This window comes from Crotalus tigris, unplaced genomic scaffold, assembly GCF_016545835.1.
Source record: "Crotalus tigris isolate CLP2741 ecotype Arizona unplaced genomic scaffold, ASM1654583v1 scf7180000018306.2785112, whole genome shotgun sequence".
Taxonomy (NCBI): Eukaryota; Metazoa; Chordata; class Lepidosauria; order Squamata; family Viperidae; genus Crotalus; species Crotalus tigris.
Genome location: NW_024096934.1, coordinates 2684056 through 2756144, shown reverse-complemented (window position 1 = coordinate 2756144; position 72089 = coordinate 2684056). Strand labels below are relative to the sequence as shown.

Genomic DNA, 72089 nt, shown 5'->3' with positions numbered 1-72089 from the left:
GTCCTCGGCTCCTTCATTCAAATTATTATGTGTGTGGTGTGGTTGATCATATCTCCTCCCTTCCCAGAATTAGACAAGCATTCACAGGTTGAGGAAATTATTGTGCAGTGTAACGAAGGTTCAGATAACATGTTCTATATTGTCCTGAGTTATTTGGGATTGCTGGCCACTATCAGTTTCATTGTGGCTTTCTTTGCAAGGAAATTACCAGATACTTTCAATGAAGCCAAGCTAATCACTTTCAGCATGCTTGTATTTTGCAGCATTTGGGTGTCCTTCATCCCAGCCTATCTTAGCACCAAGGGGAAATACATGGTGGCTGTGGAGATCTTCTCCATCTTGGCTTCTGCTGCAGGTCTTTTGGGTTGCATCTTTCTCCCCAAGTGCTATATCATAATCTTAAAACCACATCTTAACACAAAGCAACATTTGACCAGAAGATAATTTAATGGTCGAATTCAATTTGAATCCATGTTCTATTTTCAGCATTTTCCTGATGACCCAGGGTGTCCATGGGGACAACCTGAATATTCAAGATATTCAGTCATAACTCTGTAATTGTACCTTGTTTTGCATGAGTAATTGGTTTATATTATGGACTTCTATTACTGATTTCTCACTACCTTTCCCATCAGTCATACTGTCCCAGAAATCTGGTTGTGTGGCCCCTTTCATTTTTCAGATATATTTTGATATCCTACAAATTTTAGCATGGCAATACAAGAAAATTGACAGACATACTCATGTAGGTGAATCTTAATCTGAACATGAAAAACATCAAATTTCACATTTGAGTTATAATCTTAGCTAAGGTCCTCCTCCAAGCATGTTAACCTCCAAGAACATACTTCAGTTGTGGGCAATCCTGACTTCCATTTAACCTGATCATTTGCTTTCCAATTAAGTTGATTTTAGGAGTCAACCTGATAAGCAGTGAATTCACACATGATGCATTCAATGGACGCCTTTTCAATTCAAAAAAATGAATAAGAAGATAGTTTACAAAGGCTTGACAGACTATTGCAGCTGTTAAAACACTATTAATGCTTGTATCAACTGATATCCCCAGTTTTCACTCTCTTCTGGGAGTTAATGAGCTAGCTGGAACTCAATGGAGTTCCTTCCTGACTGTAGGAGTGAGTCAATTACAGGTAAAGTCAAGGTTCTTGTGATCCTCAAAGCACTTTTCCAGAGAGGATAATTCCCAACTTGCCAAGACTTCTTCTATTTGGCATTGTCTTCTAATATGGACAATTCTGTTGAGTCATCAAAGTCTGATAATGTCAAATTTAAGCCCAAAGTGGACACAATTCAATCAAGTCCAATTCTTTATGTGCTTGCACCTAATGGACAAAATCTTCCCATACCAAAGCGATTTCCTTTTAAACTAATAGATATACCCTGAGAGATTCTAGGGTGTAATAATTCTGAATCTTTTTATCCCTCCTCTCTCCAGTTCAGGACTCTGTAGTCTTTAAATTTTGGCTTTTCTCTTTTGACTCCCAAAAGGATAAATAGCTGAAAGCAAACCTCACTCCTTACCAGCATTGATGATGTTACCTAGTTGGGTAATGGACCATCTGCAAGAAAATAGTTAACTCAGAGAGCACGAAGAACCCCATAATATCCTATATATTAAGAAATGACAAAGTTGTCTTCATCTATTTCAGATGCAGACCAATGTGAGAGATGCCTAGGGAATCACTATTCTAATGCAGAAAAGAACCAATGCCTTCCCAAATATTTCATCTAGTTATACTTTGATGAAAACTTGGGAATCATTCTGACTTCCTTTGTTCTTTTCTTTTTGGCAATTCTCATTTTAGTGGCAGTGACTTTCTGTCTGACACCCCCACTGTCAAAGCCAACAGTAAAAATATAACATGTATCTTTCTTTCCTCTCTCCTGCTTTGTCTTCTTTTCTGCCTGCTTTTTATTGATTGATCTTGGGAGATGATTTTCTTTCTTAGGCAAACTGTGTTTGACCTTACTTTGTCTATCTCATTTTCTATGTCTTGGTAAGAACCATCAACATCATTATGGCCTTCCCAGCTACTAAGCCAAGAAACCAGATCAGGAAATGACTAGGAAAAAGATTGGCATGAACTATCATTCTTCTCTGCTTCTGTATTCAAGCTGTTATCTATGTGGTATGGTTAGTCACGTCTCCTCCCTTGCCAAATTTGGATATGCATACCCATTAATGAGATTATTGTGCAATGTAACAAAGGCTCAGATTCCATGTTCCATATTGTCCTGGACTACTAGGGGCTGCTGGCCACCATCAGTTTAACTGTGGTTTTCTTTGCCCAAAAATTGCCAGATATTTTTAATGAAGCCAAGATGATCATCTTCAGCATGCTTGGGTTTTAGAGCATTTGGATATCCTTCATCCCACCCTATCTGAGCACCAAGGGAAAATATATGGTGTCTATGAAGATCGTCTCCATCTTAGCTTCTACTGCAGGCCTTCTAGGCTGCATCTTTCTGCCCAACTACTATATCATTCTCTTGAAGCCACATCTCACACAAAAGAACATCTGACCAGGAAGCCTATTTAATGGTCAAATTGAATTTGAATGCATTTCTATTTTTCAGTGTTTTCCTGGTAATCCAGCACATCCATGGGAGATATACTGAATATCCAATATGACAGCCATATCCCTACAATCCAATCCAATGCTTTCCATTTTTCTGTTCTTCATATGTGTAATGAGGTCCTAATTGTAAGGGAGATTAAAAGACATTCTGTCTTTCAGTTGGAGAAAATGTTTGAAGTGAAACTGTATCTGGTTTTTCCAAGGAAAGACAGACAATCTGGTGAGATTCTTGTAAACTAGTGATCAACAATAAAGAAACCTATCTGATCCATTCTCAGAGCAATTCTGGTTACTTGTTTCTGATACCTTGTCTCTTTTGGTAATTAAATCTTGGTGACAGATTGCTTTCTTTATTGATATTCAGACTGATATTCTAGTATATGCATTTTTCTCTAATTTTATTGAGAGATTAGTGTTAACATTTCAGAATTGTTCTAAAAGTATGTTCCTGATATTTTATTCTATAATATCTAAACATTTGTAAAGATTTATATAATCATGTTTTATACAGTACCCTCTTTTGCACTGGATCTTTTAGCATTTTGGGGAGAGTACAAATGTTGTTTGGACAAAACATTGTTTTTCTAGAGAGGTCAGAATCATTCCACCAGAAAATGTGCTTATATATATCTACCGTGTCCATTCAAAATCATCTTCCCATAATTCCCATACAACCTTTATTTTCTGTCATTCTGTCAGAGCCCCTTTGTGAATATGCTGACTTTTAGATTTTTAAAATATAATTTTATTAAAAGTTTTAAACAGGAAGATAAAACAGAATATAAAGGAATCTAAAGTATGAAGAAAGAAAGAAAGAAAGAAAGAAAGAAAGAAAGAAAGAAAGAAAGAAAGAAAGAAAGAAAGAGGAAGGAAGGAAGGTAAAAATACAAAAAAGGAAAAAATAGAAAAGAAAGAAAAAGGATACTGGTAGTCCTCAACTTATGATTGGTAGCCTAGCAACCATTTGAAGTTATGATAGATTTACCTTAGGACTACTTATCACTCATATTGGAAGTTCTGATGGGTGTTGGGCATTCATCAACAGAACTGCATTTACATCTGTTTGCAGCATCCCATAGTAATGTGATTACATTTTATAACAGTTCTGCCAAAAATTGGCAATTACATCTAGTTTTTGGCAAAACTGTGCCCATAGCAAACCACAAGTTTGCTTAACAACCATTGTGTTTCACTTAACAACTGCTACAAAATAGGACATAAAATAATGTCAGTCACATGCCCAACCCATTTTATGACTGTCACAACTTACATCCATGATAGGCAAGCACCATAACGGTCATAATTTGAAGCCTACCTGTAGAAAAAAGTCTTTCCGATCTTCTTTATAGCAGTTATAAGTACAATTCTAAATTTGCCTCTTACATGAGCATTACAACAACATGACTCACATCTTTCTATATGTAACAAATTTCAATTTAGCTTTTGTTCCTGGGTACAAAGTGTGTTTTCCTAATTCCTTGTGCCTGAAATAAATAGAAAATAGCTATTGTTCCATAAAAACTTTGCATTTGTGGTCAGAAAATTATATTTTGAAATTTATCTTTTTTCAAGTACAATCTTGATTCATATTCAATGCTGTGTAGACTTCCAGAATATTCTGGAATTGTGAGAATTGTCCAGAAATTTCTAGAATTGGCCAGAATTCTCTAGAACTTCCTGGACTCTTTTAGAACTTTCTGGGACTATCCAGTAATATTCATAGAAGTATAAAAGTACAGGTGCTTTAAATTTTAGCTTATCTAATTTCTGAGTAAGAGAATAGCAATATTTGATTTAAATGGCATTAAGAGATTGCTTGCAACCAGTAGATGCATTTTGCTACATGTGTGGACAATTTATCAAGGCAACAGCAAAAAAGGACTCCATAAAAGCATCTTTTAAGATGTGTGAGGCCTGCAAAGCATACTTTGGCATGCCTCTCGGGGATCAAAACAAGTCCTGGGCACCTCAGTTCACATGCAAACACTACAAAAAAAAAAAAACCTCTTGAAAGTAAGGTGAACAATTACTGCTCGCAATTATTTCAGTGATTTATTACAGTTTGAAAGAATTTCAATTCAGAAAATTTTCTCTATTTTCAACACAGTGCTGGGCTGCATTAACAGAGGGATAGAATCAAGATCACATGAACTATTAATACCACTTTACAATGCCTTGGTAAGGCCACACTTGGAATACTGCATCCAGTTTTGGTCACCATGATGTAAAAAAGATGTTGAGGGTCTAGAAAGAGTACAGAGAAGAGCAACAAAGATGATTAGGGGACTGGAGGCTAAAACATATATGGAACGGTTGCTGGAATTGGGTTTGTCTAGTTTAATGAAGAGAAGGACGAGGGGGGACATGATAGCAGTGTTCCAATATCTCAGGGGCTGCCACAAAGAAGAGTGAGTCAAGCTATTTTCCAAAGCGCCTGAAGGCAGGACAAGAAGCAATGGATGGAAACTAATCAAGGAGAGAAGCAGCCTAGAACTAAGGAGAAACTTCATGACAGTTAGAACAATTAACCAGTGGAACAACCTGCCTCCAGAAGCAGTGAATGTTCCAACACTGGAAGTTTTCAAGAAGAGACTGGACAGCCATTTGTCCAAAATGGCATAGGGTTTCCTGCCTGAGCAGGTGATTGGACTAGATGACCTCCAAGGTCCCTTCCAACTTTATTAATATTGCTATTATTATTGCTATTATTATTATTATTATTATTAATGTTCTAGAAAAATACAGTCTACAATTTATATTTTATGCCCTATGGTAATTTATTGCACAATATTAGGTATTGTGTGAAATATCATTATTTTAATTTATATAATTTTGCTATGTTTATATGGCGATACAAGGGAGCAAAGACAGCCATGAAGTTTGCTATTCAAGAATTTGGCGGAAACTGACTGACCAGTCAAGCAAGTGCTAATTCTGCCTGGTGAACTCTTCCAAACATTGAACTAGTAAGAGTGCACCTTCTATCATGTATCATCAGACATTCCTTCATCCTTTGGTACCACAATGCCCTGAGCTCCCCATTCCCACCACCACCCAGAGTGGGATCAACCATCTTCAGAAGATAGAAGCAAGTCAGACAACGAGGAAGATGTTGCAGATACAGATTATAATTTCACAGATGTGGCTGAGGAGAGAGTAAGAGTCGCCGAGCTGAGAAGAAAAAAAAATAGATTCCAAAGAGTTCACTGTAGGACATTTTAAGAAACATTTTGGAGATGTATTCATAGGGGTAGTAATCTTCAGGGCATGTCCCACATTGGTCATCAAGGCATCTTTTACATGGCAAAACTCAGTAAAATATATGCAATGGATAAAAAATTATGATGAAATCCAAATAGTTGTAAGATCCTTGACTCAATCTGCATGAAGTCAGGGTAAATGATGGAGAAGGAGGGCTACTGAATATAATACAAATGAATATTTGTATTATACAGTATAATCCCCTCATATTGTAAATTATCATTTAGAACCATGCAGAAAAAAGAAAGAGAAGTGAGTTTTATCATTTAGAATTGAATTAAATGAGGGACAATTGAGCTAATTTTTTTTTAAAAATGCTAAAACCAGAAAAGGGCATCTTTTCAGCTTGTATAAGAATACCACATACTGCTTTATTTTATTGTTACAATTAAATGAGAAGCAATCACAGAATACAATCAAGTTTAACATAGAAGAATTAGATCCGCCCAGTGAAAAATTCCAAACATTCAAAGGGAAAATGTCTTCCAGAGGATGAATTCCTTTCATTCTTGACCATCACAGATAATGGAGAAATCTGAACAAGACGTATGGGAAAATTGAAAATAACTAAAGATCTTTCCCTTTAATGCTGAATTATTAAAACTCCAAAAGATAGGTTTTCTCTCTCCCCTAAAGGTTTCCTTCCTTCCCTCCCTCCCTCCCTCCCTCCCTCCCTCCTTCCTTCCTTCCTTCCTCCCTCCCTCCTTCCCTCCCTTCCTTCTCACTTAAGTAACCTGCAAACTTGCAGTGACACATGGTGAAGTATATGGACTCTTTAAAAACTTGGTACAGAGCTAGCTACTGTTTCTGATTTGTGTAGCTTTGATACTTCCAAAGAAACAGAGGTGAAACTTAGTTGGTTTGATGACTGTGGGACAAATAACAGTTTTCCCTGAAGTCTTCCAGGAATTGCCCAAAGAATAGCTGGATGGCAGAGACATTGCTAAAGATGGAATCACAATTAGGTAGTGTACCTGGTTCTGTGGAGCTTCTTGAAAAAAGGGGAAACCAAAAAGTCTTGTATTTTGGGCAGCTGCTTCTCACAAAAACGCCTGCAGGGACTATAAAAGACTTTATAAACACCATGTGATGAAGGGCACTGAGAACCAAGGAAGAAAAATTGGACTTGCAGGTGCAGCAGGAAGGAAACAGGGTATGACCAAACCAAAATCATTTTGGATTTTAGTTTATGTTCCTGGAAATTAAATAAATAAATTGCATATAGATTCATAAGATGGTCTAGCGTTTAGGGTCCTTAAGGAAAATGTCTGGTGAAATAATAATCAAGCAATAATCAAAACATGGAGACAGGGATTTAGTGGTATATCCATTTCAACATTAAAAGAGGAACAATCGAATAGTGTGCTTTCAGTGAAGTTTATTCACCAGCAGAGGCATTTATTTATTTATTTATTTATTGCTTTAAAAAAAATGAAGATAGAAGTTGTGACTGAGCATTCAAAGTCCTGTATTTTATTACATGCATCATACATATGAAGCACAAAATAAAGGGAAAAACTTTTATTGCATTCTTGTAGTTGCCATATTGATTTTTTTGGATTTTCCCTATGGATGATTCAGGAAAATGCTATCTAGGGGAATGTGCATATAGCAATTAAACTGTTCTCTTGGACAAATGTTCTTTTGTGTTTAGATGTGGCTTCAGGAGAATAATGTAGCACTTCGGGAGAAAGATGCAACCTAGTAGGCCTGCAGTAGAGGCCAAGATGGAGAAGATCTCCACAGACACTATGTATTTCCCCCTGGTGCTAAGATAAGCTGGGATGAAGGACACCCAAACACTGCAAAACACAAGCATGCTGAAGGTGATTAGCTTGGCTTCATTAAAGGTATCGGGCAATTTTCTTGCAAAGAAAGCCACAGTGAAACTGATACTGGCCAGAAGTCCCAAATAACTCAGGACAATATAAAACATGAAATTGGAGCCTTCATTACATTGCACAATGATCTTATCCATCTGAGAGTGCATGTCAAATTCAGGGAAGGGAGGAAATGTGATCCACCACACTACACAGATAATACCTTGAATGAAGGAGCAGATGACAATAATGGATCCTGCCAGTCTTTTCCCTAGCCACTTCCTCATCTGGTTTCCTGGCTTAGAGGCCACAAAGGCCAGAACTACCAGGATGGTTTTGGCCAAGATACAGGAAATAGAAATGGAGAAAACAGTGCCAAATATTGTTTGCCTGAGAAAGCAAGTCATCTCCCCAGGCCAGCCAATAAACAGCAATGAGCAGAGAAAACAAAGCAGTAGAGAGGAAAGAAGGATGCAGGTGATGTTCCTGTTGTTGGCTTTGACAATGGGGGTCTCCCAGTGCAGGATGAAAGTCACTGACACTAAAATGAGGGTTCCCGAAAAGAAAAGAATCAAGGAAGTCAAAGTGACCCCCAAGGGTTCACTGTAGGATAAATAACTGAAACTTTTGGGAAGGCAATGATCCTTTGCTTCATTGGGATACTGATCTTCTGGGCATCTCTTACATTGGTCAGCATCCGGAATACAGGTAATCCCTGAGTTATGAGCATTCACTTAACAGTCGTTCAAAGTTACATGATCAGTGCCCCCTAGTGCTTACGGGCAATTCCTGACATTACAACTATTACTGTACTTGAAGAAGGTGTTATCTTTTCCAATCATTTAGACCAGGGGTGTCAAACTGCCAGCCTGCAGGCCAGTTTCATCATACCGGAGCTGCGCCTACCCCATTGCCGGCAACGGCGAAAAAGTTCCGGTATGTTGTGTGACATCACATGACGTCACGAGTTTGACATGTCTGATTTAGACTATTTTGCAAAGGAAATTTATAGAAGTCACTCCTGGTGATGCCATTCACATGTCCCATTCCATTTATACCATAATATTAATCCTTAGCAATAAGATATTCCAGCATACCACGAGGCCCATTACAAAGTAGAATAAAAAAACTCCATTCCTCTATAGTATAATTTTTTTTTAATTACCAATTTGGACTGAAATTCTTCCTTCGGGGCACTTAATGCAATTGTAACAACAAGCTTGTGTCCCTTCTTGAATGACTTTCATGCATCCCTGATGGCAGCTCTCAACACACTTGGAACGAGGAGGTACCTAGAAAAAAAATGAACTTTTTGTGTGGAATTTAACAATAGTTTTCGGAAATACACAACTTTATTTGGAATGTATTAGTTTACTAAATTCAGGGACTGAGCAATTGATTTTGAGCTCAAGAAGTTTGAATAGTGAAATGTTTGCCAGGAATGTTCCACATTTGATGCAAACCAGTATGAGATGCATGATACATGCCCAGACTCATGTTTTTTACATGATTCCTTGCATTTCTTTTAAGAATAAAAATTAGTTGAGAGAATATTATTATTATTTATGTTCAGAGTTTTTATTGATTTTCAATAACCTGTTAAGAATTAGTGAAATGAGTCAGGAAGAATAACACATTCCAAATTCCAAAACTAATTTGGAAAATTAAATATCTTCCAAAAGAAAAACCCAAATATTCCCCAAACCACAAGACTCCAAGACATCACCAATAGTCTTCATGTGTGGATTTTCTAGTTATCACACAATTTCTTTTCCTCCAAAAGATGTAACCTGCCATATTAAAAATATCCACAAATGTCCCACCTGCTGAAATTTGTGATGCCAAAGAATGGCATCTTCATTGAGGCTGAACTTTTTCCCATTGGGGGCTCTGGAATCCATTCTTCCAACCTGGAGTCTCTGGAAGGAATTATTATGGAATGTGACCAAGTTCTGGATATCATATCCAGGGTCAAAGTTTCCCTTTTCATCAAAAAAGATTTCATCACCTGCACTGTTATTAAAACGGAGATGTCTCAGAAAGTGGTGGAGCTGGACCGAAGGGAGGAATAAAAGTAAGATTAGATCAGAAACCAAAAGATGGGGTAATAGTCCCTATTACCTAAAAGATCCTATTTTAACTATTGAACTCTGTTCAAATTGAGATTAATATCTATACATATTTTTGCAATGAACTCAAATTTATGTTTGAAAACAAAAAATCTCGAAAAGCAATCTCGCAAACTTTTATTGATCATCACTGTTAGAAAAATAATAGGTGATATAGGACAATATCTCAAAACCCATTAAGAGGATTCAACACATACATTTTTACCTGCATTTCCCCTCCTTTTTAAGAAATGGAAAAATATTGACATCGTCTACATTTCTAGGCAAGAGAAATGCAAAACTAGAGTAAAATTAGCCTATTTGCATATGTTTTCTACAGTGGAAGACTAACTTTCCCTCTCTTCCAAATTGCTTGTTTTATGAAGTATATTATTTTTAATAAGAATCAAGTGGCTATGGGAAAAATAAAATTAGATCAAAAACCGAAAGAAGGCATAACAATCTCTCAGTGAAATATGGAAATCGTTTTTTGACCAATGAATTCTGTTCAAATTGAGATTAGTAGCTATAATATATTTTCAATGAACTCAGATTTGAAAAGAAAGATTCTGAAAAAGCAATCTCTCAAACTTCTCTTGATCATCACTGTTAGAAGAATAGTAGGCAATACAGAATAATAGCTAAAGGTTCTGAGAAAGTTAAGAGGATTTATGATTTATTGAGAGGATTCAACATATACATTTTCACCTTCACTTCCCTTCCTTTTATACTTTAATCACAGCATTGCAAAAGTCTTTTTTTTCTAAACTTCTTTTGAGTGGTACTTTTTAAAATAAATATCATATGAATTCTTGAACTTCCTGAAAGGAAAGTTATAATGCATACAATGTATCCAGATTATAATTCAGATAGGTCCCCTACTTGAATAGGAAATTGTGTAAATTAAGGCAAATCACAGTCTTTTTAAGCTAAAAAAGAAAAAAAATCAACCAATTCCCACAATATAATCTTAAGCATACAGTATACACCCACCATTTTCAAGTCAAACATCAGAGATTGCATTAAAGCCCTAAACTTCATTGATTGAGAAGCAGTGGATGGAATACATTTAATGAAGTTTATTTATTTATTTATTTATGAGACTTATATACCACTTTAGGTGCAAGCACTCTCTAAGCGGTGTACACCAGTAAGCAATGTATATATATATTTACATTGCCCCCAACAATCTGGGTCCTCATTTTACCTACCCCGGAAGGATGGAAGGCTGAGTCAACCTTGAGCCAGTGAGATTTGAACCGCTGACCTGCTGAACACAGTCAGCTAAAGTGGCCTGCAGTACTGCACTCTAACTGCTGCGCCACCTCGGCTCTTAAGTTGTTAACCCTCCCTAAGTTTTTAGACTGAAAACATGATACAGAATTGTCTCCATTTGCCTGTTCCATTTCCAAAGGTCATTCCCACATTCCCAATTTAGAATTACACTGGCAAAAAGTGTACAATTCAAAGACCTGAACATCCTTATACAAGTCATTATGGAGAAAAATTGTCCTCTGTGATTCCTAAGCATCAACAATGACCTGATAGCAAATAATTAGTCAATCAATTGACTAATTGCAAAGTCCTTAAAGAGGTGTATCTGAGAAGAGAAATAACCTACTTGCCAGGGCTGAACATCCCAGAGATTTTCTCTGTTCTGATTTCTCAGAAAAGCTGGATTTGCTCTTGTGGAATGAATTGTATGCAGGGCATGTGCTGCAGAATGAACCCCATTGTAAATATTGTAGCTCTCTCCAGACATGGCCATTTCAAACAAAGAGCCAGGGAGTCTCCCCAGTTCTTCATACCCAGTGCAGTATTTTTCTCCATTGTAATAGGGGGGTATGGTACAATGAAATGCAGATGCCCAGAACCAATCAAGAAAAAGAAAGGAATCAAAATAAGGGTTCATTTTTTCAAAAAACTCCTGAAATCTCGGGACTATATTTGTGTGCAGTGAGAAAAATAAGGAACCATTCAAGATTTGTGCTGGGAGTTTATTCTGTCTCAAGTAAACAGCAGTGACATCCCACTGAGAAGTTATGACCCACACTCGGTGATCCATTGGCCAATTCATTGATTCAGTGTTTCGGAGAATCATCTGTAAACTCATCATGGATTGCATATCTCCAGAAACAAGGAACACATTCGTTTTAGTCAATGAAATAGCAATTATTATGTCGTCTAGTCTTGTAAAAATATCTTCATCTAATTTGAGAGTTTTGATTACTGGGATCAATTCCCTCAAAGCAATGCAAATATCATTCTTCAAGAGCTTTGGCTGGAGATTTTGAAGAAAGCCTTCCCCACTTTCATTGTCTGATATTAAAAGGCCAATCCAGTTCCATCCAAAATGTTTCAGTAAATGAACAGTCCCTTCATATTGTACATGTTCATTGGGAGCCATGCTGAAGAAGGATGGGAACTGTCTTTTATCACTCAGAACTGGGTCAAAAGAGCCATAACTGAGCTGTTTGAAAGACACATGCAAAGAAAATTAAATTGAGAATCCTTTTGTGATCCTGAAAAACATAGAGATTTTCCATTCTCCATAGAATATTGGATGCTACATGACATTATGATTGAATTACAAAAAACAAAACATTGCCACCAATCTTTACATGGAAGAACCAGATCATAACTTTCCTAACACTTTGAAATTTATACTTTTGTTCAGAACAGGGAAAAGTTGTAGACTTCAATTTCCATCATTCCTGTTCATGTGATACTCTTAACTAAAACTGAAGATAATTGAGATTTAGCAACAGGTGCCTGTCATCCTTCACAACTGTTACTATCTATCTATCTATCTATCTATCTATCTATCTATCTATCTATCTATCTATCTATCTATCTATCTATCTATCTATCTATCTGATAGAAGTAAAGTCTTCATCCTGGTTCATCCAAGCCGGGAATAAATAAGCAAACATGGCGACTGCTTTGGGAAGAAGGTTACAGTTTATTGCAGAAAGATGGTTCTTCAGGAAAGTGCAGAGGAGAGAGAAGGGCAGAGCACATGGGGCAGTTAGCTTTTATACCCCCTCTAGCCTTGTTTGGAATAGTTTCCTGTTCCTGTGGCATGAACCTTGAGGCTGTTTCTGAGTGTTTGTCTAGGCCTTGATATCTGTGGTTTAATTCTATTATCATATCCTGCTTCCCAGGTGATGGGGCTGACTCCTAGAGTTTGGGTGGGGCATGCAGATCTTCTCTTTTGTCTTCTTGATTGCTCTGGCTTCAACTTTCTGATGGTTTTACATCTGCATTTGTATAGGGCAGAGAGATAGATTTGGGGCCAGGTTTGGTTTTAAAAAGTCCTTTTGAGGAAAAATATATTTTTCTGCCCTTTTTAATATTTCTTTCTCTGGGCTAACTTCCATCATATCTATCTATCTATCTATCTATCTATCTATCTATCTATCTATCTATCTATCTAATGAAATTTATTTCCTGCCCACCTTGTATCCAATGATTCTGGGTGACTTGAATTATGTAATAAATGAGGAGAAATAGCAGTTCTTTAGATGAAAGAATAGGGTCAGATGTCTGATCAAAGAACTCCAGATACGGTACCTTATATACTGAATGACTACTTCAGAGAAGAACACAGATGCAAAAAAATAATATTTAATATTTTTAACTTAATTCCAACATCCATTGATATCCCATCGGGTGTTTTTCTAAATATTTTTTAATAAACTATAGCCATTTTTTGGATTACTAATTCATTTATTATTTTTTCATTATATTTTCTCATTCTGTCATCATTTTTAATGCAACTTGGTGCCTTTAAGATATTTCAAACACAGTTTATTCCTTCATCAATCCTAGGAATAGAATCCAAAATGTCTAAGGCCTTCTGATTACCTATCCTCTGCTTTATGTAGATTTTGTGAGGGGTTTTTTGAAGTTGGTTTCATTTTTTAAAATCAAAATGTTAAAACAGGGGTCTTCAAACTTGGCCCTTTTATGACTTGTGGACTTCAACTCCCAGAATTCCTCAGCCAGCATGCCTGAGGAATTTTGGGAGTTGAAGTCCACAAGTCATAAAAGGGCCAAGTTTGAAGACCCCTGGGTTAAAATAACTGTTCAAGACAGCACAAGAAATGCAGCTTAATTTACGAAGACTGATCTTTTCACAACTACAAGCTGTTCTATGAAAATTTCTCATACCTGTGGAATCTTGTAGGTGTTCAAAATGTGGGCTATGTGGACAGAGCTGTGAGAGGTGATGCCACCAATGACATCCCAGAGCTTGCTTTTCATCCTTCTGACACAGTTGTAGTTTAACGCATTCCCTTGCTTTAAAAAAAGAAAATTTAGAATGTTCTGAATGGCAAAATTTGCTATAAAACTATGCTCAAAAATATCTATTTCTAGGGTAGTATTGGGTAACAGCTTAATGTTCTTGTTGATCTCATGAATGGCAAAATATGTAGAAAGAACATGTTGGTAGTCTTTGGTGATCATTCTGAAATCAAAATGCATAAATGCACATCATTATGCCAGAAAAAGAAGCAAACCAATTATAAACAATGTAGGTAATTTCAGCAATTTGCACTCATATTTAATTTTAGATTTTTACTTAAAGAAACTTTGTCCTTTTCACACTATGCTCACAATATTGAATCTGCCACTATGTTAACCACCAAGTAGAACCATGCATTTCAACCCATTGTAAATGAACAAGTATTCTTCTGCCTAAATGGACAGTCATTTAATCTTGTTGCTTTCCCATTATAAGAATGTAATGTCACTTCTACTCTTTGGATTCTTAAAACATACGAAAAACAGTTTTGTCAATGAAAAACCAAGATAAATCAGTTTTACTCTTTCATATAGCAAAATAATGCATTTGCTGTTAATTATGTAGTTAATATCTTCATAATAAAGTAGCAAATCTTCAAATTATTCAGGATGAAACATTCAGCAAGATATCCAGGCAAGAGTGTTGGAGGAGCATTTTGGAAGTCCTTTTCTAGATCCTATGATGCTTAAAGTTTTAAAGAGATGATAGGTACAGTATCTACTAGCATATAAATTTCTGCACTCAACACAGAGGGTATTTATGTTAAACCTCAGCAGTAAATTACTCAATCAGGTATATAAATAAACTTTTGGCTCACAAAAAAGTACTGATATAAACATTCAGGTACAACTACAAGCCTAAACCAATGTATGTTCATTCTCAACATGGAGCTCAATTTTCACAAGTGTGTTTTCAAATCCTTTCCATTTAGTTCCTTCATTCATTGACACCAGCAGATGAAAAAAATTGATTAGGAAGATCTAAACTGAACATTCTCAGAAAGGAATTTCTTGATTTAGCATTCTGCTTCTAATAGGTTATATTGGAAATGATTTTACTTGCCCTTATTTAAATGTCTGAATTCTGCTTCCCACCCCAGATAAATATTATGAAAGTCCCCAGTATTTGTTATGTAGAAAAAAAAAAAACAGGGAATTCAATGGCCCTGTTTTAACTGAGCTCTATTCTTTCATTCATGGGGTGAGAGGAGTTGCAGCCTTTGAGTTTGTTTTAGACATTCAGTCTCCTGAGATTTTTTCCCCCCTAAAAACCCATTTTCAGATGGCTAGCTAATTATGAGCAGATCCCACTCTTGTGTATTATGATGAATACTTAAGCACCACCACTTTGGAAGTCTTAAAACAGATAAAACCACTCAGTGCTACAGCATCTGAACCAGAAGTATCTGCTTCTTTCCTTGATTCTATCGGTTTTCTCTAGATCATATAAAGTGTTAACTCAAAGAAGAATGATGTACTTACAATCCTACTTTGGATGTATTTGGCTGTTTTATGAAATTTACTAAACTTAAATCACTAAATACGATTGAAATAAATACCCCAAGTACCACATCATCTTTGTTGCCTCGCAGTTCCTCTGGATCTTTTGAGGGCTGGTGGCACATGGTTTTGAAACTCTCAGTGACATTCTCAGGAAGGAAGAATAAAAGCAAAAAGGTCTGAACTGTCAATACTTTTGACCGACCATCCCATCTCAGCAAATACACAGAAAATAAGAGAAAAATAGCTGTGATCATTGCAAGTAACATTTATTAACGGGACCTAAGAGGAAATCTCTGTGCAAAAGCATGGAGATGATTAAAAGAAAAAGGAAGAATGATTAAAACTTCCACTGGCTGCTCCTTGCTTGTTACAACTAACCTCTGCGCTTAATATGAAATGTGAGGTACCTTTACGAAGTGTAGCTGACCATTTTCTGCCCAGTAATCTTTCTCTAGCTTTGATACCTCCAAAGACGACAGAAATGCAACGTAGTGATTTTCTTAATTATACGGCAAAATAATACCCTTCCCTCAAGTCCACTAGTCCCTGAAGATCTAGAGAAATTATATTTTTGCAAAATCTGAACATGGCCAGAGAATTTAATGAGATAATCCCTCCTCCTGATCTAGTCTAACCCACATTTCAATGCCAATTAATTATCCATTAGTTTGCATCAGCCTGGTTTTCCATTCTATCAGAAGCATTTTAAAATTATTCCTCTCTTCTGATTCATTTCCTTTCATTCCCTGTTTTATTATCTTCGTATTTTTAAGAAATTCCTTTTTCTTTTACATCTTCTAGAATTCATAGGATTTTAATTTTGTTGTTGTTGTTTTAAAGAGAGATGATAAAAACGGGGAATCCACAAATAACCTGCACTTCAAATATGTACAAAGTTCAGATTCTAAGACAGATGTGAAGAACTGAGTATTCCCATTTAAATTATAAAATTCCTATCTTGGTCTATTGCTTAGAGCAGGGCTTTTCAACCAGTGGTACGAGTACCACCTGTGGTACATTGGCACCTGGCAGGTGGTAACTGTGAAGAAGGTTGGAGCTCCTTGTGATCCTCATGATTCTCATTGTTGCCATGTGAGTGAACAGCTTGGGGGCAACAGTGGAGCACCATGCTTTCAATAAAAAACACCAGGAAGAAGCCCAATGAAATTATGAGCTCTCCATATGGGTACAGCTGCCAGGGGAGAAAGGGAAGAGAATGGGAAGAGAAAGAGAGAGAGAGAGAGAGAATGAATTTGAAACAGAATCATTATGAATTAACATATAAATTACATCACTGTATAATTTATAAGTTCAGGTTAAATCTCCCCTTTCCTCAATTAGCACGTCCTTAAGTTTCTTACAATGTTTTCTGGAGTTGGTTGAACTGAGAAAGAAAAATCCATTCGGGAAGTTTGCCTGGCTAAAGATGAGCCTGAACCTGGGTCACTGAATTGTTAAGCATGGGAACAAACTCAGATCTATCTAAAGCAATCATGGAATCATAAAGTTGGAAGGGACCTTGGAGGTCTTGTAGAGTCCAACACCCTGCTCAAGGCTGGAGTCTTATACTATCCAAGTCAAATGGCTGTCCAGTCTATTTCTGACAGCCTCCAGTGATGGAGCACCCACAACTGCAGGAAGCAAGCTATTCTGTTGATTAATTGCTCTCGCTGTCAGAAAATTTCTCCTTACTTTTAGGTTGTAGCTCTTTTTGACAAGCTTCTACCCATTGTCTTGGCCCCTGGTGCCCTAGAGCAAGGCTTTTCAACCAGTGGTATGGGTACCACCTGTGGTACATTGGCACCTGGCAGGTGGTACGCAACCATCCTAGAAAAGTGGTAGTGGGGGACGGGAATGAGCTGAACCAATGGCAGCACCGCACAGGCCTGAGTGAGAGATGGCTGCAGCTGCAGGGCTGTCAGGGCTCAGCAGAAGCGCCAGGATCAGTGCCAGTTTCCAGCTGATCGGCGCTTTTTGGGGGCTGTCAGGGCTCAGTGGAAGCACCAGTGGAAGCTCGGCGCTGATCCTGGTGCTTCTGCTGAGCCCAGAAGAACCCCCATCAGCTGGAATGTTGCAGCATCTCCAGGGTCTTGTGATTTACATTCAGATGCTTGGCAACTGATTCATATTTATGATGGTCACAGTGTCCCAGGGTCATGTGAAGTGACCAAAACCTGCTGCAACCACCCAGCAGACGGGGGGAATAAAAACCAAACACCCCCCACCCCATCCCCGCTGCCAATCCTCAACAGAAATGCTCACAACAATGAAAACCTCGGACAGGAGGAAGAGCTTTGCCGGGCGGGCAGGCAAATGTCTTGCTCGGCTGTGGCTTGGGGGTCACTTTTTTCAGTGCCATTGTAATTTCGAACAGTCACTAAGTGAACTGTTGTAAGTTGAGGACTACCTATATTTCATCACTTTTTTCCTTTTTTTATTTTTGGTCATCAAGTTTTTGACACCTTGCTAGGCGACTGGTGGTACTCGGATGTTGCCATATCCTAAAAGTGGTACAATGGGTGAAAAGGTTGAAAAGCCCTGGCTTAGAGCTCCGGACTGCTGCAACTGGTAGCAATGCAGTAGACATATTTTAGAAAAAGGACTGAGGCAAGTTTTATGTACAAATGTTATAATGAAATGAAACCGTTGATTGAGATCATCAGCTACCATGTGTCAAGATAGCAATATAAGGATGATACTCAGTTGTACATCTCTGCCCATGTGAGTTAAATGATGCTGCAACTGTTCTTTCTCAATGCCTGAAACTTTTGAGATCTGGATAGGTAGCAGCAAGTTAAAACTGAACACTGGCAAGGCAGAGTGACTTTGGGCCTGGGTGCCTTGGTTCTCAGCGAATTACTAGTTTGGGCCATGGATGGGGTTGCACTGCCCCAGACCGACCTTATGTGGAATCTGGAGATTTTCCTGGACTCCTGCTCAGAAAGGTTGTGACCAAGAGACCCTTTGCACATCTGTGTGTTGTGCACTATGTTCATTCCTGGACCAATAGTCCCTTTTCACAGTCACCCATACCTTGGTCAGTTGCAGTTTGGACTATTATAATGCTTTCTACATGGGGCTACCCATGGAAACTTCAGGTGGCTTAAAACAGGGCTTTTCAACCAGTGGTACAGGTACCACCTGTGGTACATTGGCACCTGGCAGGTGGTATGCGACCATCCTAGAAAAGTGGTGGCGGGGGAGGGGAATGAGCTGAACTGGTGGCAGCACCACGCAAGTCTGAGCGAGAGATGGCTGGAGCTGCAGGGCTGTTTGGGCTCAGGGGAAGCGCCAGGATCAGCGTCAGGCCCCAGCTGGAGCTTGGCACTGATCCTGGCACTTCTGCTGAGCTCTGAAGAAGTGCTGATCAGTTGGAATATTGCAACATCTCCAGGGTCGTGTGATTTACATTCAGATGCTTGGCAACTGATTCATATTTATGATGGTCACAGTGTCCCAGGGTCATGTGAAGTGACCAAAAACTGCTGCAACTACCCAGCAGACAGGGGGAATAAATAACAAACACCCCCCCCACCCAACCCCTGCTGCCAATCCTCAACAGAAATGCTCACAACAATGAAAACCTCGGACAGGAGGAAGAGCGCGGCCGGGTGGGCAGGCAGGTGTCTTGCTCGGCTGTGCCTTGGGGGGCACTTTTTTCAGTGCCATTGTAACTTTGAACAGTCATTAAGAGAAATGTTGTAAGTTGAGGACTACCTGTACTTCATCACTTTTTTTCTTTTTTTTAATTTTGGGTCATCAAGTTTTCGACACCTTGCTAGGCGACTGGTGGTACTCAGATATTGCCATATCCTAAAAGTGGTACAGTGGGTAAAAAGGTTGAAAAGCCCTGGCTTAAAATATAGCAGTCCATATAGTTTCAAGCAAGTCCACATTTATATGCTAGCAATTTGCTTCTAGGTGCAATTCAAAGTGCTGGGTATCACCTTCAAACTTCCACATGATTTGGAGCCAAGTTATTTAATGAACCAGCTCCTGACAATTATATCTACCCAGCCTATCAGAGCAGGAGGGCAGGGCATGTTTCAGGAAGTATCCAGGAAGTACATATGGTGGGGCCTTCTTTGGGGTGGCTCCCTCACTTTTGAACATCATTACTCCAGAGATAAGATTCAACCCCACCTTGTTCCTTTTTTATAAACTCGAAGACATGGTTTTTTCAGTGGACCTGGAACCCTATTCAGAGCTGATCAGGTGGCTTATTTGAATCTGTTGTCACTAACATGGATTGGGCAGGGTGGAGTTAAACTGTGAACTTTTAACTGTAGTCCAAAGTCAAAGTATGTGAGTTGGGTGGCTATATAAAATTGTTTAATAAATAAATGGTGAGGAAACAGATGGAAGGATTAGGTTCAGTGATTGATAATGTTCTATTTAAATCAGTGGTTCTCAACCTTTTTAATGCCGCAACCCCCAACCGGTCGTAAGTCGAGGACTACCCAACCGGTCATAAGTCGAGGACTTTCCCTGCCCGGGAGCGCCGCACATGTGTGGTGCCGCCCCCTGCACCAGCCGAGGCGTAGCTGGCAAGCAGCAGAGACGGCGCAGGCCGACCACCGGCTGGGCCACTAGCTGGCCCAGCCCAAGAGAGGTAAGGGACCCACTGGGCCCCACGCGTGCCAGCAACCCTCCCTGCACTCGCCGGCCTCCCACCTCCCACCCCTGGCCCTCTTTTACTTACATTTTTAGTAGTTGCTCAGCTGGGAGGGTGGAAATTTCCAGACAGCTCGCCTTCGCTGCAGACAACTTGCAGCACCTTTTGCAGAATGAGACTTTTGGCGGGCTCAGCAGGGCAGAGACAGCCTGGACAATTCCTATTGGCTTTTGAAAGCCAATAGAATTAGACTCTATTCAAGAGAGTCTATTATTGGCTTTCAAAAGCCAATAGAATAAAAGGGAGTAGCACAGCTAAGGAAAAGGGGGAAAAAATGGCGGACTGCGTTGTTTGGCGACCCCCATGAAATGGTCGTTCGACCCCAAATGGGGTCCCGACCCACAGGTTGAGAACCGCTGATCTAAATTGTAAAGGACTTTTGCTATCAGATTATCATCACCTGCTTTATTGAGACTGATCCTTATAATCAAACCATCATCACTTACTAAAACCATTGTGCTGTAGATAATGGACATGATGAGTTATAGGGTGCTTACTTGGGTGCTGACTGAGTAGTACAAGGCCAACTAAAAAAAGCAAAGGAGTGGAAGCATAGGGGTTCATATGGCAAACTAGGGTTTATTGGACAGAACAATCATTATTTCTTCCAAGGTTTGGGAAGGATAAATGTTCTTTATAATGATGACCAGCTAATATGATAGAATTTATACAATGGTGTTTGATGTATAGTTGTTGTCAATTGCATGAGTTCTTTTCCTAGTAGGATAGTATCTTAAATGGATGTGTGAGTAAGGTATATAATAAGAGGGACATCAACACAACTATGTCCTTATGTTTAATTACAGAAGCAATGTTTACCAGAAAATGTTTTTTGTGTTATTTTTTAAAGTATATCGAATTAACATTTCCTTTACCTTTCCTTTTCTCATTCCAGGTATAATGGCCTGTCTTCTCTTTATTTGACTTCCTAAAAAAGGAAGGGGCCATTCAATTTTTTGTTTACATCCCATTCCCAACCCTTAAATATTCTTCCAGCAAAGTCATGGACTTAGCAATAATAAGATAGTAGTTATTGCCTTCTTCTCAGAGATGTTTTCAAGATGTTTCACAGAATTATGATAGTAGTAGCTATGCCCCTTTCGTGCATCCATCCAGCAGCATGACACATGTAGATACAGGTGGCACTTGTGTTGAGACAATACAACACTGTTTTCATCATTTACCTCCACTGCAGAAAGCTCTGCTTCTTCCATTTTGGTTTTTTTGTTCTTGTTAATGTTTTGTTTTACTCTACAGTCTTCAGTTTTATGGAAGACAAGTGACTGAGAAGATTGAATTACAGCCTTCCAGTAGCTCAGGAAGTGAAAATGAGTCCATCTGAGGTCTTCATTTGTCATGGTCAACTATTTTTATCTAGATCTCTGAGTTTTCTCTTGTACTTCCTTGGAGGATTGTTATAGGTTTCTCTTCTTACTACATTTTTGTCGTAGCACTCAAGGCAAGTATGGTGGCATAAGCGGCATTAAGTGTCCACAACACAAAGTGCCAGAGAAGACAAAAATGAACAGGTCCGTGTATCGACAATGGCTGATGGGTAGCCTGGAAGGCAGGTTTCCCAGGTTCCTTAGCATGAGCAATGTTTCATGCCCAAATGGCAATGACAGCCATTATAGAGAAGCCTAGGCTGATAAAAAGGAACTTGATGAGAGGGCTTTCATGTGAACTCAGCTCGTAAGGAAGAATTTCCAGGAATGTGATATAGAGAAAAGTTCCTGCTGACACCCCTTCAAGGACTGCTTGAGCCAGACCGCTACCATCCCCATTGAAAAGAGAGACGCCGATGCCCACGCTGATACCGATAGGAGACATCAGAGCAAAGACCACCAGGTAGAGCATCCTCCATTGGAGCCTAGTGCTACTCTGCACCAGCTTCAAAGACAAGCTGAAACTCATGATGGCTTTGTGGATGAGCACGGCCAGGCAAAGTTGGATGGTGTCTGTGGCCTCTTTTTGCACACCAATGGCAAGTCCTTCAAAGACTGAATGAAAGGACAGTGACAGGAAGAGTATAAATGCCCGGAAGGAACTGTGAGAAGGTGGGAGCTCCTTGTGATCCTCATGATTTTCATTGTTGCCATGTGAGTGAACAGCTTGGGGGCAACAGTGGAGCACCATGCTTTCGATAAAAAACACCAGGAAGAAGCCCAATGAAATTATGAGCTCTCCGTATGGGTACAGCTGCCAAAGGAGAAAGGGAAGAGAGTGGGGAGATAAAGAGAGAGAGAGAAAGAGAGAGAATGAATTTGAAACAGAATCATTATGAATTAACACATAAATTACATCACTGTATAATTTATAAGTTCAGGTTAAATCTCCCCTTTCCTCAATTAGCACGTCCTTAAGTTTCTTACAATGTTTTCTGGAGTTGGTTGAACTGAGGAAGAAAAATTCATTCAGGAAGTTTGCCTGGCTAAGGATGAGCCTGAACCTGGGTCACTGAATTGTTAGGCACGGGAACAAACTCAGATCTATCTAAAGCAATCATGGAATTGTAAAGTTGGAAGGGACCTTGGAGGTCTTCTAGAGTCCAACACCCTGCTCAAGGCTGGAGTCTTATACTATCCAAGTCAAATGGTTGTCCAGTCTATTTCTGACAGCCTCCAGTGATGGAGCACCCACAACTGCAGGAAGCAAGCTATTCTGTTGATTAATTGCTCTCACTGTCAGAAAATTTCTCCTTACTTTTAGGTTGTAGCTCTCTTTGACAAGCTTCTACCCATTGTCTTGGCCCTTGGTGCCCTAGATCAGGGCTTTTCAACCAGTGGTATGAGTACCACTTGTGGTACATTGGCACCTGGCAGGTGGTACATGACCATCCTAGAAAAGTGGTATCGGGGGAGGGGAATGAGCTGAACCAGTGACAGCACCACACAAGCCTGAGCGAGAGATGGCTGCAGCTGCAGGGCTGTCAGGGCTCAGCGGAAGCGCCAGGATCAGTGCCGCTTTCTAGCTGATCGGTGCTTCTTCTGGGCTGTCAGGGCTCAGTGGAAGCACCAGTGGAAGCTCGGCGCTGATTCTGGTGCTTCTGCTGAGCCCTGAAGAAACACCAATCAGCTGGAATGTTGCAGCATCTCCAGGGTCTTGTGATTTACATTCAGATGCCTGGCAACTGATTCATATTTATGATGTTCACAGTGTCCCAGGGTCATGTGAAGTGACCAAAACCTGCTGCAACCACCCAGCAGATGGGGGGAATAAAAACCAAACACCCCCCACCCCACCCCCGCTGCCAATCCTCAACAGAAATGCTCACAACAATGAAAACCTCGGACAGGAGGAAGAGCGCGGCTGGGTGGGCAGGCAGGTGTCTTGCTTGGCTGTGGCTTGGGGGGCAATTTTTTCAGTGCCATTGTAATTTTGAACAGTCATTAAGCGAACTGTTGTAAGTCGAGGACTACCTATACTTCATCACTTTTTTCCTTTTTTTTTTTAATGGGTCATCAAGTTTTTGACACCTTGGTAGGCGACTAGTGGTACTCGGATGTTGCCATATCCTAAAAGTGATTACAATGGGTGAAAAGGTTGAAAAGCACTGCCCTAGAGCAGGGGTCCCGAACCCCTGGCCCGTGGACTGGTACCGGTCCGTGTCATGCCAGCAACCAGTCCGCACAAACAAGCAAAGCCCCATCCGCAGGATGCAGGCAGCACACAAAACCATGCACCCTCTGGTCTGCGGAAAAAATTCTCTCCATGCAACCGGTCCCTGGTGCCCAAAAGGTTGGGGACCTCCGCTCTTGAGAATAAGTCTAACGTAACTGAATCTAACAAAATAAATTGTAAGGGATCTTGGAGATCTTCTAGTCCAACCTCCTGTTGAAGCAAGAGACCCTATACCAGACATGTGGCTGTCCAATTTCTTCTTAAAAACCTCCAGTGATGGAGCACCCACAACTTCTGAAGGCAAGCTGTTCCACTGATTAATTGTTCTCACTGTTAGGAGTCAATCTCCTCTTCTTTGTGACAGTCCCTCGAGGCTATCATGTCCCCCCCCCTCCAATCCTTCTCTTAAAAACATGGCTGTTTTTGAGTTCTTTAGAACTCTAATAAAGAATGGGGATGTTAGAAAAAAAAACTAGCTGGATGTTTAAACAGTTTGGCTGAATATTGAAAGTCCTCAGTTCCAAGGCAAAGGTGGCTGACTGGATGCAAGCTCCCTTTGAACACAAACTGCTGAATGAGGACTTGTATAACACATTACACTCAGTTGTGAAGGAAACAGCAACTCCACTCAATACTGAACAGAAGCATCCATAAATATCTCTGACCAACAGTGGCCTGGAAGACCAAATGGAGAAAATGTCAGTCACTACTGCAACCAAATTACTGTATACTGAATACTGTAATTTGGATTTTAGGCTGGTCAAAATGAATGTGATCCATCCAGGGAATCCCATGAATGTCCATTGTTGAATGGAGTCTCGAATCTGGATTTTGCTGGCGTCATAACTATGCTCCATTTGCCCCAAGGATCCATGATCCTTGGAGCAAATTTATTTATTCATGAACAACTATAGTTTTATTCCTACATTGAAAACCCTGGACAAATACCCCAATGCTACCTTTCAAAAGTCATCCATCAGCCTGCATGGCAAAACAGTTGTTAAGGTGTACAAAGGATTTCAAATCTTTCAAGATTAGCAGGAAAATGTTTGTTGTTACATTTTTTCAGGGTTTTTCCTCCCCTCTACTTGCCAACCTCTGCCAAAAGGTGAAGGCAAAACTAAGAAAACCTTATCTGCAGCAGCTACTAACTTTCATAGTTTTAATTTCAACTTAACTTCTGTTGACTTCATCCCATATTTAAGAAGTTCCTAAGGTCCCTAGTGTGTAATGCACTAACGTGCCTACCATCCCTGTCACAGTTTTTTCATTGTGTTTGCTCAAATTTGTAATTTTTGTTTGACAAATAAATAAGTCAATACATTTTAAAGTGCTTTTACTACTGATTCTGGAGAATTGATGGGTGGCAATACTAGGATTGGACCAGCAGATGGCAGTAAAGTATTCCTGAACAGAAACTCTTCCTTCATGTATACTAATTCCTTACTCTCTAAATCAGACATGTCAAACACAAGGCCCCAGGGCCGGATGCTGCCCACGAAGTGGTTTCATGTGGCCCACGAAACCATCCTGGAAACAGTGAGGGAACGACCCCCGTTGCCTTGGCCCTGGCCGGCCGGGAGCCAATGTACAATTTTGTGGTGGCCATCTATGCTGAAACGCATTCAGTGTTAGCTCCACAAGGCCATCTGGAAACAGCAAGGAACCAGCCCCTGCCGTGTTGGCCCCACCCCCTGGGTGCATGCTGGGAAGATGTCACCCTTTGTGAGGAATGAAGAAATGCACCATTGCCTGGAAGTGGCCAGCAAATGGCCCTCACCTACTTCACATATCCGGCTTGATGGGCTCCAGGGGAGGGGTTTCGGCAGGCAGTGAGGCTCCTCCAGTGGACCATGCCTTGGCACTTGCCCTGGTCCCACCCCCTTCTGCCAGAGACCCTCAGATTTGTCCCACTCCTGCCCGGGCCCCCACAGGCACCCTTGACGTGAACGATGTAGAGCTGGCCATGCCCACCCAGTAGGCCACACCCACTCCATCCATGCCCACCCAGTATGCTGCACCCACCCTGGCCACACCCACCCGGCCCCCGAGAGGGCAACCGCAATGCTGATGTGGCCCTCAATGAAATTGAATTTGACACCCCTGCTCTAAATTATCAACATTTCTACCCGGAACAAAACAAAGATCTCCCACCCAGTATAGAAAGGCACTAAAAAAAAAAAGCATATCAACATTTCCAAGAATGCAATCTTGTGCGAGGCTGAATTCTCAACATCATAGTTTAAAGGATGTGTCCGTGTGAAGCAAATTTTAATCTTGCTTTTTTGTTCTCTGTGGAACAAGAATGGAAAAACACAACATGTTCTTCTAACACCCGTTTATTATCCCGATTGTCCTAGGATCTAGGTGAGGTTGAGCAGTAGCCCAGTTTCCTAGATCTCAAATCTGATTTCACCAGTCTTGGACTGACATGAATCAATATACTCGTAGGACGCCTCTCAGAGGTGTAACCTATTGTCCTGATGCCAGAGACCAAGTTCTGAAGAAAAAAACATGAATTAAAGCAGGGGCAAGCAAGTTGTGATTAAAAAAAAAATAACTTTTTACTAACTTCAGCCACAGATTAATAGTGTTTATTTATTTATTTTTTTAAAAAAGGAAATTATCCTACTCTCAGGGGGGGGGAACCCTCTGAAAATCAGGAAAGTTCAGCTCCTACCCATGTTTACATGCCCCTCTCCCATTTTTTCCCATTCTTCCATCCATGGTAGCCTCTCCTCAAAGGAATTTGGCTGATTTCTGGCCATTGAAATGGGTTCCCTTCCCCGGGTTTGCATCTTTCCCTCCTGTTATCTGTCAGAATAAAGAAGAGAAATGGAAGGTACACAGTGCCTCATGTGGTTAGAATGATGATTAGGAAGGCCTCCTTCAAGACCCGAGTGCTGCTGTGTGGTGGGTGACCCTCCGTCATTCGCTTCTGCTCCTGCCCACCTAGCAGTTCCAGAGAGAACATTGCAAATAGATAAATAGGTACCACTTTGGTGGGCATATTAATGAGGACATGAAAGGAGCCCCCAATCCGGCCTCCCCCAAGGAACAGTGATGTCCCCAGTTAATTCTTTCAACTCGGAAATGTCTTAGGTGCTTCTGACACAAATGCAAGCGAGCAAGAGAAGCAGGAAGTAATGCCAATGATGAGGAATGCTGGGAACTGTAGTGCAGCAACACCTGGAAGGCCACAAGTTACCTCCTCGTGGCCTACGGACAGGGTACTATTGAGTCAAAAAGCCACAGTTTGTGAAAGATTACATATTGTTTCCTAAATCCTTATAAATAAAGAGGTTCCTAAGTCACTTATCCCCATTCTAATACCACGTGAAAACGTTAGCTTACAGTTTTTACTAATCTATCCTAACCAGCCCCCACTGACAAAGTTCTTACTGAGTGGTGAATTTGGAGATTGAAGTCCAATGACATAATGGAACCTGGAGCTGATGTGAATCTGGGAGGAATGAAAAGACTGACTAGCTTGGAACTGCTAAGGGGAAGGAGGCGGTGGAAAGCAAATCCTCCCTACAGCTTGCAGTACTTATCTAATAGTTTCTGTCACGAGTGCATTAGTTTGGCAAGATTCCTGTCAATCGGTGAGCAGCAATAAACATGTCCTTCTGATCAACTGTGCAGTGGTTAGAATGCAATATTGCAGGTTAACTCTGCCCACAGTCTGGAGTTCAATACTGACAGGCTCAAGATTGGCTCAGACTTTCAACCTTCCAAGGTCAGTAAAATAATGAGTCAGATTGTTGGGGGTAATCATCCCTGTAGCCAAGATTGTTGTTTTAAAGCCACTTCTGCTTTAAAGGCTTTGCAATGCTTTGGATATGACTCTTGAGCATGCATTTTGGGGTATACCTCAGTGTGTCTTGAAAGCAGCCATGTCTTTTTCATAACTGCTGCATGATGCTGAGAAAGTATCACTAATTTAATGAACTGCTGGCAAATGAAGCGTATACTGTATATGCCTGTATACTTGGAAACAACTTTTCAAATTTAAATCCAAAATACTACATTGCCCTAAGACAGTGGTTCTCAACCTTTTTAATGCCGTGATCCCCAATCAGTCGTAAGTCGAGGATTACTCAACCGGTTGTAAGTCGAGGACTACTCAACTGGTGCAGCACCGTTTGCAGAATGGGACTTTTGGCGGGCTCAGCAGGGCAGAGACAGCCTGGACAATTCCTATTGGCTTTTGAAAGCCAATAGAATTAGACTCTATTCAAAGGAGTCCATTCTATTGGCTTTCAAAAGCCAATAGAATAAAAGGGAGTAGCACAGCTAAGGAAAAGGGGAAAAAATGGCAGACTGCGTTGTTTGGCGACCCCTGTGAAATGGTCGTTCGACCCCAAATGGGGTCCCGACCCACAGGTTGAGAACCACTGCCCTAAGAGCAATTGTTCAAAATGTATGCATTTCAATTTACTTGTCCTTGTTTTAAAGCTTGGTTTTTAAAAAGTCTTCTAGAAAAATGGCAACCAACAATTTTTTTTAAAAAAAAAGATTAAGTCTCAAACAGGACAGAAAATCAAGAACAGAGTTTTTTTTCTACTCAACATGATAAGTTATCATACCAGCTGGACCAGAGAGATAAAAACAGTGATTAGAAATGCTCTAAGACAAGTCAACAAATAATTTAAAGTTGTCTAATCTAATCAAAACTCAAAGTATATAGCTCTTTGGAAGCTCTAAAACCAAGTGAAAGCTGAACTTGTGAGATTAAGTAATTGAAAATATTGCAAAATGGGGAACCAATACAAAATTTAATCTTGCAAATGATCCACACCCATTCTGTTACAAATTTGAACACTCTGCCAACCATTGGAGTTACTGATTCTACTTCAGGGCTTTTCAACCTTTTCACCCATTGTACCACTTTTAGGATATAGCAACATCCGAGTACCACCAGTTGCCTAGCAAGGTGTCGAAAACTTGATGACCAAAAATTTTAAAAAAAGGAAAAAAGTGATGAAGTATAGGTAGTCCTCGACTCACAACAGTTTGCTTAGTGACTGTTCGAAATTACAATGGCACTGAAAAAGTGCCCCCCCAAGGCACAGCCAAGCAAGACACCTGCCTGCCCGCCCAGCCGCGCTCTTCCTCCTGTCCAAGGTTTTCATTGTTGTGAGCATTTCTGTTGAGGATTGGCAGCGGGGGATGGGGTGGGGGTTGTTTGGTTTTTATTCCCCCTGTCTGCTGGGTGGTTGCAGCAGGTTTTGGTCACTTCACATGACCCTGAGATACTGTGACCATCATAAATATGAATCAGTTGCCAAGCATCTGAATGTAAATCACAAGACCCTGGAGATGCTGCAACATTCCAGCTGATTGGTGCTTCTTCAGGGCTCAGCAGAAGTACAGGATCAGCGCCGAGCTTCTACTGGTGCTTCCACTGAGCCCTGACAGCCCCGAAGAAGCGCCGATCAGCTGGAAAGCAGCACTGATCCTGGCGCTTCTGCTGAGCCCTGACAGCCCTGCAGCTCCAGCCATCTCTTGCTCAGGCTTGTGCGGTGCTGCCACTGGCTCAACTCATTCCACTCCCCTGCTACCACTTTTCTAGGATGGTCGCGTACCACCTGCCAGGTGCCAATGTACCACAGGTGGTACTCATACCACTGGTTGAAAAACCTTGTTCTACTTCAACTAGAATGATATAAAATATGATTCACAGAGGTAACAGTCAAGGAATTTATTTGTCTCTAACCCGGTGTTTCTTAGCCATGGCAACTTTAAGATGTGTGGACTTCAGCTTCCAGAATTCCCCAGCCATCATGCTGGCTGGGGAATTCTGGGAGTTGAAGTTCATACAACTTAAAGATGGCAAGGTTGAGAGACATTGTTCTACCCACCTCTGTAGCAACATCTAGCTTATTTTAGCTGCTCTCCATTCGCTAAGCAGGATCAGGCCTGGTTAGTTAGAGAGCAATGGGAAGTTACTCTATATTTTTCAGCTACACCCCTGAAGTTATGGACTCAAATCACATTCGATTCAAAGAACGTATTACCTTCCCTCTACTGATCATGATGAGGAACCTGTAGAATTCAAGAACATTGGAAGTTTACAGGTTCCTCATCATGATCAAAGCTTGAAGGTCATGATGTTGGCAGAGGGAGGCAATACATTCCTTGAGTCAAACATGATTTTCAAACTCCAACTTCAATCATCTCAGGAAACATGCCCAATGGTTAGGAACAATGGAAGTTGGAATCCAACATCTGGAAGATTACCAGTTCCCAATCAGTAGTAAAATCATCCAAAATGAAGGGAAAGCAAAGTTCTCAAACAATGGGATACTTACCTCTGAATCATTATCCGTTTGTGTGTGGGTGCTATTTTCTTTATGTCTGGCACTCTCCTAGAAACAACACAACATTAGTTTTGGACACAAAACTATATTCAATCAAAACTACTGCAGAAATGAAAGGAAGATATCAGTTTGAAGGTGATATATCCCCATGTACTGAATTTGGCTTTCCAAGCAATTAACTTTTTGCAACATCACTGTTCCATACTGACTCTTAAGAATAAGCTGCAAAAGGCATCATTCTTTTAAATAGTTACACTTTTTAAAGGCATGCATACATATGCAGAGAGAAGAAAATGTGTTAAGAAAGACAGTCTTAAGTCACTGGTCTTACTAGGTAAGATTATTGCTAACTCTGGTCCAGAATTGCTGCAATAATTAGCAATAATTAGTTAGCAGGGTGATGTGATCAAAGGGGGATTTGACCAACTTATCCAGGTTCATCTACATACAAGCTAGTTCACTGTCATTAAAAAAAATAACATGTTCTAGACCTCAAGAGGTCATAAGATTTCATGTGATCTTGTGTATGAAGGTGTAGCTGTTAATAATAATAATAACAACAACAACAATAACAAAAACAAAAAAAAACCCCAACTATATGGGAACCTTTAATTTTGGACAGGCCACTGAACAGGAAAATCCAGGGTCAATTCTTTGGGCCAGTCACTTTCAGATCAGTCTACATCATAAGATTCTTGCTGTGAGAGTAAACCAGGGGTCTTCAAACTTGGCCCTTTTATGACTTGTGGACTTCAACTCCCAGAATTTCTCAGCCAGCATGCCTGGCTGAGGAATTCTGAGAGTTGAAGTCCACAAGTCATAAAAGGGCCAAGTTTGAAGACTCCTGGAGTAAATAATAGCCAAGGAGATTATTACATTGACTTGCAGAGGGATCAGTGAAGTTCAATAATTGGTAAATTAGAAACTTGCATAATATCAGAATTTTTTCCTGTCCTACATTGACTTATTTTTTTTTTCTAATAGGAAATGATGAATCATGGAACTTCGGCATTTGAAAGCACAATCCAGTTCACATGATGGCAAAAATGGGAATCTAGGTTCTCATTAGAGCACTCACCACGTGCAGTCGTTTTCTTATTTCTGTGTCAATGTCTCCCAGAGCATCAGCCACCATGTGCATAATGCAAGCACCAAGGAAGACCCCAGCAGCGAAGCAGCCAATAAAACTGAGGATGCGCCGATGCTTCCCTGAAAATAAATGAAAGAGAGAAAGATATTTAAGGATTACCTGCCCAGGTAGGTTTGTTTTGGTGATTTGTTTGGTGATTTGGTTTGGTGATATTGTTTGTTATGTTTTGTTTGATATTTGTTTTGGTGATCATCTACTTGAATGCATCAAGCATTCCCCCCCTAATTTCCAGCACCATGGACAGTGCAGCAATGTTTGTACTCAGTCCAATGTATAGGTCAGGGATAGTCGACCTTGGCTCTTTTATGACTCATGGACTTCAACTCCCAGAATTCCTGAGCCAACCATGCTAAGGAGAAAGGGAAAGGTTTCCATGCTGAGCCATGCTGGCTCAGGAATTCTGGGAGTTGAAGTCCACGAGTCATAAAAGAGCCAAGGTTGCCTACCCCTGGTAAAGGTAATCCTTGATTTACGAACACAATCAGGACTACAATCCATTGCTAAGTGATGTGGTTGTTGAGTGAGTCATCACATCACCACACCCAGTTTTACAAGCTTTTTTGCCAGGGTGATTAAGTGAATTATATACTCTCGTTAAGCGAATCTGGCTTCTTCCACTGACTTTGCTTGTTGGAAGCCAACTGGGAAGGTTGCAAATCACATTACCTTGAGATGCTGCAAAATTGCAAATATATGCTGGTGGCCAAGTGCTTAAATCAAAATCAGACATCTATGACAATTCTGTAATGGTCATAAGTGTGAGGACCAGTCATAAATCACATTTTTTTCAGTGCTGTTGCAACTTTGAACAGTCACTAAATGATGATTCTCAGTCAAGAACTATCTGCCTCAGTGAGGATGTTATCAAAAGTGGAAACTATTTACATTTGTGGTGGTCCAACATGAAAATTCAGAATTGTGAAAAAGGTTTCTTTTATTGAAATAGGAAATAACTAACTGGAACCTAGATAAACTCCGTTACTGCCATTCAGAGGAGCAAATGAAAACTTGCTACATAAGTATGTGCTTTGTGTTAATGGCTGCTAGACGATTTATAAGAGCCATGGTGGTACAGTGGTTAGAAGGCAGTATTGCAGACTACAGCAATTTGATTCTAACTCAGCCTTCCATCCTTCCATAGTTGGTAAAATGAGGATCCAGATTGTTGGGGGCAATATGCTGATTCTGTAAACTTCTTAGAGAATCCTATAAAGCACTATGAAGTGGTACATACGTCTAACTCAGTGGTTCTCAACCTGTGGGTCGTGACCCCTTTTGGGGTCGAACGACCATTTCACAGGGGTTGCCAAAGTCCTGGAGTTTTGCCTCATAGAATCGTTATGAAACGCAGTCCGGCATTTTTTGTTTGTTTTTTTCCCCTTTTTCATGAGCTGTGCTACTCCCTCTTATTCTGTTGGCTTTTGAAAGCCAATAGAATAGACTCTGTTGAATAGACTCTATTCTATTGGCTTTCGAAAGCCAATGGGAATTGTCCAGACCTGGTCATTAATGGCTGTCTCTGCACTGCAAAGCGTGCCAAAAGACCCAGCCCGAAAACGTTGCACATGCAAGTTGTCTGCAGCAAAGGCAAGTTTGCAGGGACTTTTCACCTCTCGCTGCTGCTACATGGAGAGCCTGGTACTGAAGCACAGAAAACATGTGCTCGCCTGCCTCGTGCTCACCTCGTGCGCCATTGGTATGCATTGCGGCTGCTGCTGTGGGAGCCGCGGGGCCTGCTTGACACAGCGGGAAAGGTGGTGGCAGAGGTGGTGCTGGCGGGGTGGGTGGCTGACCTTCCTTAGGCTGGGCCAGCTGGTGGCCTAGCCGGTGCTGAACCTCTGCCACCACTGCCTCACCCTGTGTGCCTACATGGTCACCCTGGAGCGCCTGGCCCATGATGCTTGCCGCCTCCTCGGCCTGCCCACAGCCTGCGCCCTCCCACCGCCCTGCATTGGCATCTGGCTCAGCAACCGCAAGTTCTGCACCATCAGTGTGGTGTGCAGCTGGTGCTGTGGGAGCTGCGGGGCCTGCTCTACAAGGCGGGGCTGCGTGGGGTGGGCAGCAGGGCTGGCGGGGTGACTGCAGGCTGGGGTATGGGGGTGGGGGTGGCTGCACCAGCCGCTCCAGCTCTGGGGGGGCAGCCCACCACCGATGCCCCCCATGCCTCACACATCATACTCTTAGGAACCTGTCTCGCTTTAAACTCCCCCTAAAATTCTTCATTCAGGCAGGCTTCCAGAGTTTGGCCAGCAGGATGCAGGTAACCCCTCCCCCCTGTCCTGCCGCATCCCACGGCACCCTGCTGCTCCATGTCCTGCACCTTAAGCCTCGGTGGCACCGAACCGCTGGCATCCCCAATGGCCACTGACGCGCTCCCCACCGCCGGCGACCATGCAAGCCCTGGCAATTGCTCCAGCTGAAGAAGTGGGCGGCTGGGAGGCCGCCATGGCACCGATCTTCTGCGCCCGTCAGCTGGCTACCCCCTGAATGTGAGCTTGTCAGCTGGGAGGTCTGGCGACGGAGCCAGCCAGCATGGAGGGCAATGGGGAGATGGCGGCTCGGCGGGTGGCTTCCTGCCCGCCTGCGAATGTCAGGCCCACAGGGCTCAACACAGAGTCGACGGTCCAACATAACTTCCCTCCTTGGATGTCCCTTTCCCCCCCTCAAGTGTCAACAGGAGGTTGCAGACAACTAAATCAGCCGGTGCAGGAAGCCGTGGGATGGCCAGTCCAGGGCACCTGGTTGCAGTGTTGAATGTCTTTTGCTCCTCCTAGAAGCCAGTGGCAAGAGAAAGAAGTCGTTCAAACTTCAAGCTAGCTACTGAATACCTATTCACACCTTTTTTCCTTTTTTTTTTTTTTTGGAGTAGTTGTCTGCAAACCCCATCTATAAAAGAAAAAGTCTTCCACCCAAGCATAACTTTTAAGGATTTTAAGGATCTTTAAGCAGAAGAGAGGGAGAGAGAAATAGAGAGAGGGAGAGAAAGAGAGAGTGACAGGGAGAGAGAGGAGAAAGAGGGAAAAAGGGAGAGAGAAGGAAAGGAAGACAGCGGGAGAAAGGGAGAGAGAAAGAAAGGGAGGGAGGGAGAGAAATAGAGGGGGGAGAGAGGGAGAGAGGGAGAGAGAGAAAAAGGGAGAAAGGGAGAGAAATAGGGAGAGAAAGAAAGGAAGAGGGAGGGAGAAAGAGGGAGAGAGAAAGAAAGGGAGAGAGGGAGAAAGAAAGGGAGAGGGAGAAAGAAATAGGGGGAGAGAGGAAGAGAGAGAGAAAGTGGGAGACAGAAGAGAAAGAGGGAGACAGAGAGAGAGGGAGAGAGAAAGAAAGAGGGAAAGAGAGATTAAATTAGTAACATGGTTGTTAAGTGAATCTGGTTTCCCCCATTAACGTTGCTTGTCAGAAGGTTGCAAAAGGGGATCACGTGACCCTGGAACAATGTGACCATAAATATGAATCAGTTGCCAAGCATCGAAATGTAAATCACATGACCCTGGGGATGCTGCAACAGTCATAAGTGTGAAAAATGGTCATAAGTCACTTTTTCAGTGCCGTTGTAACTTTGAACAGTCACTAAGCTTGGCTGTCCACCAGGCTCTCTGCCAGAGCCTCCTCCCCTCCCACAAGGAGCTGCTTGTGTGTCCTTGGCAGCGCCTCCCTCCTTCAATCTCCTTCCTTCTCCATCTCCTTCCTTTCCCCTTCAATCTTCCTTCCTTCCTTCCCCTTCCTTCCCTCCCAACATTTTTGAGCAAGGAAGAATAAGCGTCTCCATCAAGCATTGCTATATTGTTTTTGTGATTAATCATTATGCTTTAATTATATTCAATTGCTAACAATGAAAATACACCCTGCATATCAGATATTTACATTACGATTCATAACAGTAGCAAAATTACAGTTATGAAATAGCAACAAAAATAATTTTATGGTTGGGGGTCACAACATGAGGAACTGTATTAAGGGGTCGCGGCATTAGAAAGGTTGAGAACCACTGGTCTAACTGCTATTGCTATTGCTCTAACTCAGTGATGGTAAATCTTTTAGAGACTGAGTGCCCAAACTGCAACCCAAAACCCACTTATGTATTGCCGGGTGGGTGTGGCCCACTCCGTGGATGCAGCTACAGTGGGCTTGGCAGATTGGGTGGGCGTGGCCACTGGATGGATGTGGCTGCAGTAGTCATGGCAGATTGGGTGGGCACGGCCGGGGTGGGTGTGGCCACCTTGATGTTGCTTATGGGGAGGGACATCTGTGGGAGCCAGGCAGGGTAGGGGAGATCCAGGGGGTCTCTGGCGGGTGGGATGGTGGGCTTCCCAATGGCGGCTCCAGGCTGGCTGGTCTGAGACCAATGATGGCGAACTTTTAGAGACCACGTGTGCTGGGGCGATGGCGCATGCCCACAGAGAGGGCTCTGCATGCCGCCTCTGGCATACGTACCATAGGTTCGCCACCACTGCTCTAACTACTGAAAAAAAGACCAGAAAAAATCTTTTAATACCATTCTGGTTTCAATGATATTGGCAAATAGCCCTTAGGGAGAAATTGATGGGGAAAAAAGAACAAAGACAAAGATTTAATATAGCTGTAGGTTGCTACTTTCAAAGTTTGGTATATAGCTTTATTATATACAATATGCATCTGACATAATACACATATTAAGATCAGCATCTGTTGGAAGTGGGAAAGAGCATGAGGATGGTACAAGCTACACTGTGGTTTTCTACATGTGTCACGACGTCACATGCATGTCCCAAAGGAATGAAGCTTATGTTCTGACACCACCGTCATCATTCTGATAAAGTAGTAAGATACTGTGAAAGCTACTGCATAGATTTTTTTTTTTGTGTATTTGTGTATGTGTGTGTGTAGGGATCTTCAATTGCTCGTTGTCTCTGCTCTAGTGATCTTTCTTAAAGAATTTCCTGTTAGTTGTAAGAAAGCACACTTTTATATTAAGCCTGAATCTAACATATTTAAACACTGTAGAATAAGTAGTCCTTGAAGATGGAATGGAGAGGAGACGAGACGAGAGGGGAGGGAAGGGGAGAGGTGAGGAGAGGAAGAGGAAAAGGAAGAGGAAGCCTTGAATATAGAATTAGACTACTGACTAAAGAACATGCCCAGGATTAAGCTGAAAAGGCATTGCTCAAAATGAACCTTGTTCTCACTCCACAGACATTCCCACTGCAAGCAAAGGGCTATAAATATATTAAGCGTAAAATTATACTAATCACAATGGGATGACACTAAGCTGGCAGGAATAACCAACACTCCAGAAGACAGGCTTAAGATAAAGGAGGACCTGGACAGATTTGAATACTGGGCGTTATCTAACAAAATTAAATTCAGTGGTGAAAAAAGTAAGGTTCTACATTTAGGCAAGAAAAACCAAATGTACAGGCATAGTATAGGGGGTACCTTGCTCAATAGTAGTAATAGTGAGAGGGATCTTGGAGTCCTAGTGGACAATCATTTAAATATGAGCCAGCAGTGTGCTGCAGCTGCCAAAAAAGCCAACACAGTGCTGGGCTGCATTAACAGAGGGATAGAATCAAGATCACATGAAGTATTAATACCACTTTACAATGCCTTGGTAAGGCCACACTAAGAGATAATTGTAGGAAGACTTGAGACATAGTACCTGCCCTGTTCCACCAACCTTGAATGAAGTAGAAGGAAGATTTCATCAAGGACTTAACCCAGTAAATCTAATTGTTTTACATGATATGAGAGCAAGGATGCTTGATGATGATGATGATGCACTATTTTTTTGCAAGACTGTTCAAGACTGAGATCTTTTTTCCTCTAATTTTACATCTGGAAGATGTGTCTTTAATTATTTTCTCCACTCTTTGTTCTTCTAGAACTAAAAAAAATGCTTTGAACACCCTATAAAGACTCCTTCAATTCAGGCCACATACACGTACGTATAAACAAGTTTTTTTATCAGGAGGACAAAGGTAAGGAAATCAGAATGTTTGCTATTCTTGCTTAATGAGATTTTGCTACTTTTTTTTTATTATTCTGAAAAGAGAAATAAAAGATTCCCGGCTGCCTGGCTTGGAAAATTGATGGCTATAAAAGTAGGGATAGTATTTGCATGAGGAAGTAAATAGGCCTATCATCTCAACTTCAACACCAAATGAAGAGGAAATGCTCTAAGCTTTTTATTTCAAATCTAATCAATATTCTGTTCACACTTTACAGGTAGTTCTTGACTTACAACCATACATTTAGCGACCGTTCAGAGGTAGAACAGCACTGAAAAAATATGACTTATGACCATTTTTCACACTTATGACCATTGCACCATGGTCACATGATCAAAATCCAAACACTCGGCAACCAGCATGTATTTGTGACGATTGCCGTTTTATGTGGTCACCTTTTGCAACTTTCTGGCAAGCAAAATCAATGGGGAAGCCCACTTCTCTTAACAACTATGTTACAAACTTAACAACTGCGGTGATTCATTTAACAATTGTGTTAAATGGAGCAAAACTCACTTGCTTAGCAACAGAAACTTTGGGCTCAATTTTGTCATAAGTTGAGGATTACCTGTACTGGATTTGGATCAGCAAATTTGGATTTCCACAGGGTTAAGCAAGGTTACACTTTGTATAATGTTTGAGTGTTGATTGTGATTGCATTTACATGCAATTGTTCTTCATCCAAGTTTTTACGCTTGAGATTGTGCAAACCTGAAACTTCTAGTTATTTTAACTCATACATATTAATCTATCTATGCCTTCTTCCATTTCCATCCTCTTCTTTTGTTGTTTGTTTCTATGCCAAACTAAAGCTGATAAAGAATTTCTTTCTAACATAGAGAGATACTTAACTGTTAAGAAAAACAATGTAGTAACGCTACGTCGCCTATTCCAAAGAGTAGGCAGGAATAAGGCAAAGAAAAGGGAAGGGCCAGGAGAAAAAAAAATGAAAAAGGGTTTAATGTACATTTCAACAGGATTAAAATTAATTGCAATTTTATATATAATTTTTATTAAAGATTTTTAAAAGGTATGAAGAATACATTTTTTTCTAGTCTGATGACTAGAATCCATACATCGCAAGTTTATTTTTTTTCAACAAAAATTCCCTATTTGATTTCCAGTGACCAATAAATGTAATTATTGTCCTTTCTCTAATCGAGCAAGTCAATTTTGTCATCTCTGCTAATTCTGTCACCTTCAGCAGCCATTTCTCCATTGTGGGTTTTTCAAGTGTCTTTCCATTTTTGTCCTTATAATAATCTCGCAGCAGTTATCATATATAAAAAAAAATCTTCTGGAATTCTTTTCTAATTGTCTATCCATTAGTCCCAACATGAAAAGTTCACTTCAAATGAATATAAAGCTTTAAAATTCTTTGTATCCCCTGTATGCATTTAAACTCAAAATTTTCTGGGTTTTTTGCAAGTCCACAGGTAAAACTCAACAATCCTTCATTTATTCCACATTTTCAACATAGGTTAGAAGCACTTTTATACACTCTAGATAATTTTTATGGAGTCGTACACCAATGGTATACCATTTTATAAAAGTTCTCTTTTAAATTTCAATATAATGTTAATTTCAGTCCTTTCAGCCACATATTTTATCATTGTTCCATCAGAATATTATTTCCCAAGTTCTTAGCCTATTTTTTAATCATAGGTTTTTCACTTGTTCTCCCATTCCAAGTTTCAAAAAAAAATAAAATAAAATACACATTTTAGAAATTACATGTTCATCATTTGTACATGTATAAAATTTGTACGGTTTCAAATCCTGCCTTGTGCTGTTCAATTTCCAAATATCGTATTATATGTTTCAAATCTTTCTCTTAACTGTACATATGAAATACATTGAAAACTGAGTGGGGAGGCATGGAATGTTGCAGGGCCTTTTCTGTGGTGGCTCCATTTGGAACATCATCACTGCAGAGATTAGATTGGCCCCCACTGTAACAGTCTTTTGCAAGACTCAGAAGATCTGGTTTTCCCAACAAGAACCCAGAAAAGGATGGAGCCCATTAAGTGGCTTGTTTGGTTGTTGTCACCAGGAGAGGTGTTTTATTGTTTGTATATTGGGTTTTTATTTTTGTAAGCAACCCAGAGTTACTGAGAGTGAGTAGACAGCCATACAAATATAAACAAGCAAACAAATCTGTAGTCAATTGATTTTTGATTTCATCTTATATTCTCCATTCTCTTGTTCTCACAATTTTCAATAGGTTCACTGCTGATTTTTTTTCTATAAAATGCTTCTTGTGCTGAGACCCATAAAGACATTTCTGAACACAATCTGGGTTTATATCTACTCTGTATCTTCAGTATGGCACATCTAATACAATGACGTATGGACTTCCAGCTCCTAGAATTCCCCAGCTAATACATCATGGCTGGGGAATTCTGGGAGTTGACATCCACACATCTTAAAGCTGAGAAACAGTGCCTTAACTTATTAAAATTAATTATACTTAATATGACTCGTTGGAAGTTTTTAATAACTTATCTTCACATAAAGGTAATTGAGACTAAATTAAAGGCTGTAGAAAAGCTTATTAAGTCATAGAACTTCAGGTTGTTCTCCCGTCTGAAAGGTAATATCCTATAATCCTATCATTTATAAGGCGCCCTATATGCCAATGTTTATCCTAAGCACCCAGTCAAAATAAGGATACTGATTCACCAAGAGGGAAAAAAAACTTGCTACGGTAAATTAGGGCCTGTTTATAACGACACAAATTGATTCATAACAAATTACGAGACAAAAAATGAATTCCAATTTCTTTATGGTGCTGTCTCTACCTTTTCTATTATATTAGTCCCACCTAACTGGAAATCATGATGACTGCAAATTTCTCACCTCTGGCCATGTTGATATGGAACCACTTGATCTGGGCTGGGATGAGGCCGCAAATAAGAGTGATAAGCAGCACTCCTACCAGGCAGCCAATTTTCACAGCCAGCAACTCATCCATCTTTGCAACCGGAAGGATTAGGGCAAAAGACACCAGATGAAGAACAGGTAAGGACCACCTCCTGTTGCTTTTGGTTCTTCTCAGGCCAATCTGCTCCTAAAGCTTCTCAGACCAATTAGTTTTGAGTGAAGAAAATCCAATGGGTCCTTCTCACTCTCCAGACCTTCTTGCTTTAGTAGACCAAAGACCAAGGAAAGACATCCAGACTTGTGCACTCATGAAGTCCACCTCCACTCACAACAAATTTTAAAGTGTATTGGTTTCTTTTTTACCTTTAGTCTCTTTTTAGCTCCACTACAAAATGACTACCATTCTCCAAATTTCTTCCTGTTCTCTCACTGTCCTAGTTTTCTGGAAGCCTTGTTGCTTCTATTCCATCTTTCTTCCTTTTTCTGACTCCTTCTCACCAGGTCCTTCTCCCCTCTGCTTGCTTCCATTCCATCTTCCTCCAATTCTTAACACTTCTCTGGATTTCTGTGAATAATCACCCTGATACTCCACAAGGGAACCTCCCACCAATTTGGATGTCCCAGCCCATTCCAATTGCTCTATTAAACATTAATACACCACGATTCACTTATAGGAAACAGCCCGTCAGGGAACCTTTCCTCATAAACCTAAGGTCACTGGGCCACAGTAGCAGTAGACAAAAGGCTCCACTTCAATTTTTCAATAAAAAAATAATTAAAATTGGAGTTTGTTGACTTAACAAAAAAAAAAATTGAACTGATCTCCAACTGGATCAGGATCTATAAATGCATGAGTCATGTCATTTACTATGCAATGCATCCAATTTCAAAGTAGTTCTCACAAAAGATTATAAACAGTCTACATTCCTGGAAAAAAAAATGGGCAAAAATCAACAGATCAAACTATACCAAGTACAAGTCCCAACAGTTCTTAAGATAATGTAACAGATTAGGGATACTAAGCTATGCTTGGTTCAGTATGTTATGTGAACTTGATATAGTTTGTAATATATGATTGCGTAGTGAAAAATCTGAACCCTACGAAGCATTCAGCAAAGTAGCACAGAGCAACCCATGACTAAGCTTGGCATATATCCAGCGCACGTACTTATATTGCTAACTAGAATACTTTGTGGAATTATTCAACATAAGACTGAAACCATGACAGGAAGGGTAAAATTTGAGTGGCTGGGACTGGCCTTAATATTTTTGCAGAAGGCAGCAAAGGCTACCATGAGAATGGCAATAATTAGATATGCTAACTGTTCCATGTATGAATTATTCTATACATGGGGTAGGTGGAGACGAGAAGCACAAAAATTGCATATAGCCCTGAAGGTTATACTACCCACCTTTGCAAAATAGGTTATTTATTTTTTTCAAGTTAGCAATTGTATTGTCAATTGAAGCTTTGAAAGATACTTCAAATCTGCTGAATCATAGCCAACTCCTACAAAATAGGTAAGGGATAACAAAATAGGTAATCATAGCCAACTCTTATAAAATAGGTAAGGGATAACAACACTCTTCATCTTTGATCACTGGCCATGTGGTTTTAGGCTACAGCTGCCGGGTGAGGAATCACAACAGATGGGACTTGGAATGCAGCAGTTCCTGGCAGGCCCTGTGTACCCCTTTTCTAAATACATTATGTATGTGAATGAGCAAGTTGCACCTCTCCTCCGGAAATATTGCATAAGCAAGATTGGTGCAACATGCATGCAGCCAACGCAATAATTAGTATGCTTGCTGAAGCTGAATAATTGCATTCTGCCAGTGAAGATCCATTGCAGCCCCAATAGACAGATTAAAAAAAAAATTGGAATTTCCAGCCCGAATCAACAATCCACCATTCACGCAAATGTATACAAACAATAGCCACCTTTCATGATCCCCCCCCCAAAAAAATTCAGAAGAATCTAAATAATCAGTTGGTGATGGATAAGATACCAGCAGCAAATTCTACAAGTGAACCAGATTGGCCCAAAACTGTATTAGAGGCTCAATGTTAAATCAATCAATCAATCAATCCAGATCTGAATAGCTTTTTTTTTTTTTACTGAATCTGACCATGCAGGTGTGCTGCTGAAGACTAGTTTGTCGAGCTGGATACAGGTAGTCTTCGACGTAAGTTTGTTTAGTGACCGGTCAAAGTTACAATGGCACTCAAAAAAGTGACTTAGGACCATTTTCCCCCACTTATGACCATTGCAGCATCCTGATGGTCAGGCGATTTATATTTGGATGTTTGACAACTGACTCACATTTATGATGGTTGCACTGTCCCAGGGTCATGTGATCATCACCCACTGTGACCTTCTGACAAGCAAAGTCAGTGGGGAAACCAGAGTCACTTAATAACCGGGTTACTAACTTAACAACTGCAGTGATTCAGTTAACAAATGTGACCAGAAAAATCGTGAAATGGGGCAAAACTCTGCTAACAAATTTCTCACTTAAGTGTTGTGATTCCTCGCCAGCTTGTGGATCCGGCAACTGAGTCTGAGGAATCAAATGAGGAGGAGGGGCCTGGAGTGACATTAGAGTCAGAGGAAGGCTCTGAGGAGCTCCAAGACTTACAATTGGACGAGGAGCCCGGCCCCTCTACTCACGCTCAGGCTGAGACACAGCTGTGCTGGGAGTCTGAGTTGAACAGTAATGAAGAACAGTTGGGAAACATCCAGGATGCACGAAGATGCAGGCAAGAGAAGCGAGTAGAACAGAAGAATGCAATGGGGTGGCTCCAAAGGCAAAGGAAAAGCCTTGGCTGAATTATAAAAGGGAAGGTGTGGGAGGTGCTCGTTGCCAAAGGCAACTGTTCGTGTTGAGGATCAAGTTTCTGTGGACTGTGTTTGTTTGCCTTGGACATTGACTCAGGTCTGTGAGAATAAAAAGGGGTTGGTTTTTTCTTGTGGTTTCTGCCTGCTTGTTGGAAGAAGGGTTTCTCCTTGTGAGCATAACAAAGACTCATGTAGGCTGGGACAGAACACTTAGCAACATAAATGTTGGGCTCAATTGTGGTAAGTTGAGGACTACCTGGTTACAACCAATCTTTTGGTTTTATGGGTCGCAAACAGAACTCTATTACTATGTTAATGCAGAACTATGTCAGGATTACAGCTTCAAGCTTGACCCTTCCCTCTTAATTCAAGGTAAAACCAACCTGCTCCACCAGCATAAAATCCATCAGCATCAGGACTCATACCAAGGCTGCCTCTTTTAAGATAACAACAGCAACAACCTGTATGCCCTCATTTATTAAATAATATATAGCCTTCTGGGCATACGTCAGAATAAACATAAAGGGTATAGAACTTTTGCGATAGAGTTTACTATTAAAAATTACCCCTACTTTGCTCCACAGTTCTTCAGGTAGCAAGTGTGGCCTTTGGAACGTAGTATTTGCACACAGACAGTAAAAAAAAAACCCAACAACTTTGAATTGGTTGCATAAAAAAAAAGAGTGTTTTTTAAAGCTGTTTTACGAAATTGTTATTGCAATGCAAACACCTTCATAATTCATCTACAGAAAAACAGAAGTGTATCTTCCAGATAAATGTTTGCCAACAAAAGACAGAAGACACTTTCCAAAATGGACTGCAAAACACACCCCCAAGCACAAGGCGTAGGTTAGTAGTGTTTCAACAGATACACAGATTTTAACTCCTAGAAACCCAGCATGCTGGCTGGGGAATTCTGGGAACTGAAGTCCACACATCTTCAAGTTGCTGAAGTTGGGAAAAGACTCATCTAGCATCATTTTTCAGTCATGTCATGCCAGTATGCTGACATTCTAGAAAGATGACTTTGCTTTGCTTTGAGTAATTTTGTTCTGGTTCAACCAAATTCTGTGTCAGTTCACTGATGGGCCAGCGGGAGAGTGGTATGTTGTCCTTTTCTCTTTTCTGCTCTTTCTCTCAAAAAGGTATTAATGAGTTGGCTGTTCTGAGGTGTTATGGGTGGGAAAAAAAAATAAAAACTTTCACCCTTATAGGAATCTAATTGAAAATTAGCTGGGTTCTTCCCCTTTCTCCCAGAAAAAGCCCTATCATCAGTAGATGTTTCTCACCATATAATTTGGGGCTTTTTAAAATAAAAATTAATCTCCTATCAGGCTGCTCTCGTATCAAATCATTCCTTCTTCAAACCTAGGTCAGGGCTGCTTCCCCAAGCCCTACTGACCATTGACACATGCAGGTCTTTTAGGACCCCGCTGAATACCTTGCCTTCAGGGCTACAACATTGTCTTTTAATGTAACTGTCCTCTCACCCAGGAGACTGAAAAGTCAGGGTTGTTTTTTTTTCCTCACTAGCCCCCTCAGAGATATCTGCTCTAACTTTATCACACCCATTTTAAAGATCACACTGGGCAAAGCAATTAAATGGTATGTACTTTACCTTTTGTCTGATCAACAACCACACAGCTCTAGTCCAGTGGCCAAGTTTCAGGCTAACGTATAACACCCCAACGTAACAGCTGATAAGTTTTGGTATTTATCAAAGTCAGCAACATATTAGCAGACTTTTAATGGATAATTAATTGGGGTCAAGATACTACTGGACATGTGCACAGTGGATGCTTTCTTTTCTGTTTGATGGCTGTTATGCGCCATTCTAACTCAGGACTCTGGTAAAATCTCAGAATTGACTGCGGGAGGGCAGATTCCAATTAAATAATCCCCCCCCCCCAAAAGTCCTTTAACTGCTATCAAATATTAATAGCTGTGACCAAAAGGATGCAAAAGAAAGAGAGGCTAATATTAGCTTCATTTAACCCATGTCAATTAGTTTTAAATATATTTTTAGCCCAGTTTCTCTTTTTTTTTGCCCTACAGTACGCCATCAAATACTTGAAACAGGTCTCCAGATACACACTCAACAGCCAACTGGCAATTTGAATTGCCTAGGTTAAAACAAAAACACTGGGTGAGATAGATCACCAATGTAATCCGGTCAAGCATCAAATGCTCCCTAGACTGGCAACTTTTCAAGCTTGGCAACATCTAAGATGTGTGGACTTCAGCTCCCAGAATTCCCCAACCAGCAAGAGATCCTGAAGCGAGAACTGAAATCCTCTTCTGATTAAGAAACTGGACCTCTAATTTCTCCCTTCAAGAACAGTGGATAAGAACCAGACTCAGCCAGGGATTACTAGAGATTTGTGTGACTAGGAGATCGGAGGGGGAGAGAGAGAAAAAGTTGAATAGAGCATTTTGGTGGCCTAACCAAAAGATCACCCAGGTTCCTCATTGCAAAACAGGAGGCTGCATTTCTGACGTACTCTGAAGGCAATAGGAGTGTCCCTAGAAGAGAAGCCAAGGGCACCATCTCCACTGGAGACAGAAAGATTCAACCAGCTAGGCCAGTGGGTTCTCAACCTGTGGGTCGGGACCCCATTGGGGTTGAATGACCATTTCATGGGGGTCGCCAAACAACGCAGTCTGCCATTTTTTCCCCCCTTTTCCTTAGCTGTGCTACTCCCTTTTATTCTATTGGCTTTTGAAAGCCAATAGAATAGACTCTCTTGAATAGAGTCTAATTCTATTGGCTTTCAAAAGCCAATAGGAATTGTCCAGGCTGTCTCTGCCCTGCTGAGCCTGCCAAAAGTCCCATTCTGCAAACGGTGCTCCACCATTTGAGTAGTCCTCGACTTACGACCGGTTGGGGGGGTCGCGGCATTAAAAAGGTTGAGAACCACTGAGCTAGGCCAAGGGTAGGCAACCTTGGCTCTTTTATGACTCGTGGACTTCAACTCCCAGAATTCCTGAGCCGGCCATGCTGAGGGGAAAAGGAGAGTTTCCAAGCTGAGCCATGCTGGCTCAGGAATTCTGGGAGTTGAAGTCCATGAGTCATAAAAGAGCCAAGGTTGCCTACCCCTGAGCTGGGCAGAACAGAATATAGAATGGAATAATTTAGCCAAGTGCAATTAGACACACAAGGAATCAGTCTTTTGATGTACATGGAAAGAAACAGAGTAATAACAATTATAAGTACGGCACCAATAATAATGAGTTGCTGTGGCAGCAAAATATCCACCATTTCCTTTGTTAATATCACTGGTATTAACAATACCAAATCGGCCTCTGGGTGCATGCCTCCTTAAGGAACCAATCCCAAACCAACTAAATCCCAGGATCCCTCCTATATGATTCCTTCTCCAATTTCAACCTACTTAAGCATCTTTTTCAGAGCTGGGATTAAGTGGTCATAAGCACACACCCTTTTGCATCAGCCTGAAGCCAAAACTGCCTCCCACTTCCTCTTCACTCAGGATCGCCAAACCAATTTATTTGAACGCACACTACTAAAGCCTTCTCTTTAAAAAAAAAAAAAGTTGGAAAACATTTGTGCTCTTCTTTAGCCACACGCTTAAGAAGGCAGAACAAGGAAGGAACCACAACATCCAACTCATGCTTTTGAAACTGCTCGTCAGCCTTTCCATGTAATCCAGAATTAGGTAGGAGACATATTTGTGAGTTTCAGGGCACCCAAGTATCAGAGCAGAAAAATATTGCGCTGACACATATAATTTTGGCCTTTACTTCTTCTCCGGAAGGGAGTGTTACTGCCATTTCTTGTGTAACACACTCCTACTGTATGCAAAAGTGTTAATAAGCTGATTTTTATCACCTTCAATTAATCTTACAGATGATGTTTTAAAGGATGAGAAGATTTAAACAGTCCATTTTCAATCCAAATGGAACAATCCAGAAAGAGGTATATGCATTGTAGGCTTGTGCTCGCCAAGCCTTTGTCAGGCCCAACAAACTCTCATAGCCAAGGACTAGAGATGGAATCTGTAATCCAAATTCTGAAGAAGTCAACCAAAGGGTTTGTCTCTGTGCCTGGTTCGAATGTTCAAACTGCCCACCATCATCATCACAACTAATTAAATCCCTGGAGATCCGACTTGGTTTGCTATTATTTCCAAGAGAAAAACAGCTGAATTAAATCCACTGCATCTGATACTGGCTGAAGTTATTCCACGAAAATCAGCATTATCCATGGAACCCCGGTTGAGGGGGACCACCGTTTGATCCTCTGGATTATACATGCACTGGCTGCCAAGCAGAAAGCTTAACAAACTTGGCTCTACAGCTCCAAACCGCATAAGGAATTTAGATTCTGGAAATCAGCAATCTGAGATAGACACCTGGGCTGAATACCAAAAGGAATCGTTACAAGTATGCCGGAAGGGACCTTATTAATTCTGATCCTGGTAAGGAGCAGTATTAACTTTTTGAGAATCGTTTAACTGGTCTTCGAGGATTGATTTGTCCTCCAAAATGGATTTGGTTTCTGGAGTCGAAATAGGAAGACGATCTCCACAATTACTGTTCCGGACACATCGATAGAGATCCCTGCAAGAAGTAAAGACAGGTGATGACCCTGAGTCTACATTCATGGGCACAGGCCTCATTCTTAATCCTTGATCCAGGGTGCCATAGCCTCAAGGGGGAACTGAGTACCTGCTATGTTTCTTTGAAGTCACAATAGCATGCTGAAGGGTGCCATCCGCACAACACAGGTGCACGTGGACGTGGCGTTTGCGGCAAAGCACAGGCTGAGTGATGCGGGGCCAGGGCTCCATTGACTCCCCTGATCCACGGGCCAGGATCAAGAAAAAAAATCTCTCGGTTTTCTGTGGAGGATTCTGAAGAGACACATACACATAGGAGAGAATGATCTTAGAAAGTTAGGCCCTTTTGGTCACAATCCAGGGGAGAAAAGCTAGCAGAAATATTAGACTGACACACTAATTGCTGATGTCATCTTTTTTTTCCAATAAGTCCAGAAAATGATCAGGAGACAACAACATATAACTTCTAATTGAAACTGACTGGAATGTAAACGCTGGGGGAAAAAGAAGGATGTGGGGGTAGGGTAGAAATTGGGACACCCCCCCCCCGAAAGTTTGACTTTTATCTATAAGCCAACAAAAAGATCTGAGTGGGGCAACTGGCCCTTAGGAATCCTGTAGCAATTTCTCATTCCCTTCATCCCAAGGTTTGCAGATAGTCTTCAGTATACTGCATGAGAGACTTATAGAGAACTACAACTCTCCCGCTTCCCAAACAGGATGGCTTTCATTGCAAGGGAATTGTAATTCAATCTATCTAAGTTAGGGAACGCTAAATGAAAACACCTTTATCTTTCTTCATTCATAAAGTCATTTACTAAGGTGGGTGGCCAAAGGAATTGAAATAAACAAACAGAGGTGCAAAATGGTGCAATTTGTCTCCAGAACTCAGAAATCTTCTCAGAAATAGGCTGATATGTGATTTTTTTTTTGTGCTGAGTCATGGTGGCGCAGTGGTTAGAATGCGGTACTGCAAGCTAACTCTGCCCACTGTCAGGAGTTCGATCCTGCCTGGCTCAAGGTTGACTCAGCCTTCCATCCTTCCAAGATCAGTAAATGATTGTTGAGAGCAATATGCTGATTTTGCGAACTGCTTAGAGGGCTGTAAAAGCACTATGGAGCAGTGCTAAGCAACCGGCACACAATTAACAACAGCTGCAGTGTCTCGTGGTCATGTCACTGCCATTTGGGACCTTCACTGATGGCTTCTGACAAGCAAAGTCAATGAGGAAACTGGCAATAAATAAAAGTTGCCAGTCAGGTCACACCATGCTTCATGACTGCCCTTGATTTGAGTAACAACCACAACCAGAATTGCCACTCTAAGTTGTGATCACATGATTATTAAAAAAAAAATTTATACAACTGTGTTGCTTAGTGATGGGAGTTCCCAGTCCCGATTACACTAGTTAACTGAGGACTACCTGTATTCCAGGACAATTGTTTCCAAATCTTTATGCATGTCAGGAATAACCACCGATTTTACTTTAGGCTTTACATATTTTGAGTTTCTGTTGGCAGTGTCTTTTATTCACTTTCCCTATGCTTGAATTGCTTTTCTTGTTCCACAGAATCCCACTTGCTTACCCAGAGGTTGTCCTTTCGTGCCCCACTAAACCCTAATCCGAAGACAAAATCCAAAGCTCTATTCAGACAACATTTCAGCAAAGAAATGGAGAGAACACACAGAACAAAAGCAAGCAGACATGGCCCAGGATAATGTTGCAAGATCAAATCTGGTTCGGTCCTGGGACGACCTCTAGTCTCGGTGACCAACCCAGATTCGATTTTAGAACAGACAGACTTGATCCAATTTGCTCAGACCCTTTTGTAGTATCCAGGGGGACCAAGACACATTAAGCACACAGGTTTATCACCCGATCTCTTCTCAAGGGACTGCAAGCAGGTGGCAGGCAGACTTACCCAAGACAAAGGTAGGGTTTCATACTGCTGGAGGAAGTTGCATGGCAAAGGATTATCCCGTAACAAGCGGGGACAGGGCAAGTGGTGCGGACACTAGGCAAGTAAAGGAGAGAAGTCAATTGCTATTATGTTTCAGTAATCCTGACCCTTGATGAATACAAGAATCCTCTTTTGTGCTTCAGCATATAAAATATGTGTATATCCCATTTCTGCTCCTGCTCACCAATCAAGTGTTGCAATGCTATGTGTTCTCCCACCCTCTATTTTGTTCTCCCATCAACATTTCTTCATATTCAGGGGTGCCGATATCCCAAAAATATGGTATAAATTCTGATCAAAAGTCAAAATGTGCATGTTTTCTGGATTCTCAATCAAATATCTGATTGAGAGTCAGAAAAGTAAGAATTCTGGCTTTAAAAAAAAAAAAACCCCATAGAAATATTTACCCAAGAGCACAAGAAGACTTGCTTGAAGTTCAACACAGCAGACTTCTCAGATCAGATATTCGTACATTCTAATGTAGCTTTGATAAATGTTAACTCTGGATAGAATTTAGTACTTACCGGAGCAAAAACATGAGCTGCTTCTTTTACTTTATCTGCCTCCTGAAAACAAAATGAAAAAAAAAAAAAGCTTCAATCTGTAAAAATGGTGACCCCCCCCCCACACTTTTCTATAACCTTAACATGGAGGCTCATAGACTATGATATACGATTTTTGAGTGACTACAACTTATTCAGAGCCTGGAGGATAAATAGAGATGGAAAGAAAAACAAATTATTTGAGAAATTAACAATTAAATTAAATTAACACTGCAGTAGAGAAAACCATCCGCTTAAAGGGGAGGGGCGGTGAATCCTGAAAGCTCACAGCTTATGCATGCTTCAGAATAAAGGCCACCCTCCCTGAAATTGAGGTAGGAGAGAAGAATCTATTCACTGCTCAATTAAATCAGGTTTGGAGAACCCGCATAAATATGTAGATGTAAAGAAGAACTGGAACAACTAAATGACACCTGTAATGCATGTGGGAGAGAACCAGAAATCAGATACTTATTAATTGTATTCCTGCTTTCAAAGAAACTTGGCAAACCATGTAAAATTATCCCCAACTGAGGGAACCATCTAATGCAGTGATGGCGAACCTTTAAAAGACTGAGTGCCCAAACTGCAACCCAAAACCCACTTATGCATCGTCGAGTGCCGGGTGGGTGTGGCCCACTGGGTGGGCGTGGCTGTGGTGGTAACGGCAGATTGGGTGGGACTAAAAAGTTCAATCAATCAATTCCAACTTTGCAAGATCTTTTTTTTTTCGTGAGAAGTTGAAATTGACTGAATGGACCTTTTTTTTTTTTTTTTGCACACAGCGGCGGAGGCCTAAAGCGAAAAGGTTTTATAAAACTCAGCTGAAGGCCTAGGACTGGGGCGACGGCGCACGTGCCCATAGAGAGGGCTCTGAGTGTCACCTCTGGCACCTGTGCCATAGGTTCGCCACCACTGATCTAATGAGACACCTCTGATGCATCATTATTCCTTTGCCACCATTTTGCAACCTTTCCCCCCCTCTTTTAAACTGAAGAAAAATGACTCACCTTCAAAACAACATCTCGGGCCTCCATAAGCATCTGATGTCCTTCTTTGGTTCCATTTTCAACCAGAACCTAGAAAGAAAATAAAAAAGGTGGGGGGAAAAATAGATAAAGGTGGGCCTGCAGACCAAATCAACTCGGGTTATCATTTGAAGTCTAAACTCTTCCTTCTTTGCAAATCCTGACCTTTTTTTTTCCTAATGCTGGTGTCCTTTTTCAAGGATTGAGAAGACTCTATTTCTTTCATGCAGTGCAAGACGGAATTCTATTGCTGCCTGCCTCTCCTGTTCCAATAATATCAAGGCCATACAGAGGATAAATCCTTGTATCATACCTAAAATCTTTTCTAACAAGAATGAGGACTCCAGTAACATGGAAAAAAGATTCAGAGGAGGGAAACTAAGAGAGTTAAGGAATTTAACTGCTGCAATACTTGGAAGTTTTTGATCTGGAAAGTTGAATGAAAGAAGGCATGGTGAAGGTATGCATGGTATGGGATAAAGTGGACAAGGAGAAGCTATTTTGGGTTTCCCAAAATACTAGAGCCAGAGGTTCACCCAGTGAAATTGAAACCTGAAATAATCAGGACAAAAGGATTTTTAAAAAAAAAAAAAAAAAGAAACACAACATGTAATTAAACATCATGACAAGATGCTAACTAACGGATTGGCTGGTTTCAAAAAAGGATTGGACCGATTCACGAAAATCGTGGGGATCAATGACTATTGGCCTTGATGGCAAAATGACCATCTTTTGAGAGACTAGTGGGCTTCTTTTGTGTGGTTCCATATTGATCACTGAGAGAACAGACGGTCAGAACAGATAAGCTAAGAGTCTGATCCAGAAGGGCAAAAAAACATGTTTACTGTATGTTCTTCAGGGAAATGGGTTCCTGATTTTATTTGTATAAAGGAAATCATTGTCTGCAGAGAGTGGAAAGGTTTCACTACAGCTAGTCCCCCATCCACAACAATGATTGGGACCAGAATTTTTTTTGCTAAGCAAAGAGGATGTTAAGTGAGGCAAGCCGAATTTAACTTCTTTTTTTTTTTTTTTGCCACAGTGGTTAAGCAAATCATATGGTTTTTAAGCAAATCCAGCTTGTTAGAAGCCGGCTGGGAAGATCAAAAATGGCAATCACATGACTCTGGGACGCTGCAACTATTGTAAATAAGTGTGAGGATTGGTTGTAAATCATTTTTTTTAGTGCCACTGTAACTTCGAACAGCTGCTAAACAATTGGTTGTGAATACCTACAAAGCAACCCAGGTATTTGCTGAGATGGGCAGCTACAGAAATCAGATAGATAGATAGATAGATAGATAGATAGATAGATAGATAGATAGATAGATAGATAGAGAGAGAGAGAGAGAGAGAGATAGATTCTTCCCACAGGTTCCTGGTGCACACATGTCTTCTGTTCTTCAGCACAAATTGAATCACTTCCAACACAGCATTTGAATGTGAGAAAGAAACACTGTCCTTCTATCACTTTGATTTTCAGGAACATCACATCATAGACACAAAGGAGGAGTTGCTATCACGATATAGCCCAGTGGTGGCGAACCTATGGCACGGGTGCCAGAGGCGGCACTCAGAGCCCTTTCTGTGGGCACATGTGCTGTCGCCCCAGTCCTAGGCCTTCAGTTGGGTTTTATAAAACCTTTTTGCTTTAGACCTCCGCTGCTATGTGCAAAAAGAAAAAAAAGGTTCAATCAATCAATTTCAACTTCTCGCGGAAAAAAAAAGATCTTGCAAAGTTAGAATTGATTGATTGTGAACTTTTTAGTCCCACCCAGTCTGCTGTTACCACTGCAGCCACACCCACCCAAGGGGCCACACCCACCCAAGGGGCCACACCTACCCGGCACCCGACGATGCATAAGTGGGTTTTGGGTTGCAGTTTGGGCACTCGATCTCTAAGAGGTTCACCATCACTGATATAGCCAATGCCCCTGTCCTCAATCTGCCTTTCTTGTAAGTGAAACTTTGAGGCAGCAGCACGAGGAACAGCATGAAGTGCAACCACCATCTAAAGAATGATGGCCAAATTTCATGCAGCTAGCAGCACTCAACAGCATGTGAAAAGAGGACTTGGGGGCAAATAGCGATCAACAGGCTGCCATCACTCAACCGACAAAAGTCAACAAAAGAGCATTCCATGTGAACCAGGCAAAGTTTCAAGGCAGAGCAGAGAGTAACCATCTCACATCAACTGACTGAATCCAACCAGGCAATTCCTTACTAGAAAGTTGTTGGTTTTCTTCCATAGGTTAGTCACCGTTGCCATCCTCCGAGCATAAGTTGGCAGGTCGTTGAGAGAGAAAGCGGATACCGTGAGATCAAATGTCATCTGTGGAAGGGAAGGGAAAATGGAAATTAACCCATTCTCCAATTACAAATTGTGTCTGAGAAAGCCAACTGATAGAAATCAGAGATCCTGGATTGGGGAGCCAAGTTTTAAAATCTGGATTCCAATACGCCATGTTCTCTTCATATATCTCACAGGCCAAATGTCAGGATCCAATAAAGATACTGGGAGAAGGTCTACATGCAGCACCCTTAGCAAATTAAAGGAAAGGTAGACAAATACATTTTTATTAAAAGAGTCTTCCTAGTAAGAGCTTCTCATTTTATCCAATCACTCTACATGTTGGCTGGTGAATTTTGGGAGTTAAAGTCCACATATTTTAAAGTTACCAAGTTTGAAAAACATTACTGTAGATCACTGTTTCTCAACCTTGACAATTTTAAGTCATGTGGACTTCAACTCACAGAATTCCACAGCCAACAATGCTGGCTGTGGAATTCTGGGAGTTGAAGTCCACATGCCTTAAAATTGTCAAGGCTGAGAAACACTGTTGTAGATGGTTGATTATTGGAAAAAATATTCTAACCATGAGGAAAAGTAAACATTGAAATAATTACCAATTCCCTTTCCTTTCTCATAATTCTTGCACTAAAGAGTGTGCTATTGGACTCCATGCTTCACATGGCTCTTCCAACTGTGCAATTATACGTACGTACACACAATCATAAATATATAATGGTAGATATATTTATTTAAAATATTTATATGAGGTAAATATGTCTATGTGCATTGGGAAACAGGTCTCTCTTTCATATAATGTATACAACCCAACCTTTTTCTTAATCCAAGCCAAGTGGATAGTTTCTAACTTTTTTCTAATACGGTAGTAAAACTTTCCAACCTATAAATTAATGCACCCAAATTAGACCAGTTTCAATTACTAAGCCACAATGGAATCAGGTGGAGATTGTAAATAAGTCAGGAAAGTATATTCTTGTGAGAGTTCTTGAAAGATTCCATAGGGAAAATGTTGCACTAAATATCCCCAGCCCAGAAATTAACAGGGACCTCAAGTGTTGGCATGGTATATTCATCACGTCTACTGGGACTCAATCTCTTTTGAATGCAGCTGGGCAAATTGTATGTACCTTTGGCCCAACGGGGGCAAACTGCCTGAAGTAGACACCAGGAAAGCAGAGCTCTTGGGTTTCAGAGATGCCTAGGAAAAAAACAAAGTAACAGGTAGATTCACAGGGAAAGGGGTTTGTGAATGGGAGAGGGGTAGAAATCCACAGGTGATCCTGAAGGGGACACAAGGAAACCACAAGTAAAGGTGGTGCACGGAACAAACCAGCCTTATATCTCAATCAGGAATATTAGCATTGCCAATTCTACCCAAGCGAAATGCTTTCTACTGAACATCCATCACAATAATATGCTTCCCATAAATAAAAAAAAGTTCTGAATGCTCAAACTAGAAGCTTATGGCAGGCTTGGAAGAGGCCATGAAATACCATGATGGCTCTCACCAGATTTCCAGTGGTTAGACAAGATAGATTACCCACATTGTGCTTAGCTCTGTCCTACCCAGATCTAGCTGGAAGCAGAATTGCACTGCTTCAATATAGATACCATATGGATACCATAGGTAATATGGTAATGTGTAATTATATATACCATATGCACAGCTTTTGCTGGTATACGAACTAGAGTTTTCTATGCTCTGCAGAAGCACAAGACACCTCTAATAAGTGAACTTTCTAGTTTAATGCTTTGGACTCTGCTCCTTTTTCTTCCTTTGATTTGCAATGGGTTAAAATATTTCTAGTTTCACCAGAAACTAAATGTTTATGGTGGAAGTTGACATTGTAGACAGCATCCAACTAGGGACGAAACCAAACTCAGAAATAGTACCGCAGGAAGAGTCTGCAGGAAATATCCAAGAAAAGATTATGACCCAGCTGTGCTAATCCATGGATTATTAAGCAAATTTATATGCCACCTGATACCCAGCAATTCTGGGAAGTACTATATGTGGATTTCGCTTTCTAAGGAGATACATTTCTTCATGAGTTTTCCCCAGTCACAAAGATAAAGCATTCACTCCTCCATAAACACAGCTGAATCGGATATCTCTTCCAAATGCAAAATTTAGGAGTATGTTTGTCAGGAAGAGAACAGTGTGATAAGCAACCACCTTGGGGGCCTAATTCAAAAGACGTTACCCTCCAGTCCAAAAATTAAAAAGGAAAACCTTTATGCTTGGAAAAATATAGCCTTAAGCTGAGAAAATAAAATAATCTATATATCTTCTTCGCATCTCACCTCGCATCAGCTTCTCTGCCAGGTCCAGCATGGGAACAGAGCAATCAACATTCATATATTCCTTCAAACTTTCGCCCCAAATGCTATGGGCTGCCCTAAGATGTAGAAAAAAAAAGCAAAGATTAGATAGATAGATAGATAGACAGATAGATAGATAGATAGATAATAGATAGATAGACAGACAGATAAAAGATGGATTTAGACAGATAAGACACTCAGACAGACAAAGTAGAATTTTAAGTATATGAAGACACATTACCTCCCCATCTCCCACCAGGTCCACTTCTATTGGCTTTCTCCAATGGAACACTACTTGTCATAAGCATATTGCTTGAACTTCTTTTTCGCTAGCCGTGTTCCCCCTCTTATACTGACTACAGAGACCTGAGTGCAGATTCCCCCCCCCCATTTTGGAAGCATTTCTACACATGATCCTCTTCAAAATAAATGGGATGCTCCACGGCCAGGATGTTCCCATTTAGGAAAACTAGGATCCCTAACCCAAACTTGCTCAGTTCACATGTGCAATGGCTGACTAAGCAGCACTGAGCCCCTTCAAAAAAATTTTTACGGTGAAGCCATAGTCAACAAAAGATCGCCATCCCCTCTCTTTCCCTTGATTTTAAGGACCCACTCCCTCTATTAGGGAGATAAGCCACACTGCTGCCGCTGTGGAGAAAGGCTGTGTCTCTCTTCCAGGGGATTCTCACCAGCTGACAGCACCGGTACCCGAACCGAAATCTAGCAAAGTTTTGGGCTGGAAATCTGGTACTCGCTTCCGGATCTGAAGAGAACGAAGTTGCAGAGGAAAAGGGGTCACTTTCTCAGTGTGGAAGGACAGTATCATATTTGCCAAGCTTAATAAGGTAAGACATGATTCTGAAAACGACCTTAAGCTTTAAGTCGGGCAGAGATGCCATTCACTCATTTTCAAAAGAAAGAGAGGCTGCTGCAGTCAAGGCCCTGGTCATATCATCCAAATTTTAATAGCTAGAAACGAGCATCCACAGTAGAGGACAGGTTACCCTGGTTATTCATGGCCAAAACGAATGGGAGTATAGGAATATTTTGGACTTCTAGACCTTATACACCTAACTATAAAGCAACTGACTCCTTTCCTATCACATTTATACAGCTGAGTATAACCCTTAACCCTCAGCTAAATTTGGTTCTGGAACATGAATATGTATTTCAACAGTAATTTTGGCTTATCTGCAAGAATGCAGATCCAGCATTTGAAAATCAGTGGATGCACCCTAAAAATATCTACCTCTTTTTTTTTTTCCCCTAAAAAGGAGATAAAGGAAAGAAGCAACCTAGAACAAAGGAGAAAATTCCTAACAGTGAGAACAAATCACCTTCGGGAGTTGTGAGTGCCCCATCATTGGAAGCTTTTAAGAAGAGACTGGACAATCATTTGTCAGAAATAGTATAGGTCAGTGATGGCAAACCTACGGCACGCGTGCCAGAGGCGGCACTCAGAGCCCTCTCTGTGGGCACACCTGCCGCTGCCAGCTCGCGCAGGTCCATTAGGCCACCACTGACGCCCAGAGCGGCAGCCCCACCCAGCACAAAGGAGGCGAAGCAGCTAGCTAGCAAGCTCAAGTAGAGGTGGTAGAGCAGGCCCCCATGTGCTCATTGGCCTCTGTGCACGGGGGCTGATGGTGTCAGACAGCAGCTGTCCATGCCTCGCCTTGCCCTGCAGCAATGGCACCTCTGCCCTACCCCCTACCTCACCCCCGCAGGATGAGCCTTCTGCCCACTGCCACACCCACCAGAGACCCCAATCCGGCCCAGCCCCCAAAGGCATCCCCCCCACAAGCAATATCGAGGTAGTCACACCCACCCCAGCCATGCCCAGTCTGCCGTGACCACCACGCCCACGCCCACCCACCTGAGGGCAACACAATGTTGATGCGGCCCTGGCACTTTGTGATAAATAAGTGGGTTTTAGGTTGCGGTTTGGGCACTCGACCTCTAAAACGTTCGCCATCACTGGTATAGGTCTCCTGTGTGAGCAGGGGGTTGGACTAAATGTCCTCCAAGGTCCCTTCCAACTCTGTTACTCTTGCTGTTATACAACTGAGACATTAGCAATGAGCAAAGCTCAAATCCAAAAGAGCGACAGGATTCTAAGCCTGGCATTATCTCCAGGCTCCCTCCATGAAGTCCTGCTGGATTGTCTTCCCTACGTCATCTTGCCCACTGCACTCCAGAAGCTACAGCTGCAACTTACTTCTTGGAAAGCTCGGCTCACTGCTGCAAAGTTTGCATCCATTCGGGTGACCATGTACAGAAAGCTGAGCTCTTCAGTGTATCTTGAGAAAGAAAAATTGCAATTGTGGTCAGTGCAAAAACAGAAAGCTACACAAACACCACCCTCCCTCCCAGCTAAACAGAAGTCATCTATGGTCACGAGAATAGGCACCATAAAGTGGAGGCAAATAGCAGACATGTACAGAGCATAAAATGAAAAGCGATGTAGCTCTCATCCTGATGCTAAATACTTGGCTTTTCTCCCAGGCCTTGGAAGAGTGCTTCAGGAGCCCCTACCACTTTTGTTTCATGGTACTGTGTTTCCCCGAAAAGAAGACCCGGACTTTTTTTTTTTTGGCCTCCAAAAGAGGTACAGGTCTTATTTTGGGGGGGGGGGTGTCTTTTCCATGGTCTCGCGGCAGCGGTACTGACAGCCCTGCCCAGCCAGCCCACTTCTGTGACTGCTTGTCGCTGCTTGTGTGCGTCACCCCCGGCCTCCATTTCTCCATCAGAGGCCTCCCAGAAAGACCTCTACAGCCGAGAACCAAGCTATTGATTCAACCCATAGTTTGGTTCTTGGCTGTGGTGAAATGCAGGCCGGTGTTGATTCATGGGAGGCTTGGCTGCAACAGTAAGGGGTGTGGGGTGTGTGGGGCAGCTCCACTCCCGTACCCTAGCTTGATTTTTAGGCATGTGCCTCATCCCAAAACTAGGGTTTATTTTTGGGCTTATATTAGACCACTCCCAACAATCAAGCTAGGGTTTATTTTCAGGGTAGGTATTACTTTCGGGGAAATATGGTATATAGAAGCGGTTTGTATTTTTTTAAGCATAAACAGCCAAAAGGTGTTCTGAAATCAGGCAGAATATAAATAATCATAACACCAACACGAATGACCATAATAATAGGAAGAAACTATATGAAGAGAAAAGCTAACAGACCTTTATGATTCAAATAAATTAAAACAAGAAAGGTCAACTGAGTCATCCTCCAGAAATCAGGGTCCTGAGTTCTAGACACTCACTTCAACTCTTCCCAGTGGTAGGTGATTTTACGAAGAGCAGTCAAAACCTTTTGCTTCAGCTTCTCATCCCTTTCATCCAGGGATCTATCTAAGAAAGATGTATGAGAACATATACTGGGATTATTACATTTTCATCTCATCCTTTCTCAAGGACAGTGTAGTATACATCATCGCTCAGCCTCTTACCGGTCTATCTACACAATCAGCCCTGAGAGGTAGGATCAGGTAAGACTCAGTGATCAACCCAAGACCACTCAGCAGGATGGTGGTGGGAGTGGGGGGGTGGGTTGGAATTCTGGCCCCTCTATTCCTGTTTTTGGAGAAAATCCTGACTGAAAAATCAACTTTCCAACAGAATTTATTTTTATTTATTTGCTGGAGTCAGAGCCCAGCTTTTCTGCAGGGGCTCAGCAATTCCGTAAGATAAGCTGTCTTGACAGAGAGAAACTAGGCAAATATCTCCATGTATTTTGTCGACGTGAGGAAAGACTAGCATTCTAATATTTCGAATTCATTGGAATCCCATCTTTATAGAAAAAGACTGTCAAAAACAGCATTTTGTTGGAGATGCAATAAAGGATGGTGCTTCTTTAAAACATGTTTCTACAGCGTCCTATATTTGCCAAGTTTGGGGGAGAAAGAAGTTGACTGTATAAGTTGTGCAAAGTAGTTGATTATATAAATTTTGCCACAAAATCTAAAATTTTCAGAGAATAATATTCTTTAGAATTACAGGTAGTCCGTGACTGACAACCATTTGTTTAATGGTTGTTCAGAATTGCAACAGCATTGAAAAAAGTGACTTGTGACTGTTTTGCACTCTTACGGCCGTTGCGGCATCCCCATGTGCACAAGATCAAAATTCAGACGCTTGGCAACTGGCATGCATTTATGACAGTGGCACCATCCCTTGGTTATGTAATCACCATTTGTAACCTTCCCAGCTGGCTTCCAATAAGCAAAGTCAATGGATTCGCTTGATGACAGAATGATTCATTTAATAACTGCAGTGATTTGCTCAAGAACTATGGCAAGAAAGATCATAAAATGGGGCAAAACTCTTTAATAAGTGTCTTGCTTAGAAATGGAAAATTTGGGTTCAATTACAGTGTAAGTCACTGTATATAGGAAATGCATGGACAACGTAACAGATTCTCTGCGCACCTTCCTATGGCCAAAAAGCTAATATTGCAGCATTGGAAATATAAATGAATGGCTCAATTCACTCAACAGATTGAGGACATGATTGCACTTGTCACCTGTGAGCTGATTGCCTAGAGCAGGGGTGTCAAACTCAATTTCATTGAGGGCTGCATCAGCATTGCGGCTGCCCTCGGGGGGGCTGGTGAGTGTGGCCAGGGTAGGTGCAGCTATTGGGTGGGCATGGATGGAGTGGGTGTGGCCTACTGGGTGGGCATGGCCAGCTCTACATCATTTGCGTCAAGAGTGCCTGTGGGGGCCTGGGCAGGAGTGGGACAGATCTGAGGGTCTCTGGCAGAAGGGGGTGGGACCAGGGCAAGGGCCAAGGCATGGTCCACTGGAGGAGCCTCACTGTTCCTCTCAGGCCATGCGGGGGGGGGGGGGGCTTATGGAGGTAAGACTGAATGCGTTTCAGCATAGAGGGCCACCACAAAATTGTACATTGGCTCCCGGTTGGCCTAGGCCAGGGGCAAGGCAGCAGGGGCTGTTCCCTCACTGTTTCCAGGATGACTTCATGGGCCACATGAAACCACTTCGCGGGCCGCATCCGGCCCCTGGGCCTTGTATTTGACATGTCTGGCCTAGAGACATAGTCTTTGTATAAACAAGTATAAAGAAATACAAGACTCATTTATATAGAATTCAGATTAAAAAGACATAAAAATGTATTAAACATATATACATAAATGCTGTTTGCACTAGACAGTTATACATAGAATTGTAACTGTTTATTGATATAATGGTTTATCATATTATTTTGTAATATTTCTTTCCCCATTATTTCATATCTAACTATTCTGTAGTGGTGCAGAGCAATCAGAATGCAGTATTATAGGCTAACTCACTGCTCACTCCCAGGAGTTCGATTCTGACCAGCTCAGCCTTCTGAGGATGGTAAAATGAGAACTCAGAGTCGGAAGCAACATGCTAACTCTTTAACTGCTTAGAGAGGGCTGTAAAGCACTCTGAAGTGGTATATAAGTCTAAGTGCTATCACTATTCCTCAAGTTTTCTTTCAGTTCTCCCATCTCTTTTTTTAAAACTATCCTGTATATTTCTGATATCTTATTTTCAATAAAAAAATTAAAAAGTGTGGTTGCTCCGGTTTTCTGTCTATCATCCACACCCCACTTTCACCTTTCTGCTGGACCAGGACTTCTGCATCTTTCCTCAGCTTCTGTTCCAGGAGTTGTGCTTTTCTATTCAGATCCTTCAATTCTACTGGACGTTTGCGGCTCCAAAGGTAGTTGCTAAAAGACTCGGACTTCTTCTCCAGATCACGTATGAGGGATTCTGGGAGAAAGAACATGACTCATGACAGAAACCAAAGGAGTTGGGCTCTATGACAGCTATTGAACCTAAAAAGGATCCCAGAAGACAATGGTAAACCAATTCCATGTTGTTGCTAATGAAACTACATGGATATACATCCATAAAATTGTGCTCAGTGTAAGACTACCTTGATGGATGTCTTTTGCAACTGAATACATTTGGTACCTTGTGAGAGATGTACTGCATGAGAGGGACCAGATTAAGATTTAAATGAAAGAATAGAGAAATAATACTCTCCAAACTGAAAAAGTACGATCACGGAATTCATTTCAATTTCAGAAACAGCAGCATTTAAGCAAATCACAACGGAGATTAAGCAAACTCGTTGCCTGCAATGGACAGGGTTGTTTTGCCAGAAACTGGAACTACACACTAGCTTCTGGCAAAAAACATTGTAAATTGTGATCATGAGACTGCAATATGCTGGAAACAACCATAAATGTGGGACAGTGGCTAAGCACCAAAAATGTAATCACCTGATTGCTGGGGGGGGGAGCCATTGGAATTTCAATTATAATCTGAGTTGTAAAAGTACTTTTGGGGGGTCCATTGTAATGTTGAATGGTTGCTAAGCAACCAGTCATAAATCCAGGACCACCTGTAGCATACCTTCAACCAAGACACCAACTGATATACCCAGACAATCCAAACTTTATTGAGTTTTACTCACGGGCTACCCAAAAGGAAACTGCTTGCACTAATTCAGGCGGAAGCTTCAAACATTTGAGATGGAGGATGCCTGGGTGTTTTCGGTGAGGAACGTTGTTCAGGAAATTTGAAGAATTATCTACTTGAGAAACATTGGGAACAATGGTTGCCAACCTCTGAGCAAGGAGACAAGAAAGAAAAAATTAGAGCAGAGTTTTAAAATGTAATCACAGATGGCCAAATCTAAAAATGGCTCAAATCATGTAGGACTACAGGTAGTCCTCAACTTATGACCACAGTTGAACCCAAAATTTCTGTTGCTAAGCAAGACAGTTAAGTGAGTTTTGCCCCATTTTATGACCTTTCTTGCAACAGCTCTTTAGCGAATCACTGTAGTTGGTAAGTTAGTAACACGGTTGTTAAGTGAATCTGGCTTCCCCATTGACTTTGCTTGTCAGGTCGCAAAAGTTATCACATGACCCTGGGACACTGCAGTCATCATATGAGCCAGTTGTCAAGTGTCTGAATTTTGATCATGTGACCATGGGGATGCCACAACACTGGTAAGTGTAAAAAAAAAGTCATAAGTCATTTTTTTCAGTGTGCTTGTAACTTCAAATGGTCACTAAATGAAAGGTTGTTAAGTCAAGGACTACCTGTACAAGATTCTTTCTAAAGTGCAGCTGTCACAAGAATATGCACACTTTAATTTTCTGGCTTTCCAATGTGTCATACCGTATTTTCCGGCGTATAAGACGACTTTCTAAGCATGCAAATGGCTCTGAAGTCGGGGGTCGTCTTATACGCCGAGTCGTCTAATACGCTGGAAAATATGGTAGGTCACACATATTAACTTTGCTAAAATAGAAACAATGAACATTATTATTTGGCACTTTTGAAATCACAGCAAGTTACTGTAGGTGGTTCTATTTATGATTAGAGTATAACTGTATTCCTTGAATTAAAGCCAGCTAGCCACATTGCTATGTTTCTGGAACAAAAGCTAAAACTGATTCTTGTTCTCATAAGAAATTGCCTTTCTGGAATAATTCTTATTTAACAGGCAAAAGATTGGGGATAGGGTGAGAAATTGGGGCTGAAAATAGTTCATATCCAAATCTACTTATTAACTATTAAGACTTCTGAAGTTATGAAAAGAATAATTACTCCTTGAAAGCACTGAATGGCAAAATATTTATTCAAAACGTTTACTACAGCCTTTATTTGGATCTGAAGCATTAATAGCCTTGGACATACCAATGATCTTATTTTTATTATTTCAAGTTACATAGCCCTCCACCTCAAATTCACGTCTCTAGGTAGCTAACACCAATCAAAATCTATGTTGAGCATCTTAGGGAGGTTTTTTTTTTTTCAAGAGGCTGTACCAACTACTCAGTTTTATGAATTGAAGGATCAATTTTAATATTAGACTATAATTGAAAACATACCATTAATATACTTTTTTATATTTCATATTTCTTAACCACCCATCTGCCTCAAGACGCATGGCATATAACTAAGTCCAAAAGAACATTAGAATAAGATTGCTGGTAGAAATATGGGATTAACATATTTCACAGCTCTTACATTTAATTCTGAGCCCTTTATGATTACCCTCAACATCGTTCAGATATGTATTTATTTATTTTTACAAATAACTCAGGATGGCAAACATCCAACACACCTTCCACCTCCTATTTTCCCCATAACAACCCTGGGAGGTGAGCTAGGCTGGCTTTCATCCTAAGGAGGGACTAGAACTCACTGTCTCCCAGTTTCTAGTAGTTCTCATGAAACTATTAATAATTATAATGAATAATTATTTAATACATTAATATCCCAACTTTTCTCTAAAAAGAACAGACGTGAACCAGATTTCCATGGCCGATTTGCTTTCAAATTGGGGGTCTCCCCACCTCTCAGCCATCACTTCCAAACTAGCGCCTTCACTGAAAGATGGACTAAAAAGCCCATCAGCCACAACCTCGCCTTATCTCACTACATCATTTTGCGGTAGAAATACCCACATGGTGTGTACTGCTTGTTCCCTTTTAACGGTACACACCAGCCCTAATTACCGGTAATTGGGACTAAGAGTCCCTGCTTTTGAATTAATTCGAATTGCATACCATTCGCTTTAATCCAGATTAAAATTCACTGGACCCCGCCCGTTCCCCCTTCGCCCGAGCAATTACAGTATTCATAACATAGAAGGACCAAACAGAGAGAGAGAGAGAAATAATAAAAAAGTCTCACTCTGACTATTAAAGAAGTAAAACCAGCGTGCGCGCCTACTACTCGTAAATGTTGCATTGCCGCCATCTTTAGAAGGAACTTGCTGCTCAACGCGCAGGCGCAATATTAGACCCGCCCCCTGGAAATTCATCGCGGCCGCCATCTTGGGAAGGGATCGAAGAAAGACGTAGAAAGGTTCCTGCGCGTCCATCTCGCTCTCATTGCCTTGCTACTTGGGGGAGGGGCGGCCAGAATATTTCCCGAACGGCTGATTGGTTGTCGAACCACCTTTGCGTCATCAACAAGCTTCCGCGGGCGGGCAAATGGATTTATTTGCATAAGGTTTCAGATTGGTTGATCCGATACTTTCAGGCCGTATATTCCGGGCCATCATTTGCAAGAAGCGCGCTATTTATTTCAGGCCGATTTGGAGAAAATTCGAAAAGTGTTTTTTTTCTTCAGCAGATGTGCACGAAGGAAACGGGAGGGGGGCAGGAAATATCAGTTTCTCTCCCCCTCCTCGTTTTCTTTGCATCTGGGAGGAAGAAGGACTCTTTTTGAAATAATTCAAGATAATAATAAATTTTAAAAAGGAAACAAAATGGATCCAGGAAACTACAGACCTATCAGCCTGACCTCAATACCTGGGAAGATCTTTGATGAAAGTTAGCCCAGAGAAGAAATATTAAAAAGGGCAGAAAAATATATTTTTCCTCAAAAGGACTTTTTAAAACCAAACCTGGCCCCAAATCTATCTCTCTGCCCCAAGCAAGACTTTAACCCTATACAAATGCAGATGTAAAACAATCAGAAAGTTGAAGCCAGAGTAATCAAGAAGACAAAAGAGAAGATCTGCTTAACCCACCCAAACTCTAGGAATCAGCCCCATCACCTGGGAAGCAGGATATGATAATAGAATTAAACCACAGATATCAAGGCCTAGATAAACACTCAGAAACAGCCTCAAGGTTCATGCCACAGGAACAGGAAACTTCCAAACAAAAGGCTAGGGGGGTATAAAACCTACTGCCCATGTGCTCCCCCTCTCTCTTCTCTCCTGCTCTCCTTCTCTCCTCTGTATTTTCCTGAAGACCATCTTTCTGCAATAAACTGTCTCAAAATTCCCAAAGCAGTCACCATGTTTGCTTATTTATTCCCGGATGAACCAGGATGAAGACCTTACTTCTAACATCTTGGAAAAATTAATCAAGCAACAAATCAGTGAGCACCTAGAGCAGGCATGTGAAACTGCTGGCTGGATGCGGCACTCCAAAACTGTGCAATGGGGGAAAAAGTCATGACACATTGCGTGACATCACGTGATGTCATGACTTTGACATGCCTGACCTGGAGGCAAACAGTCATTACGAAAAGCCAATGTGGGTTTGTCAAAAACAGATCATGCCAGACAAATCTTATTTCATTCTTTGACCAGGTGACAAAATTAGTGGACCAGAGGAATGCTGTGGATATAATTTACTTGGACTTCAGTAAGGCATTTGATAAAATAGACCACAACCTACTACTTGATAAGATAGAAAAATGTGGGTTAGACAGCATCACCACCAGATGGATTCGTAGCTGGCTGGCTGGCCATACTTAGCATGTGGTCCTCAATCGAATTGCATCTACATGTAGGGAAATGTGTAGTGGGGTGCCCCAGGGCTCTGTTCTGGGCCCAGTGTTCTTCAACATCTTCATCAACGATTTGGATTAGGGATAGATGGGGAACTCATCAAATTTGCAGGTGACACCAAGCTGGCAGGAATAGCTAACACCCCAGAAGATGGGCTTAAGATACAGAAAGATCTTGACAGACTTGAACATTGGGTGTTATCTAACAAAATGAAATTAAATGGTGAAAAAAGTAAGGTTCTACATTTAGGCAAGAAAAACCAAATGTACAGGTATAGTATAGGTGGTACCTTGCTCAATAGTAGCAACTGTGAGAGGGATCTTGGAGTCCTAGTGGACAAATCACTTAAATATGAGCCAGCAGTGCTAGGCTGCATTAACAGAGGGATAGAATCAAGATCATGTGAAGTGTTAATACAATTTTACAATGCCTTGGTAAGGCCACAATTGGAATACTGCATCCAGTTTTGGCCACCACGATGTGAAAAAGATGTTGAGACTCTACAAAGAGTACAGAAAATAGTAACAAAGATGATCAGGTGACTGGAGGCTAAAACATATAAAGGACGGTTGCTGGATTGGGTATGCCTAATGAAGAGAAGGATCTGGGGTGACATGATAGCAGTGTTCCAATATCTCAGGGACTGCCACAAAGAAGAGGGAGTCAAGCTATTCTCCAAAGTACCTGAAGACAGGACAAGAAGTAATGGATGGGAACTAATCAAGGAGAGAAGCAACTTAGAACTAAGGAGAAATTTCCTGACAGTTAGAACAATTAATTAGTGGAACAACCTGCCTCCAGAAGTTGTGAATGCTCCAATACTGGAAGTTTTAAAGAAGAGACTGGACAACCATTTGTCTGAAATGATATAGGGTCTCATGCTTGAATGGGGTTAGACTAGAAGACCTCCAAGGTCCTTTCCAACTTTATTATTATTGTTATCATTATCATTATTATTTAATAATATTTCAGTACTGAATTCCCCAGAGAGTGATTCACAAACTAGCCCTTTGATTGTAAGTGTTGTATGAAGCCACCCCATATAATATGAATTCCCCAAATTGTCTTGAGTCACCCAAGGTTTACTTAATTACAGCTAGCTTATTCAGAAACAGGCCTGGACTACATATAGGTAGTCCTCAACATACAACCACAATTAAGCCCAAAATTTATGTTGTTAAGTGAGTTTTGCTGGGAGAAATATCAACAACCTAAGATATGCAGATGATACCACTCTAATGGCAGAAAGTGAAGAGGAACTAAAGAGCCTCTTGATGTGGGTGAAGAAGGAGAGTGCCAAAGTTGGCTTGAAACTCAACATTAAGAAAACCAAAATCATGGTATCCGGCCCTCTCAATTCCTGGCAAATAGATGGGGAAGAAATGGAGGTAGTGACAGATTTTATTTTCCTGGGCACCAAGATCACCTCAGATGGGGACTGCAGCCAAGAAATTAAAAGACGCTTGCTCCTGGGGAGGAAAGCTATGGCAAAACTAGACAGCATACTAAAAAGCAGAGACATCACCCTGCCAACAAAAGTGCATATAGTCAAGGCCATGGTTTTCCCAGTTGCAATGTATGGATGTGAAAGTTGGACCATAAGAAAGGCTGAGCGCCAAAGAATTGAGGCCTTTGAACTATGGTGCTGGAGAAGACTCCTGCGAGTCCCTTGGACTGCAAGGCGTTCAAACCGGTCAGTCCTAGAAGAGATCAACCCCGACTGCTCTTTAGAAGGCCAGATCCTGAAGTTGAAACTCAAATACTTTGGCCACCTAATGAGAAGGAAGGACTCACTGGAGAAGAGCCTAATGCTGGGAAAGATTGAGGGCATTAGAAGAAGGGGATGACAGAGAATGAGGTGGCTGGATGGAGTCACTGAAGGCATGAACTTAAATGGACTCCAGAAGATGGTAGAGGACAGGAAGATCTGAAGGAACGTTGTCCATGGGGTCGCGATGGGTCGGACACGACTTCGCAATTAACAACAACACAATCTTTATTGCCACATTTGTTAAGTGAATCACTGCAGTTGTTAGTAACATGGTTGTTATGAATTGGCATTTCCCCCATTGACTTTGTTTGTCAGAAGGTTGCAAAAGGTGATCACATGACTCTGGGACACTGAAACCATCATAAATACAAGTCAGTTAATAACTATCTGAATTTCGATCATGTGATCATGGGGATGCTGCAATGGTCATAAGTCTGAAAAATGGACATAACTCATTTTTTCCAGTGCCGTTGTAACTTCAAACGGTCACTAAGTGAACTGTTGTAAGTTGAGGATTACCTGTACTCTGAATAATTAAATATTTCCATCACCTTGGACATGTTTTCTGGTTTATGTGCCTTTTGTCATGGAATCTAGCTAGAAAAAAATTAAAGGTAGAACCTGATTAATACCTGGATGGGAGACCACTAAGAAAAGCCCAGATCTGTAGTGTATACTGGGAAAGCAAAACAAAATTGTGGAAGAAGGCAACAGCATACTGTTTCCTGTATTGTTTCCAAGAAAACATGTTAAACTCTGGCCATTATAGATACGATCATTAGATGGCAGCAAAGAACTGGAGATTTGTGTATGTCTTAAGTTGTCCCCTGAATAATTGCAGCCTTGATAAAGACTATCTGCCTGATCTCTTCTTAAAAGTCTGTTCCCATGAACACAATTAAGCCTCTCTCGGTTAAAAACCTTGTAACTGCCTTCACACAACATGCTATCCTGGTTATGCTTCACAGTAGTTCACCTTTGGTGGTTTTGTGGAATGTAGGAACTTGAATGAATAGATTAGATCAACGCATTGTGCAAAACCAGAAAAATGGCTAATGCAGTATCAAGGTTAAGCCTGTGTACATGTAAGTTATGCTTTTGGAAAGAGGAGGTATGGATGGCAAAGGGCAAGGAATTCAGATTGAAAACCAGATTTGACCCAATGAGCTGCACCATCTGGTTTCCCAAAGCGATTGCATACCGTAAGCGTTGGAGGAGGTTGATGTAATCTGTTACTGTGGAACCTGCCATGCAATTAACTTGGCAGGCAGCTGCTTGAATGAGAGATTTATTTGCCAAGACTTAATCATCTGGAACTGAACAAAATCATGACCTGTCAAATCATGAAAACAATCTATGATATGAGCAGTTTAGAATTCCTGGTATGTGCATACAGCTAGAAAAATAAAAGAGATTTGTTTTTCCTCCAGTTATGCTTCTTATAATAGCTATTTCCTCTAAGAAAAAAGAGAGATCACAATCATTTCCATTATTTTATTTTATCAAAGATGCAAGCAAAACTGTGCTAAATGGCTATTGCAATTTCCCTATAGCTGAACCTTAACCTTTATGCCCAAAAGTAAGTCTGTATAATATTGTGTGGATTTATGTGTAGGGATCCATCAAAGAGTGCTTTCAGAAACAGGTGAGGCAATAATTAAGCAGCTAAATGGGGGCAGTTTCAGTAGAGCCAGTTTTGTTGTTCCAATAAATTGAGTAAAGCAGACATGTCAAACTAGCGACATCACATGACGTCGCACAATGTATCGTAACTTTTTCCTCATTGCCGGCAATGGGGTAGGCACGTTTTCATCATGATGCATCCGGCCCACGGGCTGGCAGTTTGACACCCCTGGGTAAAGAAACAGCATTGAACAGAAAGCTCCACCTCTTTGGGACATGCATTGTGATATCACTTACACAGTGGTGGGATTCAGCCAGTTCGTACCACTTCGGCAGAACCGGTAGCTAATTTTTTGTTGCCCAGGCCCAGAATGGACTTCTGGAAGTGGCATCCACACAGAGAACTGGTTGTTCACATATTTGAATCCCACCACTGCACTTACATATTAAAGGGGAGGAGCTGCAATGCAATGGTGCTTTTGTCATGTGGATGAATTCATGAGATTATGAAGTGTTGTATCACAATACAATATAGGTACAAAAGTGAAGCGAGGATTATCCATTGCATTGTGGTGACTCTATGAAATAACCCAACTGCCCAAGATATATTGCTGTAGTTTTGAGTGGAGCAACTCTACATGAAGTTGCTCTCTTCAAAATGGATAGGCCAGCCAGAAGAGTCACAGTTGATAAGAATTTGTTGCTGTCCTGTCTGAGACGAATAACGACACTGGCCTTGTGATGTTCCCTGCAGATTGCAGGTAGTGACAGAGAAGATGGCTTTGCTGAGCCGTAAAGCCCTCCGATAATGGGTCCCAGCCCAGCTGCAGATGTCCTTCAGCTGGTTGTGAGGAGCATGGACAAAGCTGTTGGTGGTCTTGCAGGGCTTGGTCATGCCCCTTTGTAGCATCATAACCATACAGTAATCCTGTCCTCCAACTTTGGTCTGGGGGAAGTCCTGGTGCTCCCTTAGAAACTTCTTGTGCTGAGGATTCTCAGAGAAGGTTTGGCTTGCAATCATACAAGATGCCATCAGCAGGAAGAACATCACAGTGCCCCATTTCTTCAGAACTAGAAGCATAGCTGATTTCAGATGGACCTGAAACCAGAGAAGAAAAGAAGGGGGATCAGGAAGAAGCTGTCTAATTTGTGACTGGCTAAAATAAAAACAATTCAAACAATCGTCCTTGAGACCTTCAACATGGCTGGTCATATCCCACCATAACAGTGTTGGTGTCACCAAGGTCATCATGTTCCGTCTGATAGGAGGACATTTGTGCAGATCAAAGATTAAAGGATATTTGTGCTTTCTTTAATATGTATAGTATTCTGAGATAATAAGCATGAATTAGTTTCTGGCACTGGGAAAAATGTCTGCTAATTTTGAGACAAGTTTTATGGTCTTTTCCAAAGTTGGTGCCTTCTGGATATTTTGAAGGTTAATTCATAGAACTTAGAATCATTGAACTGTGAAGTCAGAAGAGACAAGATTTATCTTCTTTAGACTGAACATCCTCAGTTCCTCCATAATTCCAAGACATGATAACATCTGGAAGGAAGCCACTTGAAAATAAGGATTTATATATGCAATAGAATAAATGATACAAAGGACCTTAAGTCTGAATTGGGTAACTTCTATTTTAGAATGTGATAGCAGAAGATTCTTTTTTAAAAAATTCCACTGTATGTCTATGGAGATTATCAGTCATCCAGCTCATAATTGTCTCAAAAGTGCTTTTTTTCTCTTTTTTTAAAGGCAACTGGACTGTTTTTTGAGGAAGAAGGAGAAGATGTTTCACTTCTCACCCAAGAAGCTTCAGCGCTTGTCATAACCGATGAAACTTTTTGGATGAGAAGCGAAACATCTTTTTCTTCTTCCACTATATAAATATCTACCAGTAGCAGCATTTAACTCACTTTGACCATTTTTGAAAAACTAAGAGGTGCCAGACCCCATTAGTGCAGGGTGAAGACCATCAGGAAATACTAAAGCTAGTAACCATAGTGATAAGTAGAAACAAACACACAAAAAGTACTGTGGTAAAGAACTTTAGTACAGGTAGTCCTCAACTAACAACCACAATTGAGCCCAAAATTTCCATTCCTAAGCAAGACATTTGTTAAGTGAACTTTGCCCCATTTTATGACCTTTCCTGCCACGCTTAATAATTGAATCACTGTTAAAGTATGGTTGGAAGAAATATTAGAGCAAGTGGTAGAACCAGAACTCTTTCTATTAGGTTTAACTACGCAAAAGCATGACAAAGGCGTACTTTATTTAATGCTACACATTTTAACGGCTTCCAGACTGGTTTTTGCTCAAAATTGGAGGAATAAGGGAACCCCTATGGAAGAAGAGATCCTGCATAAAATTTTATCGTGCTGAGATGGACAGGCTTACAATGATTATGAAAGACAAGACAGAACACGAATACTTCAAAATCTGGGGCAAATTTTACCGTTGGTATGAATTAAGGAGAACTGCTCGGACTTCAAGTTAATGGTAGAATTAAAAGATATATATAACTGTACATATAATTGTATATATAATTGTATTGTA

The 72089-nt window shown here is 41.1% G+C and overlaps 3 protein-coding genes across 3 annotated transcripts in view; all 3 read right to left on the bottom strand.

The window, feature by feature from the left end:
• Positions 1 to 21058: 21058 nt before the first annotated feature.
• On the bottom strand, positions 21059 to 42524 carry SLC39A2 (solute carrier family 39 member 2). Its single transcript, XM_039350150.1, has 4 exons — positions 40210 to 42524; positions 31298 to 31428; positions 30211 to 30267; positions 21059 to 22474 (listed from the first exon to the last, which is right to left on the bottom strand). Exons 1-4 carry the CDS (start codon positions 40322 to 40324, stop codon positions 21878 to 21880), a joined length of 900 nt encoding a protein of 299 aa, XP_039206084.1. The 5' UTR covers positions 40325 to 42524; the 3' UTR covers positions 21059 to 21877.
• Positions 42525 to 46704: 4180 nt separating this feature from the next.
• METTL17 (methyltransferase like 17) lies at positions 46705 to 64591 on the bottom strand. The gene is made up of 14 exons (XM_039350148.1): positions 64521 to 64591; positions 62284 to 62437; positions 61419 to 61574; positions 59082 to 59169; positions 58037 to 58118; positions 56511 to 56584; positions 55801 to 55895; positions 54624 to 54694; positions 53410 to 53517; positions 51168 to 51236; positions 50140 to 50181; positions 49577 to 49669; positions 47763 to 47947; positions 46705 to 47654 (listed from the first exon to the last, which is right to left on the bottom strand). The coding sequence occupies exons 1-14, from the start codon at positions 64584 to 64586 to the stop codon at positions 47498 to 47500; spliced, it is 1440 nt and encodes a 479-aa protein (XP_039206082.1). The 5' UTR covers positions 64587 to 64591; the 3' UTR covers positions 46705 to 47497.
• A 4794-nt stretch (positions 64592 to 69385) lies between these two features.
• Positions 69386 to 72089, bottom strand: part of LOC120311062 (ribonuclease-like) — a 7602-nt gene continuing 4898 nt past the window's right edge. The window contains exon 2 of the mRNA XM_039350190.1: positions 69386 to 70628. Coding sequence (XP_039206124.1) covers positions 70164 to 70610 — 447 coding nt within the window. The 5' untranslated portion in view covers positions 70611 to 70628 and the 3' untranslated portion in view covers positions 69386 to 70163. The remainder of the gene's footprint in view (positions 70629 to 72089) is intronic.

Bases quoted from the DNA above. Each gene is read 5' to 3' on its own strand.
- SLC39A2 (XM_039350150.1), bottom strand. From the start codon at position 40,324: ATGGATGAGTTGCTGGCTGTGAAAATTGGCTGCCTGGTAGGAGTGCTG. The intron at 31,429-40,209 runs GTGAGAAATTTG...ATTTATTTTCAG, and splicing joins CCATATCAACATGGCCAGAG to GGAAGCATCGGCGCATCCTC. The intron at 30,268-31,297 runs GTGAGTGCTCTA...TGTTGTTTCTAG, and splicing joins TAAGAAAACGACTGCACGTG to GAGAGTGCCAGACATAAAGA.
- METTL17 (XM_039350148.1), bottom strand. From the start codon at position 64,586: ATGGCGGCAATGCAACATTTACGAGTAGTAGGCGCGCACGCTGGTTTT. The intron at 54,695-55,800 runs GTGAGATGCGAA...TTTTTTTCCTAG, and splicing joins GGCAGAGAAGCTGATGCGAG to GCATCTCTGAAACCCAAGAG. The intron at 53,518-54,623 runs GTACATACAATT...TCCCTTCCACAG, and splicing joins TTGCCCCCGTTGGGCCAAAG to ATGACATTTGATCTCACGGT.